Source organism: Carassius auratus, chromosome 2 (genome assembly GCF_003368295.1).
Source record: "Carassius auratus strain Wakin chromosome 2, ASM336829v1, whole genome shotgun sequence".
Lineage (NCBI taxonomy): Eukaryota > Metazoa > Chordata > Actinopteri > Cypriniformes > Cyprinidae > Carassius > Carassius auratus.
The window spans coordinates 16,178,123-16,238,692 of record NC_039244.1 but is presented as its reverse complement, the minus strand read 5'-3'; the positions used below and the strand labels follow the sequence as shown (position 1 = coordinate 16,238,692).

Here is a 60,570-nt window from a genome sequence, read left to right as displayed (position 1 = left end):
CTTAGATCCTGTATAATTTGAGAAATATCTTTATGGGAAATGCCAAGGTCAAACAGTATCGGTTACACAGGATTGGTGGTATGTGAATGGGAGACCTCAACCATGTCAAACCTCATACACTGGCTCATATTTCACAGGCCATCACTTCACACGGTAAAGAGCCATTGTGAACAGAGTGGATCTGATTTTTGTTTTTACAAATTAACTATCAAGTACAGTGGTCTTCAAATCATGTTTATAAATGCCTCAAAGTTATTAATTTAGTTTCTTATCAAGTTCTTTGTTTTGATGCTCGAGGACACAGATGGTGAACGCTTATTAATTCAAAATGACATGTAGTCCATTAATGTGTGCACTGTATGGGGGGGGGGGGGGGGGCTCCCTAATTACCCCTGTACTCGTACCCCTCCTTGCCCCCTCCCTGCCATTAGATCTAGATTGATAGGCCCGCTGGGTCAAAGCTGTGAGGTCAGGCCGTCCTGAGACACCTGCTCTCTCTTGTCAGGCCTGCAACACCCACACTCCCTCTATGAATATGCCACCTCACACCCAACCCTCATGACAAGAGCTGTAGCGAACCCTGACTTTCCAGCATACCTGTATGTCTGTCCGTCTATCTATCTATTGTCCTGTTAAAGACAATTTTAAAAGAAATACATTTAATCAGCAAGAAAATAAATGAAACAGAAGTGGCCGCATTTATTCCATTTCGAATAAATGCTGTTTTTAAACTTTATTCCTCGAAAAATCCTGACAAAAATCTATAATATTTTTAACATTGATAATAATAGCACAGTTTTATTGAGCACCAAATAAGCATTCTGAAAATTCAGCTTCGCCATCACAGAAATGAATTACAATATAAAAATATATTGCATATAATTATTATATTGAATCTGTTTTTAAGTTTTTTTCCGCTGTTTATTTTGAAGTGTAATGAAATTTTACTGTTTTTACTATATTTTTGCTAAAATAAATGAATTTGTATTTATGTATGTATGTATAATTTTTTAAGTACTGAATTGGCATGTTTGTTTTTATAATGCACTTACGAATAATTTGCAATCATTACTCATAACATATAAACATACTTTGTGCAGTTACTCATGTTCTATGATTAAGTGTCTTATAAGGTAATGTCTCACGAATTGCAAATTTACAAGAAAGGAGTCCCAAGTCCCAAGGCTCTTATTTTAACCTCCTTTAACTATTTCAGTCTGTCCAAACTTCAAACAGAAGGCGGTTCTAAATGAATGACAATACTCAGCAGCTGATAATGCACCAGCCAGGAAGAAGAATCAAGTTCCTAATTGACTGAAAGCTGGGTGAGCTGAAGGGGCCTTTTCCATTTGGTGGAATCTAAATGTTCTTAAAAATACTACCTGGTATCAAAATACTATACAAACAAACAGTATGCGTATTAATAATTTGAGATGGATTTGCTAGAATTAAAGATCGCCTAATACAGGTACTTTAGAGCTAGCTTTAGGGAGACTCGTTAACCCCTGACGAATCATTTTTCACATCCATAGTGATGTTGAATTGTATTGTCAGTTGTTTTCAAGGTCAGAAACATCAATGTTTACACTCAGGTAAACCTTATACTCTCTCTGTAAAGTAAAACAGCTAAATATTTTTTTTGTGTATAGTATATAGTATAGTACATAGCATATATATACTAGAATGTAGTTTAATATATTTAATTTCAGTTATTCAGATAATTTAAAGTGGTGTGATTGATGCATTATATTGATTACTCACCTTAGGGGACAAAAACCTTTACACATGAAATGGAAATGTCTCATGAAGTATTTCTGAAACAAGAAAGCAATCACTTCGGTATCCCAGCTGCATGTCCAGGAGGCTGGTCTCAGACGATCTTTGAGATTTAGATGCTGGATGTGGAGGTCCTAGGCTGGTGTGGTTACACATGGTCTGTGGTTGTGAGGCTGGTTGTATGTACTGCCAAATTCTCTGAAATGCCTTGGGAGATGGCTTATGGTAGAGAAATGAACATTCAATTCACGGGCAACAGCTCTGGTGGACATTCCTGCAGTCAGCATACCAATTGCAAGCTCCCTCAAAATTTGCGACATCTGTGGCATTGTGCTGTGAGATAAAACTGCACATTTTAGAGTGCCCTTTTATTGTGGCCAGCCTAAGGCACACCTGTGTAATGCACATCCTGATTTTGCTGAGTTAGATGTGTTCCTAGGTCAACATATTTTGTTGACCCTGGAACAACATTTTACTCCAAAAATTTAATCTTGACCATATCCCTACACCTAAACCTAACCTTAACCACGAATAATCCCAAACATCAGAGGAAATTATACATGAATGACACTGACGTACAAGCACCAAACAGTGATGGTAAACGTAAACTTCACAAAATCTATAAACTTGTCCATCAAATCTGATTGGTTAATCACAATGTTGTTCCAGGGTCAACAAAGATGTTGTCCCAGGAACATGTCTCACTTGGTAAAATCAGGTTCTGACCTGTGTGATAATCATGCTGTCTAATCATTATCTTTATATGCCACACCTGTGAGGTGGATGAATTATCTCGGCAAAGGAGAAGTGCTCACTAACACAGATTTAGACAGATTTTTGAACAATATTTGAGAGAAATAGGCCTTTTGTGTGCATAGAAAAAGTCTTAGATCTTAGAGTTCAGCTCATGAAAAATGGGGGCAAAAACAAAAGTGTTGCATTTATAATTTTGTTCAGTGTATAAATGATTATATTTGAAGTGTGTTTATATAAAGTATATGAAATTCATCAACGGTGTACCACATTTCAAGATGTTCTGAGGAGCATAATAATCTTCTTTCTGCAGTCACAGATGACATACAAAACAATGCAATATAACAGAGAAAAGCTGAAGGACACAAAAGCACAATATGTTATCCTTCATCAACAACTCCAGAGGCAACCTTTCTCTCTCTCTCTCGGAATAGTTATGCACAAGTTGAAAAGCTTGTATTTAAAAAGTCTTGCTTCTGACAATGCACTGCATTGTTATAAACACTACCGTTTGTTGTTGTTGTTGTTTTTGAAGTGCCAGTGGTTATGTGAACAGGGAACTCTTAAGAAAAAAAAAAGTTTAGTCATGAGGTGAAATCACGAGAAAAAAAAAAAAGAAAAGAAAAAATATCATACCATGTGAAGCTTTTCCTATATACCTCCCACCTCTCAAAAAATTGTAATCATAACATCGAACATTTACACTAGTTTAGTTATACTGAAACATATTGTTTTTGTTGAAGAAAAAAAAAAAAGGATAAAGTTGGATTTTAAAGCCTATCTTGATTTTGGAGTGGGAGAAGGTGTTGTGATATTATTATAGATTTTTTATACATTTCTTAAATGTGGGATTTCCTATTGGACCTCAGGAGTTATTTATATTGGAAAAATAAGGCATTACTGTTAATCACTCACCTCAAGGACATAACATTTTCTAACTTACAGTTTTTTTCAACTGCTTGCACACAAAATGATTACTTGTCACACAATTTCTAAAACCTGACACTCAAACACCAGAATCACACACTAAATCTGCAAAACCATACACAAATTTTTGGCCTTTTACTCAGTTTTCAATTTCGTTAAACTCTGTTTGCAAAACAGATACAATTTTCCATGCAACACACAAAAATCTGACAGGAAGTTTCGTGATTTCCTTTTATAAACAAAACCAATCAAAATCCCACACTAATTCATCAGTGCCTCACACTAACTCCTCACATGTGCAAAAAACATGTTGCTTTACTTAACAACAACCAATCATAACTTTAGTTGTGGCCTGTAAATAGGCCAAAGGTCAAGTAATAGGTTTTGGACAAAGGATGCAAACAATGCAGGCAGAGTAAGAGGATGGTAGGGAGAGCCAGAGGACGAGTTCGACTAAGAGGAGTTGGAAGGGGAGCAAGGGGAGGAAGAGGACGAGTCAGAAATGGAGGAGGACAAGGAACAAGAAGAGTGGTCTCGAATGAGATTAGGGCTACAGTAGTCGATCATGTGATAAACCATGGTTTAACAATGAGAGATGCCACCCTAATTTGAGTAGATTTACTGTGGCGGGTATAATTCGAACCTTTAGAAATGAGAACCGGTATGTAACAATCTAATGTAATGTACACATGTTCTAATGTACACATAATGTTTTTTTTTTTTACCATAACAAACAATAGACCTATACTATAATAAATATATTTTACTGTAGTACCCTTGCATTCATTTACTACAGTGCATTGCATTGGTCACAGTTTGGTAAGGTATCAAGAGAGAATATAGCATGTGACGTGGATGGCGTATGTTGGCCGGACCCAGCCTGGAGGAGAGATGGAGTCTAGATACACCCAACCATCTCCACATGCAAGCACACACATTATGTTTGGTTTACACTACATGCTACAACAGTACATATTTTTGATGTATTTTTTTTTTTTCGTTTCAAACTGTGTACACTAATACTACACTTACAACCACAAAGAGCAAAACAAAATAAATAAATAAATAAAGTTTGGTTTTAATTTTGCTTTTGTTTTTACTTCATATATTCAACAGCTCTCTCCTTATTACATACAATCATGTACATATGAGATTTTAAAAGAAGAGCTTTAGGTTTTGAATAACAGTGTGTATTTGACATAATCAAAAATATAACATTATGGTAAAGGTGTTTACAATGTAAGACATGTTAAATGTTTGCTTTTGAAAGATGTTTGTGATATTTTGACTGTGGTGTTTCATTTTGAAAGAGATGTGAGGCATTTTGCATCTTGTGTGTGCAATTCTTGAATTTGTGTGTTAAGTTTTGAAAAAAAGAAGAAAACTTTGGAAAATGTGCGTAAGCATTTGAAAAAAAAAACTGTAAATAAGAATTGTTTCATGAAGACTGTAGACAAGAATGTAAACAAGAATATGGTCTCATTAATGTGAGGCATTAATACACAGCTGAACTATTATGTTTTAATGTAATACACCAGCCTAATATGTAGAACCTCCTTTGATGATGTCGTATATTTTCAAATCTGGCAGCACATGATCCAACCACAGCTGATGTAAATTTGTTGTAAATAAGAGCATGAACTCCCAGACTTGTGATTGTGAACATAAAAATGTCAAATAATAAGTCAAAAAAATAATAATTTTAAAATGTAATTAGTAATAATAAATACAGAAAGCATAACAATCACAGCACACTAATCAAAGCACATCATACTTAATAGTCAAAAGCTCTACAGTGGTCATCTCAAAACCACAAAACACTCTTACATTTTTGTATAAAAGCACTGCATGTTATGTGCCACACAGGATTCGAACCCACAATCTGAAATGGTCACAGCAAATGGCTTAACAAAGTGCACCACTCCTTCAACAGAACTTTCAGTGTGAGAATGAGCACATAAACGCTTTACTTAAAATGTTGACTAACTTAGCATGCTAAACTAACTTAACTTTAATGTAGCTTACAGCTAACCTAATAGCTAACCTCATAACCTAATAGCTGAAGAGCCACATTAGAAAGAATGTCAGATAATTAGCATGCTAACCAATTTGCATGCTAAGCTAACTAGCATAAGTTTAAAAAAATGCAGCAATGCTCAACTTTGTTGAGATATTTCTTTGGAATGGAAGTAAATATCTAAAATCTGTTCAGTCAAAATTTGACAAAATTTGTAGGAGGAGTAGAAAAAAAAGGTTTTGATTTACTTTAATACGACCTCCAGACAAATAATGTGAGAATTAGCATAAACCAAGGAACATAAAGACAGAGAAAAACTATTTTGAACAATGTTTTCAAAAGTTATAAGCGTTTTTGCAAAAACCCTTATATCTCTTTCAGGTATCTCCTGGACATGCTGTAAATCAGGGGTTGACAACCTTTTTGTATGACCTGCCATTTTTTATTTTTCTGGTTAACCAATGTGCCAATCATCTCGCACACATAGATCTGAGATCGCGCTGTGCAAAGAGTAACATTCAGAAGCTCATAAACTTCTTGTCAGTGCTGCCAAGTGACTTTTATTAATCAATATTTATTTATTTATTATTTTACGATTCCCAAGAATTAGGCTAAGCCACTCTTAACTCAAGTCTCTCAAAAACAGACATATAATGCACATAAAGAGGGACTCTTCTCTAATTAATTCATAGAAAAATCTCCATATAGGAACAAACAGTTGTAAAACTTCCGTCCAAAAGGTACCATTCCTAATTGCCTCACTCAAATCCTGAGGGTGTGACATCATCCCCCTATATAGATCATTGATCATATAGGGGGCTCATGCAATATGAAATATAACTCTTTGTTACATTTTAAATGCTTTAATGCATCCTTGCCTTTACTGTGTTACTAATTAAAAATAGGCTTTTCTTGTCCAATAGCTCTCCCAGTTGTTGAAAAATATTGTTCTTACGATCAGTACTTTTAATTTGCATAGTGATATTGAAATGTAATGTCAGCTTTCGTTCAGCATCACTGACAATGTTCACATCTATATAAATCTGTTACTCTCCATGCAAAGGAAAACAAAATAAAATAGATTTCAGAGCTTCAAAGGATCACATTTTCACTGGCCTTTTTTATGTTCAGTGCCAGTAATGAAATCTCTGGACAAGAAAAAAAATATTTATACACACACACACACACACACACACACACATATATATATATATATATATATATATATATATATATATATATTTTTTCTATATATTTCTATCTTTTATAGATTTGCTCACCTTAGGGCCATAATATTTTCTCACATAAATTGGACTTGTTTCAGTGTTTCTAAAATAAAAAAGAATGTGGTCTCATGAGACAAATTAATACACAGCTGAGACACTATGTTTTAATGTAGTAAAACAGTCTAATATGTAGTACCTCCTTTGATGATGTCACATATATTAAAATCTTCACAGGGAAAACCTGGGTGCACATGATCCAACCACAGCTGATCTTTGTAGTAAATAAGAGCATGAAATCCAACATGTGTGATTGTGAACACTAAATGAATCAAATAAATAATATCTTTAAAAAGGAATAATAATCATAATAACAAATTAGATTAGATGTTATATTTTTAGATTGTTATATTAATAATTATTATAAATAAAATACAAATATAATTGTTTTTTATTGTTATAATTATTATAATAAATATTATGCAGTGAATAGTGAAGCTCGAGTCCTATGGGCATTTTCACAAAGAATACATTATATTCTATGCATAACATAATCAATATAGAGCCTTCATCTTTCATAAACTTACTTGGAATTACTGTACATGTTAAATTGTAAACTGACATTCCTAGAGATCAGGGGATGCAGACTGATTGAAGAGAACAGTGGCTTTTTTTTTTTTCTTCTAACAATGGCATCAAATAGAATCGTGAAAAAAAACATTCAAAGCCCACAAGAGGTGGTTGAGCATCATTTGTCAAATTAACAGTAATTAGTAATTGGATTAGCAATGGTTTCTGTTAAGAAAGAATTGTTCTGGCCAAAATATATAAAACATCCATAGTTTTTATCACTTATCTTTTGCTGGCACCTGAGGTTCTGAGGTAACAGATTAAACTGAATAAGCAAATAAATAAATAAATAAACCTGATCTCACCATTGTAGCTGTACCAAATGCTAACACTTTCTGAGGAACAACCCAATTGTTTCTCTGCCGGGGACACAGAAGACAATGCCATCATATAGCAAAGAAAAATGGAAAAGTACAGAAGCATCATTGCTGTAATTATATAATAAAAACAGTGGCAAAATCTCTCTGTGTTTAATGATTTTTCTTCCTGAAAGCTGGGATATGGACAAATCACAATCTAATAAAACTTGCCAAACTTCTCTGTTGGAGTCATGTTTATTAGTTTTTTGCCCCTGTAAGTAGAAGTGCCGTTAAACAGAAGTTTGTCCACAAAATAAAATCTTACAGTAAATTCAGAGGATATTTGCATTTAAATTTAAATTTATTAACGTTTTCACAACTAAAACAATATCATGACTCTCCACAACAGTCCAGACTGAGACAATCACTTATAACTTATTGATATAATCACAATATTATTAAAGTAAAACTGAATAGAAAATATAGCATTTCCCCCAAATCAAACCACTAAAATAAAATAAAATAAAATTCTGACACCCTTTGCTGGGTTTTTCTTTTCCTACATCCCTTCCAACTGGCGAAAAATTCCATTCTTTCTACCAGTACTTTTTATTTGAATAGTGATGTTGAAACGTAACTTCAGCATTCTTTCAGCATCAATGTTCACATCCAAGTAAATCTGAAATTCCCCCTGCGAAGAAAAACTAAATACAATTTGTTCACATGTGTCACATGCTTGCATCCAAAGCAACACTGCATTTGTTTATTTATTTTTTTTACAGGGAAACAAGCACATGGCCATTGCATTGCCATGCTATATTAGTAAAGCTACAGGAACGATTTATAAAATCTTGTTTATAATAAAATGGGTACAGACATCTCACCAGAGCAGCGAAAAGTCCCTTTCTTGTAAAATAAAATAGACAGGTTTCATGCAGTGTTTCTGAAACAAGGAAGCACTATCAATATCCACAACCACATCACAGAAAAAGATAAAGTGCAGTAAACCTATTCATGTAGTACCTCCTTTAATGATGTAACAGATTTTGACATCCTCACAAGAAATATATGGCTGTGTGTACTCAAACCAGAGCTTCCCTTTGAGGTAAACACGAGCATGATATCCGAAATGAGCAGATGTGAACACTAAATAACAAAAGATTTTAAAGTTACAAAGGCTATATAAAAAATGGCATTATACACTTTTAATAGCGAGCTCAAACATTATTCCAAGTTGCGTGGACCATAAACACATGAAAAATGAAACTTTTTATTTCACTTTTTTTTTTGTATAATTTATTATATTCAAAGGATACCTGCTAATGTATTATTTTCCTTGGTATTATGATTACCGTTAATAATGAACTAATTAATTTTATTTTTGTGTTCAAATAGTTAAATAGTTTAAACATTTTTGCTATCGTACTTGTTTGGACTGTATTATTAAGAGCTTTATTATAGTTATGCCATGGCCATAAACTGTAGGACTTTTAAAGACCTCTGGAGAGAGGAATATATTACTTTAGGGTGTGATCCTTGTCTTTCTTTCTTATAATTAAATAAAAATATGTCTTAGAAAAGTATCTGAAGTCCTGGAAAATTATAACTGAAAAAGAGTGGGAACCCTGATAATGTATATGAATTACATAGGATTTGGCCTATTCGATTTACATCAACTTACTTGAGATAACTGTATAAGTCATAACGTATCGGGACACTTCTTGAGAGATGCAGGGGGAAAGAGTCGCTGACAAGTAATACAATGGCCCTGATTAGAGAGAGAGCAAAGTGTATTATGGAAAGAGTAAAAATACCTTCAAGCAATCTTGTGCAAAACTTACTACACACATGTAGCTTCAAAGATTCAAAAAGGACATGGTAAGCTGGAAAATGAGATATACTGTAAAGGAAATAATATTTCAACGTTTTTCATTCTCTCACAAAACTTTAGCATTTCCCCGAGAAACTTGGCATTCACATTCAAAACATTTGCGCAAGAAAAACTATATTTCAGTGCTTTAGCATTTCCATTTAGGGGCTCTGTAGTCCAAGGAGACAGCCTTTGTGACAATCTAAATAACCAATTATTAGTCAAATTAGTTATAAGTAATAGTCTTGTAATAAACGTTTCTCTATGTGAACATCTGTGAGCACATCTTTTTTTGCTGATAATGATTTAAACTACCGAGTCAGATGAAAATGTCAAATACTAATATAGGCTTTGTAACAGAATAATTTAGCAATTAGAGTTGTATAACAGCAGATTAACAAAATGTTATTCAACTCACCTTCATAACTGGACCAAATGCTACTATGCTCTGATGAGCAGAATAATCTTCTCTCCACAAAGGCAGAAGACACACAAGGCAATGCTCCAGTATAAAAAAGAAAGACTGAAGTGTACAAAAACATGGCTGTAATATTTTTGTGAATAAAACTTGTAGGCTAACAGGTGTTATTACTAATCTGAAATTATCATAAAGTGGCACAGTAATGCCGTGCACTTAACAACCCCTTTAGATAGAAAGGTCACTGGTTGTTCGTTTATAAAAAGAGTGTGAGAATAAGGAAGTACAAGAAAATAGAAGTTAGAGGTTACAAGTCCTGGAATTCAGACAGAAAGTGCAAATGTTTAATATGACTTTTTATTTATTTACACTCTTGTACAAGTTTCTGCACCACAACTATACTGGATGACATACCAGACTGTCAATATGTGATACATTACAACGGTCCATTGAAACGATGAAAATAAATTCCTAGTGGACACCTTGGTTGCCCACCAACATTGGACAGACTTAGCTTGAACAAGTTAACTTTTATCTGGTTTGTTCAGGTCATCTAGGTCAAAAGAAAAGGGCCGGTCATAACCCATGAGGTGGTTGTAGTCGTGGGGTAGAGGAAAAAGCATTGGGTTGACCAGCATTGAGCGTTTCTTGGCATAAAAGCTGGTGAACATCCGACTGACATCAGGGATAATAACATCACGCTGATGGAACACAGTCCGTTTCTCCACTAGAAGGGCGCTGTAAGTGATGGCCGTGTACGTGTCCGTCTCCTTGTTGTGGTACAGGCGTACTACATAACCTTTGGTGATCAAGTGGAGGAGAACAGGAGTCAGAAATGTGAAGAAACCTATAAAGCCACAAAATGCCACTTGCAGTGCCAAGCTGTTTACACCAATGCCTGTTTTCAGGAGGACATATGGCATCACACAGAGACTAAACATGCTGCTGGAGTAGGAGAAAAACTTCACACCTACAACAAAAGAGCAGATTTAACTCATTAGATTGTTTTAGTTATTTAGTTATTAGATTATTTTTTTATTATTAGAAGTCTAATGTAGTAAAAATAATAATTCAATAATTAAATGCAGCCTTTGATAATTGTATCTGTTTGGTAGTTTATGTGGTGTTTTACAGGCATAAATGCTGCATGTTCTATAAGTCAGGTAATTTACCAAGGACAGCTTTTCCCAAGTTGCCTGTGTAGATCAATTCTCCATCTTCAGACTGGACTGGTAAGGGTTTATACCATCTAACAGCACAATACTGGACCTGTGGAGATACAAATATATTAAGAGTAGTACTTCTGAACACTGAGATACAAAAACACTTCTCAATTAAGTATAGATGTTTTGGGGGGAGGTTTTTCTTTTTTTAGACACTTGCATGTTTTTTTTTCTTTCAGATTTTATATTCAAATTTTTTGAATGCTTTATGTTTTTTTTTATAATTCTCAGTTAAGTGTGGATGTTTTTGTGTGTGGGTGGTGTTTGAACACTTGCATGTTTTTTTTCAGATTTTATATTCAAATGTTTTGATTGCTTTATGTTGTTTTTTTATAAAATCAATGCTCAAATAAAACATTACATTAATAAGATTAATGTATTTTGAATTATAAAGTGCATTTTAAAAGCTGTAACTTAAGCTTTTCGAGCACTATATAATGTCATAATCATGTTTGAAATAGCACCTAATTAGATCATGTGGATCTTAATATATTTTTAGATATATTTACATTTTGCATTTACATTTGATATATTATTACATTTTATTTTTATAGGTTTCTGCAGCACAGGGCAATTTCACTTATTATTATTTTTGTATTTTATTATTATTGTATATTAGAAATAGCTCAAATAAATAAAGTAAAATTGAATAAAATAATAAATGTTTCTTGAGTTTTTGGACCGGATCTGCGGATCTGACTCTTTTCTGCTCATTCAAATGATGAAAACATTAAAATAATAATAACCGGTCTTATTTGTCCAGTCATGGCATTTTTGTTATTCTTCTACTAGGTAAGTTACCTTTTTTGCGTGGGCTTTTAAAAACGACCTTCGGATCTCATGCAGCAAATGATCCTGCCTTGTTAAAAGCACAGCCTGAGTGTCGCTGTGTAATATCGGGCGGACAGCGACTCGGAGATTTCTGATGATCTGTTGCTGATTTTTTGACAGACGCCAAAACCCTTGTAAAATCCCAATCTGATACATTTTATCATGTGGCGTTTTCCCACTTCCTTAGACAGCAAGCCGATCACCACCGGAAGCGATTGGGTCTGCGAGCTCACATGAAGACCATTTGATTATGGACTGCACAAAAACATAACAGGTGTAAAGAAGTATATATCTTACAAACTACATACTTTAAATACACTTCAACCGAAAACATAAAATTCTGATGTGTTATTAATTATTAAAACATATTGAGGGGTCTCTTAGTTTGTAATATCTATAACGGAAGTGCATTGAGTCTTTGCCCGACAATTGTTTCCTGTTGTCGGCAGTGACAACAGAAGAAGCGGTTCCCAGAAGCTGGTCGGAGAGAAAACTGGATAAACTTCCCTGTCCTGCTCGATCTTAGTGAGGTGAGCACTTGTATCGTTTATTAAATTATGACTATTTAATCTCGATTCGTCCGAGTGCTGTGTAAATTACTGTAATATTTGTGGGGAAATGCGATGAGTAAGCTGTGCTTCAGCTAAGTTAACAGGGAAGGAATGATTTATTGTACTGCATGCATGGCCCAGACCCCCTCAGGACTCATGATAGTGGAGCAGCTGTTTTATTCTTGTGCCAAATGTCAATATTTATTTATTTATTTATTTTTAATTATAAAGTATATTACATAGACAGTTGGTTCTTGGCCAAGAACCAACTGTTACTGTTACTAACACTGCTGCATTTATATTGTAGGGTTAATTTCTGTTCATTTAAACTTTTTAATTCTTCCTTAATATTTCAGAGACTGAAAAGGGAAGGCAGTAAGAATGGGTAAGACATTTTATGTTTTTGTAAACATATGAATTAACTACTTATTCTGCACCTAGTCTGTGTTATCAGGAGAATAAACCCGCATATGGTAATCGTAAAGTACATTTCTTAGATTAAGGTATGTAATACAGGTACAATCGAATTAATACATTTTAGATGGAGAAGAAAAAACCTATGGTGGCTGTGAAGGGCCAGATGCCATGTACGTGAAATTGATCTCCTCTGATGGCCATGAGTTTATTGTGAAGAGAGAACATGCTCTTACATCTGGAACAATCAAAGCTATGCTTAGTGGTCCAGGTGAGCATTTGTTAAAAAAAATAAAAATAAAAGAATGAATTACTTAATGGATTGTTATTTTAAAATGCATATGTACTAATAATTAAAATAACATAAGCACTAATAATTTAAACTCATATCAGAGAGAGAGAGAAAGAGGGGGTTTAAATTATTAGTGCTGCATTTTTTATTTGGTGTTATGTTTTTTGTTTTTATTTTCCTCATTTGTTTTTATCTTGATTAACAATAAACATGAAAGTAACATTGCTTTGTCTGTTTTCAGGCCAGTTTGCTGAGAATGAAACAAACGAGGTCAACTTTCGAGAGATCCCATCTCACGTTCTTTCTAAAGTCTGCATGTATTTTACATATAAAGTCCGCTATACTAATAGCTCAACAGAAATCCCAGAATTTCCTATTGCCCCAGAAATAGCTCTGGAGCTTCTGATGGCTGCAAACTTCCTAGATTGTTAAAAATAAATAAATAAAAAGCTCATACACGTCTGGATGCAGAATAAATATGAAAAGCAAAGTATTACTGGTTTATTTTATTGGTTTAATACTTTTAGGTTTGCAAACAGAGATATGATGTGCTGAATTAGAAGTATAACAGTTTTTGTTATATATTTAAAATAAACTACTAAAATAAACTTTTTTTTTTTTTTTTTTTTTTTACAATTAGTGAATATCTAAGTTATTTTTATTTTAGCTTGTATTGTTTTAAGCTTTGACACAATATTAACTTGATAATTTCTGTGTTGCAAAATAAAGATGGCTGAAGCGATGCTCCCATATTTTAATGACTATGGTAAACCAGATAGTCATGTAATTTTATCATGTTTGTGTTAACAAGTTCAAGAATCAGTTGAAATAGAGTTTTGCCTTTTCTGCAAATGGATCCATCAGACATAAGTCTTGTAATTGTCCACAGTAGTCATCTATCCATTGTCTAATGAATAAAATCAGTTGTTCTTGAAGATATTTTGTTCATTTCTTTCTGCTTTATGGAGTTCATATGTGCAGGTAACCCTTGGACAGTTCACCCAAAATTAAAATTCTGTCATTTACTCACTCAAGTTGTTCCAGACCTGTATGAATTGATTTCTTCTATGGAACACAAAATAACATATTTTGAAAAATGTGGGTAACCACTTGTTTTTCCATGCTATAAAAGACAATAGGGCCATTAATTATTTGGTTACATTCTTTAAAATTAAAATGTACGAGAAAAAATACAACAGATTTGGAACAACTTGTCAATATATGATGCCAAAATTTTAATTTTGGTGGGAGCTATCACTTTAATAAAATTCTAATAAGAAGACCCCAAATCAACAGTTTAAATTGAATCTTTTTTTGCATTTTTGAAAGTCAATGACAAGGAATAATTCTAACTAGGTTTACAATGATGTTAAAGGAATATCCTGCAGATTTAAATGAGGAATCAATATACAATTTATTGATATATAAAACATTTACATTTATAAAATATTGCATAAAAACATTACATATTTTAAATACATCATTTGTTATTCACTACAATGGTGTGATACACTTTTAGGTTTCCTTTTATGTTTTTGTCTTGCTGCTGTTCACGTTTAGCTGAAAGTGTTAATTAGCAGGCTTCACTGTGATTTTTATTTTATTTTTATTAGTTACAGGTAGTGTAGACACAGTGTAGCACACAGATCAGCTGCACATCACAGACAGCTGCAGAAGTGAAGGCCAGCCTCCCTCCCTGGGAAGCTACCTGTGCCTCGAATTTACAGCTAATTATCCAAAAGGCAAAATAGTTAATTTGTCTTGCTAACATCCATGACTCATGAGAGCTACCATGTAAGGCATTAGGAGGTCTAGTAATTTAGACCAGTGTGCGTTCTTTTATTGCATGATTCAGTTTCTTAAAATGCATTTAGAATGATCACAAACTCAAGATATGGGGGCAGAATTATATTTGATTTCATATAGTTTATCAGTATCACGTAAAGACTGGTGTTTTTTTCCATCAAAAAGCAGCATGAATACAAATTTGATTTTATACAGCAGTTCAATAAACAAGAATTAAATATTAAGACACTTACATTTAAACACAATATTGACTCTTTTGCTCTATTTCACCAACAGTGCACAGCATAACTGAGTACTGCCCCTCTCAATAGATATAAAAGATGTTATGGATATTCCAGAGTAGTCACCCTGATTGTCTACTAATTGTGAGTTTTTTTCTTGTGTGAATTTGTAGAATGCTGTGATGTTTTATTGGGCTTTTATTTAGCGGTGGGTGACCATTTTGTGTTTTTGTTTTGTTCTGTTTAGTTTATTTGTTCTTTTTTTATAAAAAGAAAATTATACCATTTAAACTATTACTATTATTCTGATTTAATTTTTATTTTATTTTCATTTGTTTAGTTAATTTTTTTTTTCTTGTCAGTTGTACTTGACACTGTTTTGACACCCTATTTTTACCTTTTGGTTTTGTTATGTCACTGGAAAATCGATAAACAAATGTAAAAAAAAAAAAAAAAAAAGATTTTTAATGATCAGTAATATAATTCAAAGAAAGATGGCAAAATTGAAACATATTAAACATATACTTAATAAAAACAACAAACTATATGCTCAATTTTGTTTAAATAAAGGATTGTAGAAACGAGTACACCTGCGATTTAATTCATAAAAAAAATGTGTAATATTCTAGTACTTAATATGTCCTCCAGAACTAAAGGAAAACTGCTCTAATTCTTCTTGGCACTGAGTGTACAAGTTCATGACAAATTTGCACATCTGTTCTGTTTAACTCCTGGACGACCTCTTTAAATGCTCTGGTCTTTAATGGTGGAGTTTTGTTCAGCTCGTTTTTACAGAATCCCCCACAGCTGCTTAAGCGTGTTAAGACTGAGTGAAATTTGAATCTTCATTGTCATGCTGAAAAAATGCCAAATAATGCAGGGAATGAGGGGAGGGTAGCATCTTTCATACAAGTTTTTATATTACATCACACAGTGGTGTGTGAATTCATTCCAGCATTGATAAAACCCCAAATCCCTCACACCTGCAGCACTCATTCATCCCTATAAAAGCTTTACTACCACTGAACATAAGTGTGGGTACCAAGCACTTCTCACTGTAATTTCACACCAGAACATTTTGGATGCTTTTGGATCTGAAATGATTGACTTGGTCTCTTGAGACCAGAGTATGGATTTCCAGTCCCTATTTTGTAAATATGGGCCTTGGAAGAGGTTAAATGAGTTTATTGTGCTTTGGCTACAGTCGGTAGTTCTGGTTTGGGTAAACAACCATGCATGTCACTTCTGCAGGCTGTGTCATACTCTTTGAGATAAAGTGTCACTCTTTTCATAGCTAATGCTGACTCTTTCTAGCAAAAATTCACTCATCACTAAATGAAAAATTTAAAGTGAAGACCTGTTTATTTCAGTCCATTGTTTTTGAATGTCAGTCTGCTAAGATTTCACAGTTTAATTTGGTATTCCTCTTGTACCATTGTCCTCGTTTATGCTAAGAAACCTAGCACCTAGCAGTTCTCTCCCAAGTTCCACTGCTGCCAGCATTAAGTCTAGATTGATTCAGTGGGCAATATAACACTTTTTTTTTATTGTCAGAAAATTTATTTTTGTTTTTATTTTATTTATTATTTTAAGTTTTGGCTCAAAATACTTACCTGTTGATAGAAAAAATAGCCTTAAACCTATACTTTTTTTTTTTCTTTGACAAGAAAATCTTATTTTACTGGATAATTTTGGCATTTTTCTTTGGTTATTGATCAAGCAGGCTTGTTGGAACATTACATCTCCAAATAACCCTAACATTTCTTCTAAGTAGAGAGTAATTGCTGAATTTGTTAAGTTTTAGAGTGGGTTTACTCATTTATGCTTCGCACTGTATTCCAATTTGCATCTCTGAGCAACATGACGCTGTTTTGTTCCTGAATTAGTCAAACATTTAAATGATTCAGTTCAGTCGCAATGATTCACTTATTAACAGTGATTTGCTGCCACCTACTGGCAGTTTTAATTTCGAATTTAAAGTACCTTTCTTCTTTAAAATAATAATAATAATAATAATAATAATAATAATAATATCAGTAATATAATAATCAAATATCAGTATTCAACGTTTTATGTTTAAAATATCAAAACAGTATTAATGCATTTGTAACTGCAGGTCAAGTGCATTCATGTCCTGCATTAAACAGTGTGTAAATGCATCTAAATGCCACTTCTAATGCAGCTTCTGTGTTTTTTCTACATTGCATATTATGTTTGTCAATACTGATTAAATTTGCTCTGTAACAGACCAAATGACTTATTATTCTAATTGACAGATTCAGTTTAAGAATTTGACTGAAAAGATAATGTAATAAATAGGCTATATTATATCGAAATAAAAATCTCAGTATTTTCTGGGATAACGATAATTAGACCATATTTTGCTGATTGTGTTATTGTGCTCGTACCTTAAAGACTACCGTGGACAGCTGACTCCTAAGATTTTTAATATTCTTCATATTTTTTGTGTTGATCAGTTCACAGCAGTGATAGAAGTTAGTCTTTTGCAATAGTCCTACGTTTATTATTTTTTATGGGCATTTTTACCTTTTTCTTTTTTCTAACTTTTTCGGCATATATGAGAAGTGGCCTTTTTTCACGTGAGCCCCTTAAAATGTCTGCGCATGTCCCTAAACCTACATGAAATTTACTTTTAAAAATAAACCCACCATGAGCAATATTTACGGGAGTAAAAAGTGTAGCGCAGTCTCCCTACTTCGGTTTTGTACATAACGTTACAGTACAGTTTCGCATTTCCTTCCGTAAAAAGGAGGATCTTAAGACTGTTTTGGCTTCGATAAGAGGATTTCAGCTTGTTCACCTGTAGTACCTCCCGCTAAACATTGTTGTTGCACTGCGGTTCCGTGAAAAAACCTGATCAGACGTCACTCGGCCAATCGCCTCTCAGGGGCTTTCCATCATGGCGTCTATGCAGGTGAGTATCTTCCTACATACTCTAGCAACTATGGTCAAATAAGAGTATAAACTACTTTTCACAAATAGCTGTAACACGTACAGGGTTTCGTCCAGTGTCCCTGTCAGTACTGATTTGAACCCAGAACAGTAAGCTGTCATTTGTACGCACGTTTGTTTACTTTGTAAGCTAACGCTCAGTCAGCTTGACAACCCGACAAACTCTGTGCTGTCACATCACATAACGTTACTGTTGTGGCGATGGAAGACGATCCTTAAAGGGATGTGAAACGAGAATAATGTAGCATAGTTCTACCAGAGCTGTAAATAATTATAATTGTGCTTAATCGCTAGCTTCTATAGCAGTGCAACTCGTTTGACTAGCTCGTTTTTAGCTGTCTGCTTGCTAGTTGCATTTTCAGTACTTTTCGGACACTAGGATTTTATTAAAGTGGAGTGTTTAAAATCATACACGTTGTATTAAAATGGTAGATTAGTGCTTTAGAATGAGGGCTTGTCTTGTTTCTACTGAGTTATTTCTTAAATCAAGCTATTTTCACTTTCCAGAGGCGATTACAAAAGGAATTGTTGGCATTGCAAAGTGATCCACCTCCTGGAATGACTCTGAATGAGAGAAGTGTGCAGAACACAATCACGGAGTAAGTCCTGAGATGTGTAAAGCTCGAGCAGTTGAGGCTGGGTCATATTTTGACAACCTGCAACCTTACCTCATAATGTTTAATCAATATGTCAGCTGGATCTTCCAGTGAAAATGGCAGAAGAGATGAAGTATGCATACTTTTCCAAAAATATAATCATCTTAAACCCCGCCCTTTCAAGACCAGGTTTATCTTCCTCCACTTTCATTTACTCACCCTTATGTCATTGCAAAACTCATAAATATTTAATTCTTCATTGAAAATGAAGATATTTTAAATAAAATCTGAGAGATTTCCATCCATGTAGCTAAACCGATCCAAATCTTCTGAAAAGAAATGATCGCTTTTATTCACATATAAATATTGATTGACTCACACAGAACACATTAACGGTAAACAAATGCTTAAACGTGTGCATCACATGTATGTTTTTATAATCTTTTTGAATCATCAAAATCTTGGTAGAATAGACTTTCAGTGGAGGGACAGAAATTTTCCAGGTTTTATTAAAATAGCATTAATTTTATTTAGTCTCATGGGTTTGGAACAGCATGGGGGTGAGTAAATGATGAATTATAATTTCTGGGTAAAATAACTCCTTTAAAATATTCAAGTTTTTGTACTAAATGGGTTAATTTATTTTTATTTGAGTCACAGCACGAATCCTTTGTGTTTGTCCAGGTGGTTAATAGATATGGAAGGTGCTCCAGGGACTCTCTATGAAGGAGAGAAGTTTCGGCTCCTCTTCAAATTCAGTAGTCGGTATCCTTTTGATTCACCTCAGGTAAACTGTGAATCTCTTATAATATGTCGGTGTGTTTGTCCGTCTGTCAAAGCTGATTGTTTGTTGCTATTGTTTCTAGGTAATGTTCACTGGAGAGAACATCCCCATCCATCCGCACGTCTACAGCAACGGTCACATCTGTTTATCTATTTTAACTGAGGACTGGTCACCAGCCCTGTCTGTGCAGTCTGTTTGTTTAAGCATTATTAGCATGCTGTCAAGCTGCAAAGAAAAGGTACATTTAACCTTTTAATAGACCAAACCGGGAAAGGTTAATAATTCATTAATAACAGTTGTCTAATGAACGGTTTGCTTTTCAGCAACGGCCTCCAGATAACTCCTTTTATGTAAAGACATGTAATAAGAATCCAAAGAAAACTAAGTGGTGGTATCACGGTGAGTGTATCTCCCGTTATCTTCTATAGAACTAGTTTTCATGCGAGATATTTTAGTGTCAAAGTTCAATTACTTTGTTTGCTTTGCTCTATCTGTATGCTAAATCCATGTCTTGTTTTGTTTTTCAGATGATACATGCTAGTATCCTCACAATTTTGATATATAAACAGACTTTTCCAAGTACATCAAGTACTTTACGATACAGTCTTTTGGGTTAAGACTGAACCAGCAGACCCTGGGATGGTGATTAATGTGTGGATTGGGCGTACACTTCTGCTGACTGGAAAAAGTGCATAAAAACTGCAGGAATGTAACCCACCCAGCAGTTCTATTTTGTTAGAAGCAAGATGTGGAGCTCTTTTTTTTATTAATATTTTGTTATGTTTGATTTACGTTGTATTGTTTTGCACCGACTGTGCAATAATAACTTCAGTGTGAGTTTGGAATAAAAGGAAAGTCAGTGCAAATCAGAAACCCAGCTACTGTGATGGATCACTCATCAAAAGCAGAGACCGATGTCTATCGTTGCCTTGCTTGGTTATGCACTGTCAAAATCGAACAAATTTTAAAAGCATAGTTTATTTTAAAACAGGCCATTTTTAGTTGAATATTGTAGCTGGGTGTGGTGTATAATAGGCTACTATTCTGATGAATGTCATATTTACGGATATGTACAGATTTAATGCAGGGTGTTGATCATGTGACATGATCTTAAAGGTTATTTGGAATACACAGATGCTTTATGGGTTAGGATTCAAGCACTGGTTTTATAGATAGACCCCCATTTTGTGTAGTTAAAACGAGATAGCTTTAAGCATAATCACTTTATCTTTTATGAGAAGCTCTATCTAGGTATATTAAAATTGTCTTGTTTGATTTTATGATTTATCCTACTGTCCTGGGAAAGGTTACTTTTCCATGCTGTTAACTTTAGAAATAGTGAAGCCTGTCTTCATTGTTTGTTAAAACTTTATTTAAAAAAATGTTCTTTATTAAAGTAATATATTTTGAAAAACTGTCATGTATTTCAATTAGACTACTTTAGAAATGTATATTGTGTGACTTCAAAATATTGAGTGATGAACTTATTCTCAAAATGGTACAAAAACACAAACGTCAGCATTGATGTCCACTAGAGGGAAGCACAGTAACGTAAACAGACACGTTACATTAACATTGAGTTTGTTGCAGGCATAGCAGCAAACTCCTAAGCTGCTGTTCAAAAGTTCAGAGTTGGATTATTTATTTATTTTAACGCAAGACTGTAATTATTTGGTCAAAAATACAGTAAAAACAGTAATATTGTGGAAAGATGATGTATTAAAAGTTTTAATACATTTAAATATATCAATTTATTCCTGTGATGCAAAGTTTAATTTTCAGCACGTTACTCCAGTGTCACATGACGCTTCAGAAATCATTATAATATACTTATTTGGTGCTCAGGCAACATTTATTATTAATATTAACATTTATAATTAATGTTAACATTTATAATTATGCCATGCGCTTTGACTTTTTATTTAATTTTTTGTGAAAGCCATGAATAGAAAGTAACAGTGTACGATAAGTCATTTTTACCAATTTAATGGATTAATAATAATAATAAAAAACCATTGAACAGTAATGTAAGTCTTGATACTATGTCAAGTTCTGTTAGAACAATGATACTATTTGTAAAAATGCTATCAGAACATTTAATGCGTTAACTTTATTAATGTTATTATATATAAAACTTATTATTATTAGTATAAAGTTTAAATGATTAAATGGTAAGAGCATAATAGTACAGTTTTAACACATTTTACTATGCATATTTCTATATTATATTGCTTTAAATGAGAAATGCAGGCCAAATGAGGAAAATGAGAAACGAGAGACCAAAAAATGCAGAAGAGCTGAAGGACACTATCAAAGAAACTTGGGCTTCCATACCACCTCAGCAGTGCCACAAACTGATCACCTCCATGCCACGCCGAATTGAGGAAGTAAAGCAAAAGGAGCCCCTCACAAGTATTAAGTACATGTACAGTAAATTAACATACTGTACAGAAATTAAAGATTTACTGATATAAATGAATAAAAATCCATTTTCCACGACATTCTAATTTACTGAGATGAACCTGTACAATAAATAAAAAAATTATATTTATAAAAATAAAAAAATTATATTTATAAATTTATATTTATTAAAAAATATATATTTATAAATAAATATATATATTTATTTATACAGAAACCAAATCACCTTTTCACCACTTAACATTATGGAAGAAGGAAACTGTACATGATTAATTTGAAGACCGTTTATTTACCAATAAGCACTTTTGCACCTTTCTGCTAATCTTTTACTTTAATCATTGTTGTTGTCCAAATTATCAGAAGATCAAGACAACAAAAGCAACAAGAAGAAATACTTTCATTACATAGTGCATTTCATGGTGTTTTTAGGAGGATAAATCCTCTAAAGTGACGAAGTCTTGGAATATTAAGAGGTAAGCAACAATACATGACAAATAAAATGTGAATGCATACAAACAGGAGAAAGGCCTTAAAGTGGTCATATGACATTACAAAAAAATAAAAATACAATAAAAAAAACATTATTACCATTTATAACACATATTTGGTATAATTAAATGTGTTTTGCGTTTTATGGTGTAAAAAAAATAATAATAAACTTTTCACATACTGTACATTAATGTTGTTCCTCTATGCCCCAGCTTTCTGAAACACGTCGATTTTTACAAAGCTCATCATTCTGAAAAGCAAGGTGTGCTCTGATTGGCCAGCCATCTAGTGTGTTGTGATTGGCTGAATGCCTCAAGTGTGTGGCGGAAATGTTACACCTTACCAACCTGTGATGCCGTGTGTCACCCACTAGAAACGAGACTTTCGTAGCATCCAGTGGGGATGTCAGAACACTGGCATTGTAGGCTACTCTCTCAGGAAACGATGTCTGTTTGTCTGTTTTCAGGCCAGTTTGCTGAGAATGAAACAAACGAGGTCAACTTTCGAGAGATCCCATCTCACGTTCTTTCTAAAGTCTGCATGTATTTTACATATAAAGTCCGCTATACTAATAGCTCAACAGAAATCCCAGAATTTCCTATTGCCCCAGAAATAGCTCTGGAGCTTCTGATGGCTGCAAACTTCCTAGATTGTTAAAAATAAATAAATAAAAAGCTCATACACGTCTGGATGCAGAATAAATATGAAAAGCAAAGTATTACTGGTTTATTTTATTGGTTTAATACTTTTAGGTTTGCAAACAGAGATATGATGTGCTGAATTAGAAGTATAACAGTTTTTGTTATATATTTAAAATAAACTACTAAAATAAACTTTTTTTTTTTTTTTTTTTTTTTACAATTAGTGAATATCTAAGTTATTTTTATTTTAGCTTGTATTGTTTTAAGCTTTGACACAATATTAACTTGATAATTTCTGTGTTGCAAAATAAAGATGGCTGAAGCGATGCTCCCATATTTTAATGACTATGGTAAACCAGATAGTCATGTAATTTTATCATGTTTGTGTTAACAAGTTCAAGAATCAGTTGAAATAGAGTTTTGCCTTTTCTGCAAATGGATCCATCAGACATAAGTCTTGTAATTGTCCACAGTAGTCATCTATCCATTGTCTAATGAATAAAATCAGTTGTTCTTGAAGATATTTTGTTCATTTCTTTCTGCTTTATGGAGTTCATATGTGCAGGTAACCCTTGGACAGTTCACCCAAAATTAAAATTCTGTCATTTACTCACTCAAGTTGTTCCAGACCTGTATGAATTGATTTCTTCTATGGAACACAAAATAACATATTTTGAAAAATGTGGGTAACCACTTGTTTTTCCATGCTATAAAAGACAATAGGGCCATTAATTATTTGGTTACATTCTTTAAAATTAAAATGTACGAGAAAAAATACAACAGATTTGGAACAACTTGTCAATATATGATGCCAAAATTTTAATTTTGGTGGGAGCTATCACTTTAATAAAATTCTAATAAGAAGACCCCAAATCAACAGTTTAAATTGAATCTTTTTTTGCATTTTTGAAAGTCAATGACAAGGAATAATTCTAACTAGGTTTACAATGATGTTAAAGGAATATCCTGCAGATTTAAATGAGGAATCAATATACAATTTATTGATATATAAAACATTTACATTTATAAAATATTGCATAAAAACATTACATATTTTAAATACATCATTTGTTATTCACTACAATGGTGTGATACACTTTTAGGTTTCCTTTTATGTTTTTGTCTTGCTGCTGTTCACGTTTAGCTGAAAGTGTTAATTAGCAGGCTTCACTGTGATTTTTATTTTATTTTTATTAGTTACAGGTAGTGTAGACACAGTGTAGCACACAGATCAGCTGCACATCACAGACAGCTGCAGAAGTGAAGGCCAGCCTCCCTCCCTGGGAAGCTACCTGTGCCTCGAATTTACAGCTAATTATCCAAAAGGCAAAATAGTTAATTTGTCTTGCTAACATCCATGACTCATGAGAGCTACCATGTAAGGCATTAGGAGGTCTAGTAATTTAGACCAGTGTGCGTTCTTTTATTGCATGATTCAGTTTCTTAAAATGCATTTAGAATGATCACAAACTCAAGATATGGGGGCAGAATTATATTTGATTTCATATAGTTTATCAGTATCACGTAAAGACTGGTGTTTTTTTCCATCAAAAAGCAGCATGAATACAAATTTGATTTTATACAGCAGTTCAATAAACAAGAATTAAATATTAAGACACTTACATTTAAACACAATATTGACTCTTTTGCTCTATTTCACCAACAGTGCACAGCATAACTGAGTACTGCCCCTCTCAATAGATATAAAAGATGTTATGGATATTCCAGAGTAGTCACCCTGATTGTCTACTAATTGTGAGTTTTTTTCTTGTGTGAATTTGTAGAATGCTGTGATGTTTTATTGGGCTTTTATTTAGCGGTGGGTGACCATTTTGTGTTTTTGTTTTGTTCTGTTTAGTTTATTTGTTCTTTTTTTATAAAAAGAAAATTATACCATTTAAACTATTACTATTATTCTGATTTAATTTTTATTTTATTTTCATTTGTTTAGTTAATTTTTTTTTTTCTTGTCAGTTGTACTTGACACTGTTTTGACACCCTATTTTTACCTTTTGGTTTTGTTATGTCACTGGAAAATCGATAAACAAATGTAAAAAAAAAAAAAAAAAAAGATTTTTAATGATCAGTAATATAATTCAAAGAAAGATGGCAAAATTGAAACATATTAAACATATACTTAATAAAAACAACAAACTATATGCTCAATTTTGTTTAAATAAAGGATTGTAGAAACGAGTACACCTGCGATTTAATTCATAAAAAAAATGTGTAATATTCTAGTACTTAATATGTCCTCCAGAACTAAAGGAAAACTGCTCTAATTCTTCTTGGCACTGAGTGTACAAGTTCATGACAAATTTGCACATCTGTTCTGTTTAACTCCTGGACGACCTCTTTAAATGCTCTGGTCTTTAATGGTGGAGTTTTGTTCAGCTCGTTTTTACAGAATCCCCCACAGCTGCTTAAGCGTGTTAAGACTGAGTGAAATTTGAATCTTCATTGTCATGCTGAAAAAATGCCAAATAATGCAGGGAATGAGGGGAGGGTAGCATCTTTCATACAAGTTTTTATATTACATCACACAGTGGTGTGTGAATTCATTCCAGCATTGATAAAACCCCAAATCCCTCACACCTGCAGCACTCATTCATCCCTATAAAAGCTTTACTACCACTGAACATAAGTGTGGGTACCAAGCACTTCTCACTGTAATTTCACACCAGAACATTTTGGATGCTTTTGGATCTGAAATGATTGACTTGGTCTCTTGAGACCAGAGTATGGATTTCCAGTCCCTATTTTGTAAATATGGGCCTTGGAAGAGGTTAAATGAGTTTATTGTGCTTTGGCTACAGTCGGTAGTTCTGGTTTGGGTAAACAACCATGCATGTCACTTCTGCAGGCTGTGTCATACTCTTTGAGATAAAGTGTCACTCTTTTCATAGCTAATGCTGACTCTTTCTAGCAAAAATTCACTCATCACTAAATGAAAAATTTAAAGTGAAGACCTGTTTATTTCAGTCCATTGTTTTTGAATGTCAGTCTGCTAAGATTTCACAGTTTAATTTGGTATTCCTCTTGTACCATTGTCCTCGTTTATGCTAAGAAACCTAGCACCTAGCAGTTCTCTCCCAAGTTCCACTGCTGCCAGCATTAAGTCTAGATTGATTCAGTGGGCAATATAACACTTTTTTTTTATTGTCAGAAAATTTATTTTTGTTTTTATTTTATTTATTATTTTAAGTTTTGGCTCAAAATACTTACCTGTTGATAGAAAAAATAGCCTTAAACCTATACTTTTTTTTTTTCTTTGACAAGAAAATCTTATTTTACTGGATAATTTTGGCATTTTTCTTTGGTTATTGATCAAGCAGGCTTGTTGGAACATTACATCTCCAAATAACCCTAACATTTCTTCTAAGTAGAGAGTAATTGCTGAATTTGTTAAGTTTTAGAGTGGGTTTACTCATTTATGCTTCGCACTGTATTCCAATTTGCATCTCTGAGCAACATGACGCTGTTTTGTTCCTGAATTAGTCAAACATTTAAATGATTCAGTTCAGTCGCAATGATTCACTTATTAACAGTGATTTGCTGCCACCTACTGGCAGTTTTAATTTCGAATTTAAAGTACCTTTCTTCTTTAAAATAATAATAATAATAATAATAATAATAATAATAATATCAGTAATATAATAATCAAATATCAGTATTCAACGTTTTATGTTTAAAATATCAAAACAGTATTAATGCATTTGTAACTGCAGGTCAAGTGCATTCATGTCCTGCATTAAACAGTGTGTAAATGCATCTAAATGCCACTTCTAATGCAGCTTCTGTGTTTTTTCTACATTGCATATTATGTTTGTCAATACTGATTAAATTTGCTCTGTAACAGACCAAATGACTTATTATTCTAATTGACAGATTCAGTTTAAGAATTTGACTGAAAAGATAATGTAATAAATAGGCTATATTATATCGAAATAAAAATCTCAGTATTTTCTGGGATAACGATAATTAGACCATATTTTGCTGATTGTGTTATTGTGCTCGTACCTTAAAGACTACCGTGGACAGCTGACTCCTAAGATTTTTAATATTCTTCATATTTTTTGTGTTGATCAGTTCACAGCAGTGATAGAAGTTAGTCTTTTGCAATAGTCCTACGTTTATTATTTTTTATGGGCATTTTTACCTTTTTCTTTTTTCTAACTTTTTCGGCATATATGAGAAGTGGCCTTTTTTCACGTGAGCCCCTTAAAATGTCTGCGCATGTCCCTAAACCTACATGAAATTTACTTTTAAAAATAAACCCACCATGAGCAATATTTACGGGAGTAAAAAGTGTAGCGCAGTCTCCCTACTTCGGTTTTGTACATAACGTTACAGTACAGTTTCGCATTTCCTTCCGTAAAAAGGAGGATCTTAAGACTGTTTTGGCTTCGATAAGAGGATTTCAGCTTGTTCACCTGTAGTACCTCCCGCTAAACATTGTTGTTGCACTGCGGTTCCGTGAAAAAACCTGATCAGACGTCACTCGGCCAATCGCCTCTCAGGGGCTTTCCATCATGGCGTCTATGCAGGTGAGTATCTTCCTACATACTCTAGCAACTATGGTCAAATAAGAGTATAAACTACTTTTCACAAATAGCTGTAACACGTACAGGGTTTCGTCCAGTGTCCCTGTCAGTACTGATTTGAACCCAGAACAGTAAGCTGTCATTTGTACGCACGTTTGTTTACTTTGTAAGCTAACGCTCAGTCAGCTTGACAACCCGACAAACTCTGTGCTGTCACATCACATAACGTTACTGTTGTGGCGATGGAAGACGATCCTTAAAGGGATGTGAAACGAGAATAATGTAGCATAGTTCTACCAGAGCTGTAAATAATTATAATTGTGCTTAATCGCTAGCTTCTATAGCAGTGCAACTCGTTTGACTAGCTCGTTTTTAGCTGTCTGCTTGCTAGTTGCATTTTCAGTACTTTTCGGACACTAGGATTTTATTAAAGTGGAGTGTTTAAAATCATACACGTTGTATTAAAATGGTAGATTAGTGCTTTAGAATGAGGGCTTGTCTTGTTTCTACTGAGTTATTTCTTAAATCAAGCTATTTTCACTTTCCAGAGGCGATTACAAAAGGAATTGTTGGCATTGCAAAGTGATCCACCTCCTGGAATGACTCTGAATGAGAGAAGTGTGCAGAACACAATCACGGAGTAAGTCCTGAGATGTGTAAAGCTCGAGCAGTTGAGGCTGGGTCATATTTTGACAACCTGCAACCTTACCTCATAATGTTTAATCAATATGTCAGCTGGATCTTCCAGTGAAAATGGCAGAAGAGATGAAGTATGCATACTTTTCCAAAAATATAATCATCTTAAACCCCGCCCTTTCAAGACCAGGTTTATCTTCCTCCACTTTCATTTACTCACCCTTATGTCATTGCAAAACTCATAAATATTTAATTCTTCATTGAAAATGAAGATATTTTAAATAAAATCTGAGAGATTTCCATCCATGTAGCTAAACCGATCCAAATCTTCTGAAAAGAAATGATCGCTTTTATTCACATATAAATATTGATTGACTCACACAGAACACATTAACGGTAAACAAATGCTTAAACGTGTGCATCACATGTATGTTTTTATAATCTTTTTGAATCATCAAAATCTTGGTAGAATAGACTTTCAGTGGAGGGACAGAAATTTTCCAGGTTTTATTAAAATAGCATTAATTTTATTTAGTCTCATGGGTTTGGAACAGCATGGGGGTGAGTAAATGATGAATTATAATTTCTGGGTAAAATAACTCCTTTAAAATATTCAAGTTTTTGTACTAAATGGGTTAATTTATTTTTATTTGAGTCACAGCACGAATCCTTTGTGTTTGTCCAGGTGGTTAATAGATATGGAAGGTGCTCCAGGGACTCTCTATGAAGGAGAGAAGTTTCGGCTCCTCTTCAAATTCAGTAGTCGGTATCCTTTTGATTCACCTCAGGTAAACTGTGAATCTCTTATAATATGTCGGTGTGTTTGTCCGTCTGTCAAAGCTGATTGTTTGTTGCTATTGTTTCTAGGTAATGTTCACTGGAGAGAACATCCCCATCCATCCGCACGTCTACAGCAACGGTCACATCTGTTTATCTATTTTAACTGAGGACTGGTCACCAGCCCTGTCTGTGCAGTCTGTTTGTTTAAGCATTATTAGCATGCTGTCAAGCTGCAAAGAAAAGGTACATTTAACCTTTTAATAGACCAAACCGGGAAAGGTTAATAATTCATTAATAACAGTTGTCTAATGAACGGTTTGCTTTTCAGCAACGGCCTCCAGATAACTCCTTTTATGTAAAGACATGTAATAAGAATCCAAAGAAAACTAAGTGGTGGTATCACGGTGAGTGTATCTCCCGTTATCTTCTATAGAACTAGTTTTCATGCGAGATATTTTAGTGTCAAAGTTCAATTACTTTGTTTGCTTTGCTCTATCTGTATGCTAAATCCATGTCTTGTTTTGTTTTTCAGATGATACATGCTAGTATCCTCACAATTTTGATATATAAACAGACTTTTCCAAGTACATCAAGTACTTTACGATACAGTCTTTTGGGTTAAGACTGAACCAGCAGACCCTGGGATGGTGATTAATGTGTGGATTGGGCGTACACTTCTGCTGACTGGAAAAAGTGCATAAAAACTGCAGGAATGTAACCCACCCAGCAGTTCTATTTTGTTAGAAGCAAGATGTGGAGCTCTTTTTTTTATTAATATTTTGTTATGTTTGATTTACGTTGTATTGTTTTGCACCGACTGTGCAATAATAACTTCAGTGTGAGTTTGGAATAAAAGGAAAGTCAGTGCAAATCAGAAACCCAGCTACTGTGATGGATCACTCATCAAAAGCAGAGACCGATGTCTATCGTTGCCTTGCTTGGTTATGCACTGTCAAAATCGAACAAATTTTAAAAGCATAGTTTATTTTAAAACAGGCCATTTTTAGTTGAATATTGTAGCTGGGTGTGGTGTATAATAGGCTACTATTCTGATGAATGTCATATTTACGGATATGTACAGATTTAATGCAGGGTGTTGATCATGTGACATGATCTTAAAGGTTATTTGGAATACACAGATGCTTTATGGGTTAGGATTCAAGCACTGGTTTTATAGATAGACCCCCATTTTGTGTAGTTAAAACGAGATAGCTTTAAGCATAATCACTTTATCTTTTATGAGAAGCTCTATCTAGGTATATTAAAATTGTCTTGTTTGATTTTATGATTTATCCTACTGTCCTGGGAAAGGTTACTTTTCCATGCTGTTAACTTTAGAAATAGTGAAGCCTGTCTTCATTGTTTGTTAAAACTTTATTTAAAAAAATGTTCTTTATTAAAGTAATATATTTTGAAAAACTGTCATGTATTTCAATTAGACTACTTTAGAAATGTATATTGTGTGACTTCAAAATATTGAGTGATGAACTTATTCTCAAAATGGTACAAAAACACAAACGTCAGCATTGATGTCCACTAGAGGGAAGCACAGTAACGTAAACAGACACGTTACATTAACATTGAGTTTGTTGCAGGCATAGCAGCAAACTCCTAAGCTGCTGTTCAAAAGTTCAGAGTTGGATTATTTATTTATTTTAACGCAAGACTGTAATTATTTGGTCAAAAATACAGTAAAAACAGTAATATTGTGGAAAGATGATGTATTAAAAGTTTTAATACATTTAAATATATCAATTTATTCCTGTGATGCAAAGTTTAATTTTCAGCACGTTACTCCAGTGTCACATGACGCTTCAGAAATCATTATAATATACTTATTTGGTGCTCAGGCAACATTTATTATTAATATTAACATTTATAATTAATGTTAACATTTATAATTATGCCATGCGCTTTGACTTTTTATTTAATTTTTTGTGAAAGCCATGAATAGAAAGTAACAGTGTACGATAAGTCATTTTTACCAATTTAATGGATTAATAATAATAATAAAAAACCATTGAACAGTAATGTAAGTCTTGATACTATGTCAAGTTCTGTTAGAACAATGATACTATTTGTAAAAATGCTATCAGAACATTTAATGCGTTAACTTTATTAATGTTATTATATATAAAACTTATTATTATTAGTATAAAGTTTAAATGATTAAATGGTAAGAGCATAATAGTACAGTTTTAACACATTTTACTATGCATATTTCTATATTATATTGCTTTAAATGAGAAATGCAGGCCAAATGAGGAAAATGAGAAACGAGAGACCAAAAAATGCAGAAGAGCTGAAGGACACTATCAAAGAAACTTGGGCTTCCATACCACCTCAGCAGTGCCACAAACTGATCACCTCCATGCCACGCCGAATTGAGGAAGTAAAGCAAAAGGAGCCCCTCACAAGTATTAAGTACATGTACAGTAAATTAACATACTGTACAGAAATTAAAGATTTACTGATATAAATGAATAAAAATCCATTTTCCACGACATTCTAATTTACTGAGATGAACCTGTACAATAAATAAAAAAATTATATTTATAAAAATAAAAAAATTATATTTATAAATTTATATTTATTAAAAAATATATATTTATAAATAAATATATATATTTATTTATACAGAAACCAAATCACCTTTTCACCACTTAACATTATGGAAGAAGGAAACTGTACATGATTAATTTGAAGACCGTTTATTTACCAATAAGCACTTTTGCACCTTTCTGCTAATCTTTTACTTTAATCATTGTTGTTGTCCAAATTATCAGAAGATCAAGACAACAAAAGCAACAAGAAGAAATACTTTCATTACATAGTGCATTTCATGGTGTTTTTAGGAGGATAAATCCTCTAAAGTGACGAAGTCTTGGAATATTAAGAGGTAAGCAACAATACATGACAAATAAAATGTGAATGCATACAAACAGGAGAAAGGCCTTAAAGTGGTCATATGACATTACAAAAAAATAAAAATACAATAAAAAAAACATTATTACCATTTATAACACATATTTGGTATAATTAAATGTGTTTTGCGTTTTATGGTGTAAAAAAAATAATAATAAACTTTTCACATACTGTACATTAATGTTGTTCCTCTATGCCCCAGCTTTCTGAAACACGTCGATTTTTACAAAGCTCATCATTCTGAAAAGCAAGGTGTGCTCTGATTGGCCAGCCATCTAGTGTGTTGTGATTGGCTGAATGCCTCAAGTGTGTGGCGGAAATGTTACACCTTACCAACCTGTGATGCCGTGTGTCACCCACTAGAAACGAGACTTTCGTAGCATCCAGTGGGGATGTCAGAACACTGGCATTGTAGGCTACTCTCTCAGGAAACGGTCATCGTCTCTGTAAAATGTGTTGCACACATCTGAATATTTGGTTTAAACTGTTCAGGAACAGTGTTGTAAATTCAACCTAAACAATGATTTCTAGTTGTGTCCTCTTTTGGAAGGCCAAACAAAGTAGTTTCACTTTCACCATGAAATGCATCTCCACAAGATGCAAGCTGCGGCGGCAGCAACAGTACTACAGTGAAATTAATGTTACGCCATCTTTCTTTGCATGAACATTTGGGCGGTGTAATGCAAATCTTCCCACACAGTGACGTAGACGTGGGGGCATGTTTGAATGAACCGTTTTAGTGGGGCGTGGAAGAGTCTTAAATTTTATAAAGAATATCTCTTTGGGTTTGAGACTTTAGTCTTTGCAAACCTTTAGTGATTTTATCCATTCATGAACAGCTTGTAACACTCCAAAGAGAAAGGAAAACTTGAGGTCACATCATATGATCCCTAATGTAACACACGACATCTTACAATTAAAGACAATCGCTACATAGTGTTCTACATTTTGTAATTATTGCAACGTCAAAGTTGACAGCAAAATATTTTTGCAGCATTGCTCAGTCAGAACCAGTTAGATTCCAGTCTTTGATTAATTGTTGTTTGTGGACTCCTTCTGTTGAGCCAAAAATGGGTACATGCATTTATCAGCACTGATAAATCTGTATATGCAAACAATGACATCAAATGGCAAAACACTGCAAAATAAGAGAGATTGAGGGCCGTTATAAATAGACATATTAAATTAAACAAGAATATTTAAGTACTTGACTTATTTACTTAACGCTTTCATGAAAGTGACCATGTACATGACTCGTGGTGTGCAGATCATTGGTTGGTCTGTTAGTATGGCTGTCATGGCCTGTTTTACACAGTACTCTGGCTTTAGTGGTGGAAACAACAGAGCCATTTCTTTCCTGTTTAAAAGAGATTAAAGATTGAAAGAGAACAATTCTTCAAAATAAGAACATCTTGCCATCAGAATTAAATGAACGACGCTGTAAAAACCACAAACCTAATTTTGCAGCCTTTGAACATGCCAGTGTGAACTAAAAAAGGACAGAAAAGCGTCATCTTTACTCCATCCTTATCAGCTGCTTTCAGTTCATGGCTCAAAGACTCATGGGTTTACTGATGTCACAAACATACGTGTACACTTTTGGCTGAAACAGAGACAACTCTTGAACACTATCCAAAGAGCCTGTAAAAAGAAAAAAAGCTAGATTACGTAAAAATAGGGTATTGCACAATTTTACCCATTTAAAATCTCTTAACCCATTTATTCCCAGGGTCTGAAAAGGGTTGATGATGTACTCGACACAGAATTGCCAACTAAAAATAAAACTTACAAAATGATTAACTTTCTATTTGTTGGGTCTTAACTGACCAACATTGAAAAACTCTGTAAATTCCCATCGGTTGTCATTAATAAAACGCATACTTTTACAGTCCTTAAACTTTTAACTTGGGTTATCTAGGAGTAAAGCACGTGTTTACTTTCCTGGGAAAACCTGGGATTAAGAAAAAACGGGTTCAAAAAAAAAAACATAATATTTTTAACACTTTACAATAAGGTTTCATTTGTTAACATTAACTAACTATTAGTTGACAGGAACCAAAAATACTTCTAAAGCATCCATCTTTCTTACAATTAATGTGACCATTTAAAAAAAATACATCACTGAAATCAAAAGTATCGTTATTAATGGACACGAGCTAACATTAACAACGAACTGTAGCATTTTAGTAACTAAGTGTTTTGCAGCATAACAATGAACAAACTATTTGGGACTTTATTGTAGTTTTCCAAAAAACAGTCTTGTGAAAGACTAAAATTAGGATGAAAGGATCGTTTACCATTAAACTCCCCAAAGGAAGGTTTGATTTCTCGGTAAATTTCTCGCACCATCTCCGCGGTCTCTTCGTTCTTCTGTCGGTTGATTTCCCACAGCACGAGGCTCGCTCGTCTCCGGGCAAACTCCAGCGCGAAGAGTCGCCCGAGACCGCGTCCAACTCCCGTAATCACACACACTTGACCCTCCACACACTTTTCCCGCGGAGGAATGAACCATTTTGCACCGGCCAGTAAAAACGACCATATTATTTTAAAAGTGACCACGAATAATTCAGTTACGATATTCATGATATACGCGCCTATGTGTTTCCACTCGCCAAACTAAACAAATGCAAAGAAAGAAATCAAACCGCAAATGTGCTGCACAGAAATATCCCGTTGAGGCTTAAATAAATCCTGGATCCCTCGGCTTTCACGCCAGAATGAATTCTGCCCATAACAGTGTATTTCTGTCACTCTCCAGCTCTTTGATCGAACTCACTAGACTTCATAACTTTCCACGCGTGTTTGTGTCCGCCTGGTATGCAGAGCACACACAGCCTGTGCGTCATATCTAAAGCACTGTTTCCAGACAGTTTACCTCTCAACACAATGCATTTTGGGAATGAACTATCAGCGCAACCTGAAAGTCTCTCAAAAAATTAAATAATTACACTATTATTCTTAAAATACAGGCAACAGATCTAGAGACCTAACTTAACCGGAAGTCTGAAGGACCTCCCTTATAAGACGCCACTGCGCATGCGTACAAGCCTCTTTTACTGGTGGGGTAATGGCGGGTGAAACGTAAGTTGTAAACCGTGCTATTTTAATCCTTTTCCATCGGTTCAATTATCGCTCATACGATATTGTTTGGAGTCTAAGTGGGCAATATGTGTATATTTAAGTATTATGGTGGGAAAATTGGGAGCAGCGGGGAATGATGAACCAATAACTTTGTTGTGAACGTCGTGTAGTCCGTTTGGGCTGAATCGGTTCAGCAACGTGTACATAAGCAGTTCGTGTAACAGTAAAACGTGTCCGAATTAATATTTCTACACTTAAATACCAAAATATCGTAATTGGTTGTAAAATATTTTTATTCGAACCAACATTTACTTATTGTCATTAGCTGACTGCTAGCTGAAGGCAAAGACATGATGCTATGCTACACGCTATTACTGTCCTTATAATAAAAGTAGTAACCTAATTGTCAAGTCTACGAAATTATATATTATACATAATATATATGTAATTGTTGTGTAGTTTAAACGTGGATTGCTTTTTTAATGTGGCATGTCGCAGCCTGGTCTGCAGGCCCAACCTGGATACCAAGAAAATGAAATGTGCATAATTTTGGTTTCTCATTAGAAAGAAGAAGGTTCCCTCAGTCCCCGAAAGCCTCTTGAAGAGGCGACAGCGCTTTGCTGCCATCAAGGCTGTGCGTCTGAAGAAGGCAGCAGCTGACAAAAAGGTTGGTGTTTCAGACTTGACCTGTTTCTTTGTCGTTTTCTAAAGAGAGGTCAAGATGATGTTGAAAAATGTAGAGCCAGAATTGAGCATGTGTCTCTTCTCATGCCCATAGGCCCACAAAGTCACCAGGAAGCTCATCTTCAAGAGAGCTGAAGCTTACCACAAGGAATACCGGGAGATGTACAGGCGTGAAATCCGCATGAGCAGAATGGCTCGCAAGGTCGGCAACTACTACGTGCCAGCTGAGCCCAAACTGGCTTTTGTTGTCAGGATCAGAGGGTAAATGTTCCACTTTCAAATGCTGTTTTTGTTTATCTGCCATGCTGTACAGGCAGATGTCACCAGATGTGGTTAATGATGTTGCTCTTTTTTCCCCGTCTTATCGACCATGGTGATTCCTCTTGAAAATAAGCCAAATCCTCTGAAACCACCATCAAGTATTAATGGTAATGAAACTCAAGTTGTGAAAGTTGTTGATGAAATACCTTGTGTGTCCTCAGTATCAATGGTGTCAGCCCTAAAGTCCGCAAGGTGCTTCAGCTGCTCCGTCTCCGCCAGATCTTCAACGGTGTCTTTGTTAAACTGAACAAGGCCTCCATCAACATGCTCCGAATTGCAGAGCCCTACATTGCCTGGGGGTAAGTAAAGATGTTTTTGGTAATTTAAATATTGTGAATGTCTATGGAGTATTTACAGCTGTCTTACAGTTCAAGGTGCAATACCATTTGAAAGTCTGGGGTCAGAATTAATTTTAAGAAATGAATGGTTATTCAACAAAAATGCATAAAACTTACTAAAGTTTACGGTTTTCAATAGATGCTGTTAACTTTTTCACAGATGTTAAATAGCGCCATTTTTTTCAACAATACATGTTTCTTGAACATCAAATCAGCTCAATAAAAATTAAATATTTAGGATCATGTGACAATCAAGAAGTGTAAGTGCTGAAAGTTCAGCATTATCACTGGAAGAAAATACATTTTATATATATTTTATACAGTAGTAATGTGAAATTTGAATTGGTTGTAATGCAAATTGGATTAAATGCAGTTTAGGTTAAGACCTTTTGAGAGTGGTCTTATTTTGAGAAAGTCTTGCCTAACCCCATTTAATTGGTAGAGTATACTTTGCTCAAATTAAAGTTTCTCATGTACTTGTTACTCCAAACCAGTGTTAATTTTGACAGGAATTCTTGATTTGGTCTTAGTCACATTTTATTCATATTGGTTTGTATAGTTTGTCGATGACAAAAAAAAGTTTTTGTCAACTTTGTTAAATTATCCATTTAACAGTAGTGAAAAGGTAGCAACTCATAAAAATTATAGTTCATTTAATTTATAATTATAAAATAAAGCAGAATAACACAAATACGAAAAATACAAATAAAAAAAAATCAGATACATTAGGTTTACTTAAAATATTTAAAGGGATAGTTCACCCAAATATTAAAATTGTCATTAATGACTCGCCCTCATGTCGTTCCGAATCCGTAAGACCTCTGTTCATCTTTGAAACACAGTTTAAGATATTTTAGATTTAGTCCGAGAGCTTTCTGTCCCTCCACTGAAAACGTATGTACGGTATAATGTCCATGTCCAGAAAGGTAATAAAACCATATTCAAAGTAGTCCATCTCCCTCTGAGTTAAAACAAACCAATATCCCAGAGTAATTCATTTACTCAAACAGTACACTGACTGAACTGCTGTGAAGATGAACACCGAGCTGAGCCAGATAGTGAACGAAAGATTGACTCGTTCTTGAGTCATGAACCGGTTGCATCGGTTTTCGGATCACCAGTAGTGCTGGGAAGTTCGGTTCTTTTCCACGTACTGGTTCTTTCAGACAGTTCAGAATCTATCACCAAAAGAATCAGTCTGCTTCACGCTGAATCACACATGCGCAGTATCATCAGCTCCTCGGCTCTTGAATCGGATGCGTCTGAGAGAAACGGTTCTTGACTCGAGAACGAGTCCATCTTTTGTTCGTTATCTGGCTCGGGTGTTCATCTTCAGTTCTCTTCACATCAGTTCAGTCAGTTTACTGTTTGAGTAAATGATTTACTCTGGAATATTGGTTTGTTTTATCTCAGAGTGAGTGTCAGCCACATAAAAAGAAAGTTAACAGCTTAAGTAATTTGTGGATTAATGCGTATTGGATATGCGAACAGTTTCAAACAATTCAGTTCAATTTGGTGAACTAGTTCAAAAAGATCCGGTTACATCGAGTGATTCGTTTGTGAACCGGATATCACTAAACTGCAGTGTTTTGAACTCTCTCACAACAGACACGGAAAAGAGACGACAATGCTGAATAAAGTTGTCGTTTTTGCTATTTTTGTACTAAAATGTATTTTCGATGCTTCAAAAAAATTCTAACTGACCCTCTGATGTCACATGGACTACTTTGAAGTAGGGGTGCTCCGATCACGATTGGCAGACCGTTATGCGCATCTCGTCAGTAAAGCCGGTTCTGTAATCAGCGGTAAATTCCATCAGGTGCATGATTTCACATCGAGCAGCTGTTACTACACAAAGCCATTGTTAACTGAGAAGCTGTGCAAATCGATGTTCATTTTCAGCGTTTATTTGTGCATCTTCTCACTTAACAATGGCTCTGTGTAGTAACAGCTGCTCTGTGAAATCACGCACCTTAGGGAATTTACCGCTGATTAGAGAACCGGCTTTACTGACGAGATTCGCATTAACCATCGGCCGGTTGTGATCAGAGCACCCCTACTTTGAAGATGCTTTTCTTGCCTTTCTGGACATAGACAGTATACCGTACATTTTCAATGGAGGGACAGAGCTCTAGGAATAAATCTAAAATATCTTAAACTGTGTTCTGAAAATGAAAAGTCTTACAGGTTTGGAACGACATGAGTCATTGTTATTAATGACATAATTTTTACATTTGGGTGAACTAACCCTTTAATATCTTCTGTTGGTTAACAATAATGACACCGATAGGTACTGAATTAGGAATGCTGTCCCTTTAAGATGGAAGGCATGCAAGCAATGCTGACACGCATTCAGTTTTCACCCAACGGTTCACCTTCACTGAATCCATAACTATTTACATGAGATATTCTTTACTAAAAGACATTTGGACTGCTATGCGTGTATTAGAGCACTGAGAATTGATCTCGTGCTGTATATGAGAACTGAAGAAGTGGCGCGAGAGTGATCACTTCTATCAGCGCGATTACACCTGCACGAACTTAAGTTAATTTTCAATTAATTGTGACTCCAGGGAAAAACGGGACGTCTGGTCACCTCATCCCTAGCCTTTTGGGTGCTAAGGACATTGTTTCAGATCACTAGTTCTAGTTGGTAGTCTATCCATCCACTGCTGCTTCCATACTGTGACTAGATATGTGAATGGCCCCTATCCGATTGCAATCCATTGACAGGGACGCACATTTTTAAGGACAAGACAGTATCCTATAGGATTTATTTTGAATGTCCAATAGTCTTCAAAAAACATTATAGTCCTGTCTTGTTAATGGAGAGGCAGCATAAATTTAGTCATAGTTTTTATTAGATGTTAGTTTAACTAGTCACAGGAAAAAAATGTCCTTCATTTTTCATCTTCGTTAATGAAATCTTATGCTAGTTGCGCCCTCTTGTAGACTCTTGTAGCCAAAAGCTTTTCTTTACCCTAACTGAAATTATGCATTTTAAATTTTATAACATTTAAGCACAAAATTTCAATTTAGTTTTTCAGCCATTTTGACACCGATTTCAAACCAACATAAGCCACTTTATTTTAATTGAATGGAAAGTTGAATGTACTGGATGCTCTTTTGTGTCATTGAAGTGAATGTGAACTGGTTGTTGGGCTATACATTCTTTGAATTTTTTTTTTTTTTCATTACATCAGTGACTTGAATGGTTGACTTTGACATCAAATCAAAAGTGACCTATCAAAGGTGTCATAAGTTGAATACATTTTGTTTCTTGCACAGATCTTTAGTGTAGCTTCAGAATACTTCTAATATAGTGCATATGAAAGTCAGTATTTGGTTCTTTGTCATTCCCCATTTACTTCTGTTTTATGAAAAGTGTCTGTTACCTCAGTATCTCCCCTTTTGTGTTCAATGGAAGAATCATTTGGGAGAAAGAAATTCATTTTTGAGCAAAACGTTCTTTGTCCAATGTGAAATGTAATGTGTGGCATGGCACCTTGGCATTTAAACATTCATTAAAATGTACTTGGTATGCTTACTAAAGCACAGTATTGCTTTTGTTTTCAGTTACCCCAACCTTAAATCTGTGCGTGAGCTCATCTACAAGCGTGGATTTGGCAAGATCAGGAAGCAGCGCATTCCTCTGACAGACAACGTCCTCATCGAGAGGGCCCTTGGTAAGGACAAGCCAGTGCACACTCTGATTGAACACTAGGTATTACAGTGGTAGCATTTATTAGGAGTCAGTTACATGATTTACATCTCTCCAGGTCGTTACGGAATCATCTGCGTTGAGGATCTCATCCATGAGATCTACACTGTTGGAAAGAATTTCAAGTGTGCAAACAACTTCCTCTGGCCATTCAAATTGTCCTCCCCTCGTGGTGGCATGAACAAGAAGACCACCCACTTTGTTGAGGGAGGAGATGCAGGAAACAGGGAGGACCAGATCAACAGACTCATCAGGAGAATGAACTAAGACCATAAGGTGACCACCTGACCTCATAAGTTTGATATTTATTTATTTATTTATTTGCATTCAACTTGTTCTTGCAGACCACATTGGAAATGTGTGTGAGATTCAGGTTATTAGTAGATTGAAGAGAAAATGTGCTTATTGACTAACTGCTCTTCTCAATTCAAACTTTTAATCTAAAACTTTTTTTTTGTCTCTACAGGTTTTTGGAACATTTCTGCTAATGTGCCGTGAGAAAATAAAATCATTTACACAAACACTGGTTTTGAGATTTATTTCTTGGCTTCTACTGTGTGTGTGATGCTAATATTTTGTACTATAAAGCATATCTGAAGTCTCAACTGCACTGAAAAAATGGTGCATTGGTGTCTCCGATCACATCTATTCTCACTTTTTAAACAACTTGAGGGGGTTGAAGGACTACTGTTGTTTTAACTTTAAAAAACACGCTTGCAATGTCCTGTACAAACATTTATTTAATGGTCATTCTAGGTATTTGGAACAATGCAGTTACTATTTCAAAGTAAAGATGTACAACTATAAACAATGTCACTGATATATCAACTAGGATCCAAACTTAATGAAAAACATTTCATATGCAGAAATTAAAGTCTGTTTTGGAACGTACATACAATAGTAAAGTTGTATTGAACTATGCTCAACGCTTGTGCAAGTGGATGATTGTTCAGCGCTTGAGTTATGTCCAGTGTTCTGTTCCATTACTTTATGAACAGCAAACAATGATTTTCGCATACAGAAATGGGGCTTTCAAGATTACAAAAAAATAAAGAAAAAAACCTGAGAATTTGAATATATTTGCATATTTTACTCTATATAAAGTAGGACGTTCTGTACAGACCTGTCTGAACCAAACCAAAGATCTTAACGCCTTCTCATAAATGACTGTTTATGAAAAGGCACAGATTTTAATACTTAAAATAGGTTTAGTGTTCCTGCCTTGTTTTAAAAATCACTTAAGTATGGTTGCCAACTTGTGTACCTGTGTTTCTACACTAAATGAATGTAGCTGATAATGTATTGAATGTACAGTTATTATACAATTAATACACTCAGGGTTCTGCTTTGAGCTTTTGATATCTAATGACCTCTTTGTTACCCGGTCAACTGTATTGCACATCAAGAGAGGAACATTAAAATAACATTCTTTAATGTTCAATATTCCCATCCAGTCAAGCTGACATCTTGTAGAAATAAAGTGCCATTTCCTTCATCCAGCAGAGGGCATAGTTGATTTACTATGGCTGTCAGGTTTCCCTCAGCTGATTCTGATTTGAAGGCAACTCAAACAATGATCTTTCCTTACTGTTATACAGATTCACTGATGTGGAGAGCTGCCCACAGCAGTAACCATGCTAAACTATGTTAAAGAATGTATGTTTTATTTTTTTTGCAGACTATAGCTCAACTTTAAAATGATGCAAATGGAAACACTTGAACCTGTGTTTCACTGAAACGGACATGCTCATATAGATATCAGAATATTTAGTACTGACTTGTTTTATTTTGGTGCGTTTTTTTTCTCTCTCTTTTCTATTAATTTCCCAACGGGATGATTAAAGATAAAAATTGGATTTGATTTGATCCACATATGCAGAAAGAACTGAAAATCGTGTTGCTTCACATATGACCGCTGAGGAATAATATCAAATGAAGGCATAGTTTGATCAAAAATATTATTTCAAGTCAAATGCTGACTGCCAAATTACGCTGGTAGCATTTTGGTCAGAACTATTAAACAAACCCAACACAAATGTTACAGTGTTGTGAATGCACAACAACTGCTCAGTGGCCTGTAAATGACAATGAACCATTTGTGGTATCTTATCACAGTTGTCTGAATCGGTCTATGATTCAAAAGATATATGATTCTGCTAACTAATACTTCACATGGAGGGTCTTACTGTTAAAAAATAATGATAGAATAATAAGAGTATGCTTTGTTTTTTAATGTCCTCCCTCTGTATGAATGTCACTAAGCTCTTGAATTTGAGTGCAGACCTTCTCTCTCAGGATCATAAAGTCAATCTCTGCGGCTATGCAGTCCGGAGAAAGACAAAAGGAAATCCCCTTCACTACATCAGTATGCTTTTTTTTCTGTCCACATACTTTGATGCATTCGTTCTGTGAACATGTTAATGCAACACATCGCATCACATGCTAGATTCACACGGTGGTGAGCGGCCTCCCTCCCCTGAAGACTTGAGAATATCAGGTGAAAGGAGGTGGTTGTCCACCTTCTGTCCACTTTGAATGTTGTCTTCTGCTCCAATGGCACCAACCGTGGAAAATGCACAGTTTGGTGCACTTTTAGGGGAGGTGGGAGTAACTGCGGCTCTATCGACGTGGTTTCTCCCTCTTTGGCTTTCAGAAGACGACAGGCTGAAACCTGGAGAGCTTGTGGCTCCATCTCCTTCAAAGCCTTTCCCTGGGGATCTGGGAGTGTGCCGAGGAGAACCCACCAACAGTAATGGATCAGATACCGGTAGCTTTGGTGTCGGTGTGGCTGCGTCATCCGTCACGACTAAGTGCAAATTGGAAACCCCCTCGTCTGCAGATTCGGTAAAGTTCACTTTGAGTCCCTTCGCTTTGACTTGGTTTCCTCGTGGGGGGCTCCGAATGTTTTCATCACTCGGATCAAAGCTTTGGTTCTCCTCACCCTGTGACATGGCGCTGCTGTCTGACTTGCACTGGACAAACTCATAGAGGCCTTCTTTGATGATCGCGGGCTGCTTTGCTTTCTCAGGAGCCCGTTTCTCCAGGGAGGTGATCTGGCTGAGGTCGAGCGGCGGAGGAGCACGTGGGTGCCTTGTCTGCGCTCCTGCCAAATTTGGCAGTAGCGCGCTTCTCTCTACCTCACTGATGTCTGTGGCACAGCTGGCGAAACTGTCAACGCTGGACAGGCTTCTTATCTCAGTGTTGGGTCTCTCTTTGTGCCGTGGTTCACGCTGCACTACTTTCATCTCCATCTCTTCTTCTCTTCCAAAAGTGATCGCTTTGGAAGCCGATTGTCCGCTGCTGCTCACGGATGAGGCAGCCGTCATCTGGTTGTACATTTGCTCAAGGGATTTCGCGTTCAGATGCTGAGGGCTTGAAGTAGGTTTGAATAATCGTTCTGGAGAAGCCAACTGACCTATTTCTTGATATTTCGAGTCAGGGTTTGGGTTCTTTGGATAGTTCCAGCGACTGGGTGAAAGATGATTGTCTGCGCCCTTGTCCTCATTCTTTTCTATCACAACATCCAATAGCTCCATATTGCGAGCGAAAGCATCTTTCAGGTTCATCGACACAATGCTCCCGTTCCTCTTGGCCCTCTCAAGTGCTTCTCTTCGTTTGATAGCCTTTTCTTGTCGCTTCTGCTCTTTGTAGAACTCGGAGAAGTTGTTCACAATAATGGGAATGGGCAGAGCAATCACTAACACGCCAGCGATACAACAGAGACCACCCACTATTTTGCCCAAAAGGGTTTGGGGATAGATATCCCCATAGCCTACAGTTGTCATGGTAATTGTTGCCCACCAGAATGAAGCAGGAATACTGGTGAATTTCGTAGCATCTTCATCTTTCTCAGCAAAGAACACCAAACTGGAGAAGATCATGATGCCCATGGCTAAAAACAATATCAGAAGCCCAAGTTCATTGTAGCTTCTTCTAAGAGTGAACCCAAGAGACTGGAGACCAGTCGAGTGTCTCGCGAGTTTCAGAATTCGCAGGATTCTCATGATCCGGAAGATTTGAACTACCCTGCGCACATTCTGGAACTGGAGGACACTCTTGTTGGATTCGGTGAGGAATATTGTGACGTAATAAGGAAGGATAGCCAGCAGGTCGATCACATTCAGAGGCCCTTTGAAGAACTTCCACTTGTTGGGTGAAGACAAAAATCGCAGAAGGTACTCCATAGTGAACCAGGCGATGCAAATGGCTTCAACATGGGCCAGGTTCGGGTTGTCATTGGATTGGCCGAATTCATCAGTCACTTGTAACTCTGGCAGGGTGTTCAGTGACAGTGCAATGGTTGAAAGGATGATGAACAGAATTGATATTATGGCCAAAATCTGCAACAGATAAAAAAGAGGAGAGCATTTAGTGACATAACATAATTCACAACAACATGCCCAAATAATTGTGACCACTGTATCATTCAGAATAAACATAAATCCACATATCAAAATTTACAGTGCTACTTAAGTTTAAGTCAATGTGTTCAAAAGGTCATTCTGTAATTGTAAAACTCAAAAAAAAAAAAAATTGGAATAAATAATAATAATGCAAAGGCCAGTGGGACTAAGAGCAAACAAAATGAGAGACTGAAAGAGACTTATTAGGATAATGTGATCTGCATCGTCTGTTCTCTCATTCTCCTACCGCACATCAATTCACAAATGGCTTTGAACAGCACTTATTGATCAGCTACTTTGTTAGAATATGGAGGTTGTCTTGTAATTTTATCTAAATCATCTTGCAAGGTAATCAAATAACCCTGATCAGACTGAGTTACTTGTCTGGCTATTATATTGCATTTCATCAAATTTGCCTGTTTGCTGCATCACAGGCAGAAGAAACATCACATTCTCACAAAAAAACAAGCATTAACAATGCAAAACGTGTAAAATGTACGTATGACAAAGTCAATCTGTGAATGCTATCCAGGTAGGCATTAGATCTGCAGAAATGTTGGGATAACGTTATCTTACTTCCATTTATCAATGTCAAGAAATTTATTAATTTTACTTTAGGAAAAGGTACTACTTGAGTTCCTAAGTTTCAACTGAAAAATTTACATTGATCATGAAATGTTGATAAATTGAGCCTTAACATGCTTTAAGATTCCTGTATCAATTTTAGGCCTCTTCAAAAATCCTTAAATTATGTAAAATGGTTTCCATGATGCCATCAGCTCCCAGTTACACCACCCGTCTACTTACTTTCATTACTTTTTTACTTTCATGCTTTAATAAGAAGTTAGAAGGTACACACTGTATAGTTTATAGTCAAATATTCCAAGTTTTAGGGAACTCATTTAGATTATTGTCATTACTCCCTTATGAATTCTAATCTCATCCTCAAAAAAATAAACTGTGATGTACTACAAAAGACGGCGAGCAATAGATCGAGAAACTGTTACTCGTTCCCTGGAACTGAATTAAGAAGGGATTAATACTGACCCTGGATGAGGAAAAAAACGGCTGACCTTGACAATGTCCTGTCATTGTGGGAGGTGTAAAATCCCTTATGAAAGCAATGTCAAGACACACTTTTACATATTCAGCACATTTTATCAACTTCATGATATAACACCAGAATGAATTACACCACAGACAAATATGAAGTTATATTAAGACCAATCTGAAATGTTCACATTTAAAGACTAATCCAAATTGATCACACTTCCTGAAAATATATCATGCGTTAAGGAATGGACAATTTCACCAATTTCACTGTGACGCAATGTGTCAGCCAGATGTCCTTTACTAGAATGCTTAATATTACAATGTTTAAGGAAAACTAAAGAGATTACAGGTTGATTCTTCCCTTGTGGGGGGAGGGGAAAGACTGAGTAACTGCTCCTAACCTTTCTATATCCTTACTATAGATAGAAACTCAATCCTATTACAATTATCCTGAAATGTCCTCCCACACAGACGACAATGTGAACACCTTTCCAAAGGTCCATACAGTTCTCAAACAAGAGTGAAAAATGTTCTGATGCAGTATCAGTAACAATAACATTACATTACAATGAATGCTTTTATAGAGAAGGTCAATTCAAAAGTCTTGGGGGCTTGAAAGATGCAGTGAATGGTTAACCAACAATGGATCTGTCAACTATGCAAGAAAAGCCTATAAAATGGCAAAACTGTAAATGACCTAACCAGCATCTAAACAGAGGAACCTTGCCTGCTACAATGTTATTTGTGAAGTAAATCAGAGCACTTTGTTGTTATCGATTACTCAAGTATTAAGTGTCGCTAGAGCACGTTAAACAACTGGTGAGCCAGGCTAAACAAATGTCGGGGGGGACAGGGAGGCACAATATTTGACATTGTGTAATGCACCAGAAGTATAAGAAAAGGACTCTGAATAGCCATTGCATGACACAGGGATTGTCCCACCAGGTAGGGTTGAGTAGCATCTGGTCTGACTGCGACCAAGAAACCTAAAGTCCAGTCAGAGGTTGACCCAAAAGAAGCTGATTTAATCCCTGGGGAGAGGGTCAGTGAGGTAACTCTATAGGACGTGTTATATTTCATCCAACTGAAATCCTATTCATTTTGTGTGCTTTCTTTCTTGTAAGAAAATGCTTTAGGAAAATTAGGTAATTTAACCACACTGAAGTCTTTTGAACTCTATCTTTCCAACATTACTACATTATAATATATTTCCAGCTATCATACTGAACATGCTGAAAATCTGTCCACCAGGTGACTGTATACGAGTTCACTGTAAACATTTTTAAAGTTAAAACAATAACTACAAAAAAAAACAAAAAACAATAAAAACATAACGTTAAAACAAAAAATACAGTATAAAACATTCAGTGCGCATTGGTAATAACAAAAATAAAAAGAATAAACAAACTTTCTAAATGAATAAAATCTGGGTATGCACCTTTATCTATATATTATTGGTAACTCAAACTATCATTTAGCAATATTTATGTTTTAATAATGTTTTACTGTAAAAGTGTACTTTTTTTGGTAATTCTTCCTTCTGAATAATATTTTGATGACACTTTACACCAATGTATTGTCTTTTAAATTATATGATTTGCCACGCATAAATATAAATGTAAATATAAATGTAACTTAAATTACAATAACAATTATAACAATTAACAAATGTCAACTAAATAATTTTTACCTTGTTTTTCTATTTAAATTACTGAACTTCTTCCATGTATACATGCTACCATTAAAAAGAGCTGCTCGTTTAACTACTTTGAAATCTTCTAAAAACATTACAGTCACCCTGCTATTATCAGCTGTGTCAGACATTTAACAGCTGATGGAATGGCACTAAAATCAGAGCAATGTTCTGACTTTATGGTGACTTAAAGTTTGAAGGACACAAATTCCCAGCATGATGTGTAGCTGCGGTCAGCTCATTAATCAGTTTCACTGAGGTTCTGGGAAAAACATATATATCAAGGTATGTCATACAGGCCACAGTTTAATGCCTCTGCTGACACATGCAGTAGGGCTGTATTTGTTCTCAACGCAAGAGAGACAGGAGCGATAAGTAGTGAAGGAGAAAGGAAGGAGGATTAGTTAAATGTCCTCATCAGTGGATCTGCATAAACGTGATTACATGGGCAGTGATCTCAACACAGGGAGATGTCTGGCATTGGGCCAGGGCTTATGCGTATAGGGAAGCACAGGAACACCAAGAGATCCTTCAAGTCACCTAACCCTAATTTAATTCTGTCTTAGAGAAAGGGTACTATCTTGCTGATGTCACAAAGACTTTTGTTTACATTTGTTTAAAGTTTTCTTTCAGGGACATTTAGAATCATTGCTATGTGCTTATTTTATTTTCAGAATGACATTTAAAATTTGTTTAAGTGCTTTAATCAGGTTCCCGGTGCATCTACTAACCCAGAAAACATGAAAAAGGGCAACCTAGTAAACTTTGGTAAGCTTTTCTCTGCAAATAAAGTGAACAAACAGGACGCTCAGAATTTACTCCCTTACTGACATAGGAAGGGCAACTCATTATAATATAACCGCCCCTTAATCTGCACATTGCCACCCATAGTGCTGCTGTCACTTAATACAAGGATCTAATATAAACATGCAATTTCTTTCCTAAGTGTTTGCCTTTACAGACATAACCGACTATGTTTTTGTAGCTTATATGTATTTTTAACATACACTTAAGCGCAATAAGATATGAAAGAGAAATACAGATTTCTGGCATGAAACTCTGATGGCGCAGTCCAATAGGTCTAACTCAATCTGATGTAATGATATCATTATCACATGGCACAGCTGATTGGTTGGTTCTCTCCTGTATTGGTAGCCAATGAGCTCGCTGCTCAATATTCAAATATATGACTAGAGCTTGCCGTAACAGTGCAGCTTGCTTCTGAAACCCTTCACCTTCCCCAGCTCCACCTGTATAGATTCGCTACGAGGTGATTCATGTATGCTATGGGGTTATTTCATGTATGTTATATTTGCAGCAGCAATATTTTTTACATGCTCACAGCAGTACATGTTGTGGATGTCCTGGCAGTAGCAGGTTTCGGCACTTGCTCTGCTGCAGAAGCAGTAGCAGCAGCAGCAGCGTAGCAGATCTATTCAGCCAAGACCAGATACACTGACATTGTCATGTACATTACCATGCCAATCCCTCCGAGAGTTGTCATGACAGAACTTAATTTACTGCTCATATGTTGTCTGACAGCTGCTTTCTGTACATGTGCTTTGGATGTTTAAACTTATATGGCTTTAAAAAAATATTGATTTAAGTTTAAATTATTTGAGTTGTCAATCTATCACAATGTAGAAAACAATCGATAACAAGATGAACACTGCACCAATATCACAGTAACATTGATACTTAAGTAATTTTCTCCACAATTTAACTGCGACACAAGACTGTGCCGTTTGCATTTGTATGAAATGAAAGAGTGAATCTACAGAGTGATAAAAGAGACGTGACAGTAGCACCAGTTTCATTTACTGGGATGAGCAGAAAAATCTATAGCATTGCCTTGCATTATGGCAAATATTAGGAAATATCTGACAGGTAGATGGTGCTATAGACCAGAACCGAGAATTTCATGGAACAAATGTAATGCATTAAAACACATAAATCAATTTGTCTTTAGTGTATAATGTTACATGATCTTGTATCCCCTTTCATGGAGTTGCAGTATCTCACATCAGTATCAAATATGTAGAATTTCAAGAGACTGCAAAACCAACAATGTACATGAGCAGAATGTGACATTTTTAAACAGTAGAAAAGATTGTAAAGTGAGGGTGAAATGAAACATGAGACAAGTTTAGGTATCTACTAGACTGTGGAGTGGTGCTGGAACATCTGGCATTTATGGTGACTTTGGCCAAATTTTCACTGCCCACACAATCATTGTCTTGGCATATATATGGAGAAAATGTTTACTGGCTAAACATGAGGATTTGCCTTTTAATCTGTAGGGTGAGGTGGATTTACCTGTATTTCAAAAAGTGGAAAGTTCATGAGTGACAGAGAAACATGATTTTTTTTCTATGAAAAGATTATGAATGAGATTTTTACTGCAAGAAAAAATAGATATTTGTTAACGCTGATTCACGAGCAGCACCATGGACAGCTCCTTCACTCTAAACACCACTAATACAGCAAACAGCCAGTGATTCAGGAATTAAAGTGTTAAATCCATCTTCTTTTATCTGCGGATGCTTGAATGACTCAGTAATGTGTTCTCTCAGAAACAATTACAACAGGCCAAGCTTTCAGCTCTTCTGTTTGTTTGTTTGTTTGTTTGTTTGCACAAGCAATATTGGCATCTATTGCTTGACAGGCCTTGTTTTCTCTCTGCTGAACTACTTGAGAAACACCTTACTGATGTAAGAGAGATAATACATTTTTTATAAAATGTAACTTTAACTGTAATGCAGTGTAAAATACAACTCTTCAGAAGACACCTTTATTCCTGAGAGGAAGTGAAGGTTAAATTATTTCTGGAGAACAACTGTTATCATTGCAGCCATGAGAGGAAGAAGAAACTCTGTATGGAAACCCAAGAACGTCTTGATCGATACTGAAAGGTTATTTATAAAAGAATGTCATGGGATCTGTTTGATTGCGTATTTTTTTTTTTTTTTTTACAATTTGGAGCTTAACTCCCACATTTGTCAAGTAGCTTTTGCTGAGTAAGAGACACACTATCATCCTCTATAATGCACAATGGAGTGTCTATGAGCATGCAAAACTTATAGATGTTCCAACATAAATTAAACCAGCTGAACTACAAGATAGTAAGATGACAACTCTGTCTTTGACAGTGTCTTTGCATGCGCGGGGGTGGGAGGAAGCAGGGGGTTGTGATTATAGTGATTAGTCAATAATGTGGCCTTGATGACTGCTTGTGATTTACAGGCTAGCCCTCAGCCTACCACTTACTCACATGCAAAATATTCAGCCTCACATGTGGAGCTGGCAGGCAATCTCTACTTAAACACAGTGTACAGCCTGGTATTCAGTGTGTCCAACTGCCACTGACTATTTTTAACACAATCTGCCCAAAAGATATCTGCCCTCATACCAGATCAACAAGAATTTGTCCAACATTTGACCCCCAAAAAGCATCCGCAGAACGGAAATCACAACTGGGTTCAAGGTGACGTTGGGCTCAGAGGATAAAACTCTAAGTCTTATCCTACAAGACTGGCAGTGCTCCTGCCCGTGGCAGGGTTTTAGCTCTTGTGGGTTGGGCAGGTGGAGCTAATAGCATGCATTTTGTTGTCACACTGTATGAAAAGCACACAGATTGCCTAAGAAAGAGCATCATTAGCACAACAGCATGAGATCTGATCTGCTTATACAAAATTACACAATAATGACCTAAACTGAGTCTATAGACACATGGCAATGAAAAATAATCCAATTACTTGATCACTGATCCAAAAGTCAATATAGATTATAACGTAGATACGGGGAAATCTTATACATGCCCATACCCTCCTTCAAAATAAATGAACAATTACTTCAGAAATATCACTGCATTTTTCATCTGATATTTGTTCAGCAACATTCAGCATTTTAATAACTCTAGTTTTGAATTATAGTCTTATTGACTATTCTGATATAAATGTAATATTCTACTAACATTCTTAGTATTGATCAACCTCACATAAATGATTTTGTCTGGTGACCTTCAACTTTGTCATGTAAAAACATAAATTGTTTGTTTAGACTGTTTGGCAGATTTCATACTCATGTGCACCTCTGACATAAAGGTCATACGTGCTACAAAAATGATAGACACACCACGGATGGACTCGGTGGTTATTGATTGTAGTAGGTCACACTAGATTAGTAATTGGCTTTAACCCTCAATGAAGCTTGAATTACAGGATCTGGGGCCAGTTGCATAAACTTAGGCACCATGTTAAGACTGTGTCTTAAGCACAAGTTTGACCAACTAGCAGTCTTACTTTTCCAATACAAATAAGCCAATCTATTCTATACTAAAATAACCTTTTCATAAATGAATTAAAGTTATGACAAGTCTTCAAGATGACAAATTTTTTAAGACTGGTCTAAACAGTTTATCCAACTGGCCCCAGATCGTGTCTAAAGCTTGTAGCAGACATCCACTAATTGGGCTTTTATCCATCACAGATGAATGAAAAGTGGAACTGTAGCTATTTTGTTTGCTCATTACTCCAATTAAAGATAAATCCCTTTAGGTTTCTCAGTGTTAACTACATAATTCTGTGACATTGTGGAGGATGGAAACTCCTCTGAGTCGACAGAGAGGCTAAAGGATTTGTTCCACTGTTCAACGCCCACATTAGGCCTTTGTACAGTAGTTGGCTCCCTTTGGGTCACAAACTCAACCCTTCCTTTTCAAAGCACTGGATTACATAACATGACAATTATTTTCAATTCAGAGATGTCTATTCTTATTTGAGGCTATCTCAACTTTTAAACTTCGTCTGAACTCTCACATGGATTTAATAACTGAACTGGAAGAAGGTTTTGTCAATTTTTTTTTGTTGATTTTGACAAAATATATGAACATATATAGACTTGTTTTATATATATATATGAAACTTGTATTTTTAATAATCTATTTTAAGATGAAGTGCTCCATCGTTTAAAAAATGGTTGTAATTGTAAATGTAATTAATACCATTAACTTATTTAAAATATAATTAAATTAAATTAAATTCAAAGTATATAGTAACTTAACACATTAAACATTCCTCTGTCTCCTTAAAGCACACTATTCACATTAAAATAGGTCTCCTTAGTCCATAATAAACATAAAAGGAGATCGATTTACCAATTTACTCCCTCTGAATGTACATTGAAAAAGAATGCCTTTACTGAAGTAGACAAAGGGTGAATTGTTTTAAAATGATTAATGCAATCTCACTATAGTTAATAGAATCTAACAGACTCTTAAAAGAGTACTGGATGTGACCTTTACTCATCTTCACATTTACTTTGTCTGTTGACCTTCATGGATCTTGAAGTGATGGCTGAGAGGGGAATTCACTGGGTATCTCCTTGCACCCAGAGTCTCAGCCAAAACCCAGGCCTCTTTATTTAGTAACAGAACCTCCACAGACAAAGAGCTTTTCGTTCTTTTTCCCTTTCTGCCCCCTCCCATCCATGCACTTGGTGCAGAGAATTTCCGCTCTGTCCACAGAGCTGAGAGCACAGACTATCATGTCATGATCAATTACAGTAAATACACATAAATTATTCACACCACACACATTTCAGATGAACAGTGATCCCATCAAAACAATCTGCAGTGAACACCTCTTTACAGATTATGATACCTGACAAGATGTCTATCAATATTAAGTATAATTCTTAGCTTTTCGAGATTTATAAAAATTCTATAAAAATCTTAATCTTAAGTAAAATTTATATTTGAGAATTAATTCGAAATTGCATTGAAATTAAAAACAAGTGTATATTTATGCACTTTAGTCATACATCTTGCATTATTTTTATGAAAACTATTTAAAAAATCATATTAAATAAATGAACTAAATAAAAACTTAATAAAAGGCGTTAATTGTTTATGCGAAGTGATATTTTAAATGAATATATTTGCATTTTTTAGAGTATGTTATATCTTAAATGTATTTGCTTAAGCATTTTAGTCATAGTCATGTATATAAAAGTGTCACTCAAAAGAGGGATGTTCGACAGGATGATTCATGTATTTTTGGGTCTCATGGAAAATAATAGATATATTTACATTGTAAAACTCTGATCTAAGGCACTTAATTTAATATTTTGAGTGGCATGATTGTTTTATTTTTTATTTTTAGCCAAAACTAGAAAATATTTGTTTGACATCCAAACGAAATTATCAAAACATCTCAAATGAGAGGACGATGAGAGGTACAATACAATACAAAATCAATCAAAATCAGTTCTTGAGGTACTAATTACCTTCATCCATTCTTATTCTGTATCATGATGTCTCTTTGCATTGCTTACTAAAGGCTCAGGATGTTTACAGCACAAATGAAGGTGATGTGACAGACGAGCTCTTTAAAGGAGCTCGGCCTGGCCATGTGATGGAAAGGGTTAGAGTCCTCTGACCTTTTAAAAGGACATACACCACACAAGTCCTCTGAGATAAGTCAACGGGAAACTGGACAGTTAAACAAGAAGGAAAAACCCAAATACACCAGATTCCTCACTCCTCTGCCAGCACATCAAAAGATGGAGATGCCACAATTTTCTTTTCTTTAAGACAAGAAAATGGCTGGTTAAAATGTTAATTAAAAAAGTTCATGTACCCAGGTGATTCACAATGCTCATCCTGGCATTTTGAAACAACGGAAACAATGTGAAAAACTGAGCATTCCCTGCCGCACTTAATAACTTCCGCAGAGTGGAAAACTGCCTTCACTAATTGATTAACTGCTCTGATGAAACATGTGACCATGTTACACACTGTAGCCATAAGCCAGACAAGCCAGGGCCCTCAGTAGTCTATTTGTAGGAGCAGACTATGTAAATCACCAAAGGAGATTAAGTCCCCATTGCCTCACAGAGAGCAGTATATGCTGACCACTAAACTAGGCACTGTTCTCGTTAAGACCATCCCAACTGTTTATTTTCAGTTATTTAATATTTAAAAAAATATATTGGTATTTTATAATGTAACTATATACATTTTGTTTTAGCTTTAGCTACTCAATTTTATTCATTTTCGTAATAAAAAAAAAAAATGTTTGCCTTAAACATATTAAATAATTAAATTTTGCATTTACATGTACATTTGTACATTTAGTCATTTAGCAGATGCTTTTATCCAAAGCAACTTACAAATGAGGATAATGGAAGCAATCAGTTAGAGGTCTTTTTTTATATAATTGTATAATAAATGAAAAGAAAACAGATAGAATACAAAAAGACTAGTTAGATTTATATATATATATAATAAAATTGTAAATATATACATGGGAATGTAATGAAACTTCTCATGCATCAAAGTAATGTATTACTTGCAATATTCTGCCGCAATCTTCCATCAACTTGCATTGGGAAATACCTACTCAGTAACCCACCAGTCATTTCCTGCTCAAAAGGCAGTGTCCAATAACCAAACCACTGAACCCACAGAAAGTGAAGGTGGAGGTCAAGGTTAGGAACCATTTGCCATTAATCTTGCAGCTCGCATGCGATTATTTATGACTGGACCCCTGCAATGTAAAGGGATTTTGCTCTGTCCAAAATAGAAACCAGATCCAAGCATGAAAATCGAAAATTCAGAGCTACATTTATTACCAGGCAGTAAAGTGGGGTTTACTGAAGGGAACTGCTTTGTAATTTAATATACCGTTATACATTGTGAGCACATTTCTACCATAGCATCTAAATAGGTTTGTTGCAATCCTGCCAGTTTTTTTTTTTTTTTTTTCATCTCAAACCTCCCTTCAGTGAACAGCAGTGATATGATAAACCGAACTAAGTTGAAGGTGATTTCAGTCAATACAAAGCTGCCTCTGGCCTGTCAGAACACACATTATAGCCTATAGGTGTAGGCTGAATGGATGCTGTGTGTATGTGCTGACTCACTCAAACGATTGACTGGCAACAAATCATAGTGGCAGTGACTCAACCTTCATCTTCCTCTCTGAGAGCAGAATGTGCTCGTCCACCTGCCCAGTCCCACTACCACACATAATGCTAATGTAAATCTGTTAAACACAGTTAATGAGAGTGAGAAGATGTACATTGACTTTCTGGTCAGGTAATTGTTGTTGACAAGTATGCCCAAGAGTTGACTGAAGCCGGCTAGTGGGAATGTTTATGAGTATTACCATCTGTTCTTTCTCTCCTCAAAACTTTCAGTGTGGCAGATCCAATTCTGCTCCAAATGTAAAGGTCTAATGTGATTTTGTGTGGCATCAAAGTTAATATATTTAAAATATAAAAAATATAAAAAGGTCAAATATAATCTATAATCATTTTATATATGATCAGCTTAATTAGAATGTTAGTTATCATAATTAAAATGCTGACATCGTAATTATTATCACAATGCAAAATGCAGTTATTATTCTATTATAGTGCGTTCTATCAAACCTAGTTATCAACTTTTTTCATTTCTTTAAAATGCTTTTATTTACTCCCTGGAAAGTCTCTTTTCTCCAGAGGGCAAGAAAAAAAAATCCTGTACATTAAAGCATTTCACTAATGGCTCTTCTGACTTCTTTCCCTCTCTGTATTCTGGGAAGTAGGCGATCTGTGTATTGGGACTGGGCAGTGAGTGGAGACAAAGCTCTTGAGCAGCTGTGAAAAAGCATTTTAATATTCTCAACAACCTTCTACCAGGACAATCTACTAATGTATTAGAAAATATAATTAGTCAAAACTTACTTAAATCTGCAATGGGAGATATTCAAAGCACCATCTTCACTTTTTACAGACCAAGCGGGTGTCTTTGTTTTATTGACTCTTTCTAAATTAAGTAACGCATGCACATATCAGTCATCCATGCAGAATCTTACTGCATCGCAAAATACAGAGCAATAGCAAACATCTCCGATGGAAAATACAGCCCAAATAGTTTCACACTTGACATGCAGCACCATAAATCTTCCCTCCAGCAAACTATATACCACAAAAAATATGCCTCTTCTTTTGTGGCATAAAAGCCTAGGCTAATATGTCAATCACGACAGCCGGGGAAATGCATATTGGATGTGTGCATTTATGAATTCTTCTTTTGGTTTCATATTTTTTTATCGTATCACTTTTGGCGTCAGTTTCAGAATTTTGCAGTCCAAATTTTACCCTTGAATTTGCCCCTAGTCGTTGTAAAGTGAATTAATAATTCATTTCAAATCTAACCCTCTTCTGTTTTTTTTTTAAGTGCTGGTTTGTTGATCCAATGTTCTCTCAGATGCTCAAATGGAACATCCTAAGTGGAAATGTCCTAAATTAATAATTAGCGTGGCCAATAACGAGATAATTAGTGCGGACATACTCTGATATTTTGTATTGTGTGTGTGTTGGCCATGTGGTTGCCCTACCTTGGCCGCTACAGAAGAGCTTGGTTTCTCCAGCAAATCCCAGAGCTTCTGCCTTTTGTCTGGACAGCAGCCCGTGTCCACCTGATCTCCTTCCTTCTCCCTGAGAGTTTCAGCCTCTCTCCTCAGCTCTTCATTCATCTGCTCCTTCTTCTGATGGTACCGTGCCTGGCAACACGACTCCAGATAGATCTCATCGATGCCCCAGTAGTCAAGCTCCTGACCAAAAGACAGAGCGCACATCTCTTCCATCATGTGTAGCTTGCCAGTTCGGTAAAAGTTTAAAATGGAGGAAAAGGCACCTGGGTGCCTGTCAAAGAAATACTCATTATCATTTAGACTGTAGTCGTCACAGATCTCCATTAAGGTTTCGTGGGTGTTGCAGTCTCTGAGTTTCCCCAGACGGGTTCGCGGCAGTCGGTCGAGGGTTCTCCATAGCACCTCATGGACCAGCCCACCCACATTAATCCGGACTCTTCTGGATCTGGCTTTTGTCCGGATAATGTCGATGGGTTCTGGCGGGAGTGAGCCCTGTGGCCGTGAGACCCTCTGAGCCCCAAAGGTTGCCCTTTCAGTCATGATTGCTACCACTCAAATGTTATGCTAATTCAGATGTCAATCAGGAGTACAATGATGAATCCACCTCAGACAAGGCCCTCCATGGTAGCACCTGAAAATCAAAGATATTTCAGGAGACCTTATCATGTAACATATACATAGGCATATGATTAGAAAAAATAAATGTGGATTTCTAAATAAAGCCATTAATATAATAAAAGTATCATTTTATGGAATTCAGTGCATTCAGATCTCCAACACTATAATGACCCTATTTTATGCTCCAAAAAATTAATGAACCAACAAACTTTGCAGACTAAAACAAGTCTCCAAAGCACACAGTTTTTAGAATTATGAAAGGATGAATCTTAACAAGGGTCCTGGACTGAAGTAGTTTTACTGTAATGGGGTCAATGAATTCATGCACAATATGACTTTAGATCTGCTGTGTAAACATGTTTTCAGCTTAGAAATAAAAAGCGTTAAAGAAAAAAAATTCTAGGTGGTGTAACTGTCTACAAATCAATAATAATAAAAAAGAGTAAATACAAGTTCTGAAACAGTTTTTTTTAAATATTATAAATATTTGAAAACATTTTATTCAATAAATCAAAGTTCTTGTGGCATAACTAAATTGCAGGAGGCCATTTGTTGTCATGTGACAAGAAAAACAGTGTGTGTCAAGGTCATTATGTTTTTTCATTTTACTTTTACATATTCTGACATTTTCATGTGGAGGCATGTTTTGGAGTAACTTTGCGAAAAGTTCTTGATATTTGAACATTTATAATGATATTTGCAAAAACATCAATAACAAATACATATTTATTTTTGAAAATATCCTTATAATGTTTTATTATTATTCAACTTGACATTACCTTCACATTGCTAGTCAAGGTCATGTGTAATTAAGTTTTTTTTTTTTTTTTTTTTTTTGTCAAGTTTGCAAACAAAAATGACATTTCTAAGAACTTAGCACATTGAAGCAATTTCCGTTTTTTTTTATCTCAAGTAAATTCAACAATGACAACTGAAATGTTCATGTGTATCATTTGGATGTCAAGTAGGCTATACTTTTGGCTCTGCCTCTGAGGACAGACGGTAATGCGATTGAGTATTTAACAATGTCTTGATGATAAATCCCGTAGGACTATTTAGCGGGCATCTCTTTTCCTTAAAAGACTTCGTAACAGCCGGCTATTTAAAACTCCCAGCCAGATAGAGAACTAGGCTACATAGGCCAACATTTCATAATGCTGCAGCGCTGCGAGTATCAGAACTATAATTTCCCGTTATGTAGTTTGCATGACTTAAACACAACTTAATAAGGTGCACGAGACGAGAGAAACAGAAAAATACTGACGTGATGCAAGTTTGTTACACAGCTAAAAATTTGATTCTCACAAAATTAGAAACTGTTCAGTCTTCCCATCAATTGTTTCAGGTTTCCCCTTACAAACTTTGCATTTCAAGCTGTTCAGGTACATTCATCACACACTAATCCTTAATCAGGAAGGAAGAGGCTGTTCTTTCCAGTGCACCTGTTTCAGGACAGCTGATCAAACTCTTTTCTCACACAATGGTTCTTCAGCGGTTCTTAGATGGTCAAGGACCACTTTTGCTGTACAAACATCTCGAGGTGAAACTGCAAACTATCCAAACGACCTCTTTTAAAGCGAATAAAAGCAGCAAAATCTTACCTTCCCGCCGTTCACCTCTTGTTCCTTTACCTCTACAACCAAAAAGAATTAGCCTTTTATTTCCCGCTCCATCAGCTCAGGGAAGTGAGTCGTCTGTGGTACCCCTGCTGAAAGGACGGCAGTCGTTCCTCTCCATTCTGTATGAACTCAATCTCACAAACAACTCGCGCGAATTAAGCACAAAAACGAAGTTTGGAGAAAAAAAAAACGAAACTGTTGATTATTCTCGCCACGAAGCCATGATAAAGTGTTGAAAGTCCAAAGCAGCACGTGTAAAAGACTGTCACGCGCAGCGCTCAACGGAGCATCGACTGAGCGGGAGTGTTCACGCCGCGCGCTGCATCACCGCCCGGAGGTGAAGCCTAATTGGATTGAGCTGTACATCACCAAGGATAGCAGCAGCATCAGATGCCTCCGTCCCATACAGGAGTCAGTGTCACTGATCTCTAGCTCTAATAGCAAGTTCAAACGAGGTGGGGACATGACACAATGGAACACGATGATCCACATTTGCAAAAGGCTTAATATAGAGCATATCAAGGGACCTGATATCATGTGCGTGGTATTTAAGATGATATTTAAAATTCTCATAGAGGATCTAATCAGGGATCGCTTCAGTGAAAAGATTTAGATCTATCTATCTATGGCAATATAATTTTCATATTCAGATCTTCAAAAGCGGGCATTTTCATACTAACATAAAACTTTTTAAAATCAATGACATAGCAAAATCGAAATCCTCTCTGCAGATCTTTAATGAGTTCAACACAAAACCTCTATTATGGCCATTAGTTGTAGCGTGGGGGAAAGTGCTGCATTTTAATTGGCCACTGGATGGGGATATGATCCTTCTTCTTCCTCTGCACTTTCTCTCACCCCTTCACCCTCCCTCCATTACACTGACTGTACTACTCAACATTTCTTGTCTGCATTCTTCAGGGCATCTTTAACTGAGTGGGACAATTGTTCCTTTGGGATTCACGCCATGCTCTATGTCAACAGATAAACTGTATCTTCCCTCCCACCCCCACCTTCCCTCCTTCTTCTGCTCGATCCTGGACCCATCAAAACTCCTAATAGCAACAAATTCATTAAAATACAACCAAACACTCATAGCCAATGGAGGTCAAGTGCAAAGTTTTGAGAAGCTATGGAAAGTAAGAAGCAGAAAGTCTTAAAGTCTCATGTTAAAATAAAAGTGTGAAATGTCTTTCAAATTTCTTTGAGCAAATGACTTTACAAATACAGAAAATTATTATTTTAACAATGCTACAGTTTTTACTTCTTTACCTGTTATTGGTAAACTATAGTTACCTTAGCATGATAAAAAATATATTATTATTATTTTAAATGATTACACACTGATAACAATGATTCAATTATTAAATGATAACACACTGATCTATAATAGACATTTATACAAACCAGTGATTTAACATTACATAATATGTAACTCTACTGTAAAATTCAAGGAAAAAAAAATGCAGCTTTTCAGTAAATTATGGTTAAAATTATCTTTAATGATAAATAATGTAAAATAATGACATTATCTATGAGTGAAAAACAAACAGAAAAATGACATTTTTAGAAGTCCCAGC

At 35.3% G+C, this 60,570-nt stretch overlaps 6 protein-coding genes, 1 long non-coding RNA gene, 1 other non-coding gene and 1 pseudogene across 10 annotated transcripts; 6 read left to right on the top strand and 3 right to left on the bottom strand.

Moving 5' to 3' along the window:
- Positions 1-10,256: 10,256 nt before the first annotated feature.
- LOC113117774 (transmembrane protein 70, mitochondrial) lies at positions 10,257-12,202 on the bottom strand. Its single transcript, XM_026286692.1, has 3 exons — positions 11,938-12,202; positions 11,086-11,182; positions 10,257-10,883 (listed from the first exon to the last, which is right to left on the bottom strand). The coding sequence occupies exons 1-3, from the start codon at positions 12,121-12,123 to the stop codon at positions 10,438-10,440; spliced, it is 729 nt and encodes a 242-aa protein (XP_026142477.1). The 5' UTR covers positions 12,124-12,202; the 3' UTR covers positions 10,257-10,437.
- A 156-nt stretch (positions 12,203-12,358) lies between these two features.
- On the top strand, positions 12,359-14,163 carry LOC113117781 (elongin-C). Its single transcript, XM_026286704.1, has 4 exons — positions 12,359-12,497; positions 12,875-12,903; positions 13,060-13,203; positions 13,466-14,163. Exons 2-4 carry the CDS (start codon positions 12,900-12,902, stop codon positions 13,654-13,656), a joined length of 339 nt encoding a protein of 112 aa, XP_026142489.1. The 5' UTR covers positions 12,359-12,497; positions 12,875-12,899; the 3' UTR covers positions 13,657-14,163.
- Positions 14,164-18,050: 3,887 nt separating this feature from the next.
- LOC113117768 (ubiquitin-conjugating enzyme E2 W-like) lies at positions 18,051-21,020 on the top strand. The gene is made up of 6 exons (XM_026286679.1): positions 18,051-18,186; positions 18,732-18,823; positions 19,505-19,607; positions 19,687-19,842; positions 19,928-20,003; positions 20,132-21,020. The coding sequence occupies exons 1-6, from the start codon at positions 18,172-18,174 to the stop codon at positions 20,143-20,145; spliced, it is 456 nt and encodes a 151-aa protein (XP_026142464.1). The 5' UTR covers positions 18,051-18,171; the 3' UTR covers positions 20,146-21,020.
- A 1,938-nt stretch (positions 21,021-22,958) lies between these two features.
- On the top strand, positions 22,959-23,676 carry LOC113040647 (elongin-C pseudogene; annotated as a pseudogene).
- Positions 23,677-27,566: 3,890 nt separating this feature from the next.
- LOC113117746 (ubiquitin-conjugating enzyme E2 W-like) lies at positions 27,567-30,536 on the top strand. The gene is made up of 6 exons (XM_026286653.1): positions 27,567-27,702; positions 28,248-28,339; positions 29,021-29,123; positions 29,203-29,358; positions 29,444-29,519; positions 29,648-30,536. Exons 1-6 carry the CDS (start codon positions 27,688-27,690, stop codon positions 29,659-29,661), a joined length of 456 nt encoding a protein of 151 aa, XP_026142438.1. The 5' UTR covers positions 27,567-27,687; the 3' UTR covers positions 29,662-30,536.
- A 1,277-nt stretch (positions 30,537-31,813) lies between these two features.
- LOC113117756 (uncharacterized) lies at positions 31,814-35,011 on the bottom strand. 3 transcript variants are annotated; one of them, XR_003294199.1, is made up of 4 exons: positions 34,338-35,011; positions 33,496-33,681; positions 33,261-33,397; positions 31,814-33,178 (listed from the first exon to the last, which is right to left on the bottom strand). It is a non-coding gene; the product is annotated as an uncharacterized LOC113117756 (long non-coding RNA). The 3 variants fall into 3 exon arrangements; XR_003294198.1 differs by having other exon boundaries at positions 33,266-33,397; positions 34,338-35,006; XR_003294197.1 differs by having other exon boundaries at positions 31,814-33,397; positions 34,338-34,999.
- On the top strand, positions 35,009-40,707 carry LOC113117738 (60S ribosomal protein L7). Its single transcript, XM_026286641.1, has 7 exons — positions 35,009-35,121; positions 35,686-35,788; positions 35,900-36,066; positions 36,288-36,425; positions 40,041-40,150; positions 40,244-40,461; positions 40,652-40,707. Exons 1-6 carry the CDS (start codon positions 35,108-35,110, stop codon positions 40,450-40,452), a joined length of 741 nt encoding a protein of 246 aa, XP_026142426.1. The 5' UTR covers positions 35,009-35,107; the 3' UTR covers positions 40,453-40,461; positions 40,652-40,707.
- On the top strand, positions 36,132-36,222 carry LOC113041293 (small nucleolar SNORD12/SNORD106). Its single transcript, XR_003275374.1, has one exon. It is a non-coding gene; the product is annotated as a small nucleolar SNORD12/SNORD106 (small nucleolar RNA).
- A 146-nt stretch (positions 40,708-40,853) lies between the features above and the next one.
- Positions 40,854-59,384, bottom strand: LOC113117729 (potassium voltage-gated channel subfamily B member 2-like). Its single transcript, XM_026286629.1, has 3 exons — positions 58,973-59,384; positions 56,718-57,384; positions 40,854-44,525 (listed from the first exon to the last, which is right to left on the bottom strand). Exons 2-3 carry the CDS (start codon positions 57,291-57,293, stop codon positions 42,621-42,623), a joined length of 2,481 nt encoding a protein of 826 aa, XP_026142414.1. The 5' UTR covers positions 57,294-57,384; positions 58,973-59,384; the 3' UTR covers positions 40,854-42,620.
- Positions 59,385-60,570: the final 1,186 nt, after the last annotated feature.

Coding starts and splice junctions, on each gene's coding strand:
- LOC113117774 (XM_026286692.1), bottom strand. CDS start 12,123: ATGTATCAGATTGGGATTTTACAAGGGTTTTGGCGTCTGTCAAAAAAT. Junction 11,183..11,937: donor TAAAAGCCCACGCAAAAAAG/GTAACTTACCTA, acceptor GTATCTCCACAG/GTCCAGTATTGTGCTGTTAG. Junction 10,884..11,085: donor CTTGGGAAAAGCTGTCCTTG/GTAAATTACCTG, acceptor CTTTTGTTGTAG/GTGTGAAGTTTTTCTCCTAC.
- LOC113117781 (XM_026286704.1), top strand. Junction 13,204..13,465: donor AGCTATGCTTAGTGGTCCAG/GTGAGCATTTGT, acceptor GTCTGTTTTCAG/GCCAGTTTGCTGAGAATGAA.
- LOC113117768 (XM_026286679.1), top strand. Junction 18,824..19,504: donor GTGCAGAACACAATCACGGA/GTAAGTCCTGAG, acceptor GTGTTTGTCCAG/GTGGTTAATAGATATGGAAG. Junction 19,843..19,927: donor TGTCAAGCTGCAAAGAAAAG/GTACATTTAACC, acceptor TTTGCTTTTCAG/CAACGGCCTCCAGATAACTC.
- LOC113117746 (XM_026286653.1), top strand. Junction 29,124..29,202: donor ATCCTTTTGATTCACCTCAG/GTAAACTGTGAA, acceptor TATTGTTTCTAG/GTAATGTTCACTGGAGAGAA. Junction 29,359..29,443: donor TGTCAAGCTGCAAAGAAAAG/GTACATTTAACC, acceptor TTTGCTTTTCAG/CAACGGCCTCCAGATAACTC.
- LOC113117738 (XM_026286641.1), top strand. Junction 35,789..35,899: donor AGGCAGCAGCTGACAAAAAG/GTTGGTGTTTCA, acceptor TCATGCCCATAG/GCCCACAAAGTCACCAGGAA. Junction 36,426..40,040: donor GAGCCCTACATTGCCTGGGG/GTAAGTAAAGAT, acceptor TTTTGTTTTCAG/TTACCCCAACCTTAAATCTG.
- LOC113117729 (XM_026286629.1), bottom strand. CDS start 57,293: ATGACTGAAAGGGCAACCTTTGGGGCTCAGAGGGTCTCACGGCCACAG. Junction 44,526..56,717: donor GCTCTTCTGTAGCGGCCAAG/GTAGGGCAACCA, acceptor TATCTGTTGCAG/ATTTTGGCCATAATATCAAT.